This window comes from Lathyrus oleraceus, chromosome 4 (assembly GCF_024323335.1).
Source record: "Lathyrus oleraceus cultivar Zhongwan6 chromosome 4, CAAS_Psat_ZW6_1.0, whole genome shotgun sequence".
NCBI lineage: Eukaryota > Viridiplantae > Streptophyta > Magnoliopsida > Fabales > Fabaceae > Lathyrus > Lathyrus oleraceus.
Window position 1 is genome coordinate 479,209,422 of NC_066582.1, and position 72,089 is coordinate 479,281,510.

General features: G+C 34.1%; 1 protein-coding gene across 1 annotated transcript; it reads right to left on the reverse strand.

Annotated features, from left to right (window-relative positions):
* Positions 1 to 14,642: 14,642 nt before the first annotated feature.
* On the reverse strand, positions 14,643 to 59,114 carry LOC127076323 (midasin). The gene is made up of 77 exons (XM_051017943.1): positions 58,748 to 59,114; positions 58,089 to 58,408; positions 56,950 to 57,016; positions 56,628 to 56,863; positions 56,331 to 56,540; positions 55,929 to 56,098; positions 55,195 to 55,304; positions 54,965 to 55,084; positions 53,701 to 53,776; positions 53,042 to 53,164; positions 52,849 to 52,945; positions 52,677 to 52,770; positions 52,462 to 52,596; positions 52,329 to 52,385; positions 52,055 to 52,231; positions 51,836 to 51,961; positions 49,960 to 51,693; positions 49,597 to 49,664; positions 49,321 to 49,516; positions 49,086 to 49,190; positions 48,612 to 48,923; positions 47,294 to 47,487; positions 47,138 to 47,213; positions 46,187 to 46,337; positions 45,605 to 45,678; positions 45,076 to 45,223; positions 44,654 to 44,752; positions 44,280 to 44,380; positions 43,825 to 43,914; positions 43,676 to 43,741; positions 43,323 to 43,487; positions 42,848 to 43,055; positions 41,833 to 42,719; positions 40,007 to 41,506; positions 39,761 to 39,932; positions 39,591 to 39,662; positions 38,912 to 39,000; positions 38,581 to 38,832; positions 38,165 to 38,300; positions 37,979 to 38,064; positions 37,794 to 37,888; positions 36,881 to 37,022; positions 36,673 to 36,762; positions 29,976 to 30,099; positions 29,646 to 29,806; positions 29,365 to 29,478; positions 28,404 to 28,553; positions 26,851 to 27,030; positions 26,589 to 26,771; positions 26,391 to 26,489; positions 26,065 to 26,289; positions 25,845 to 25,967; positions 24,836 to 24,917; positions 24,624 to 24,754; positions 24,352 to 24,516; positions 24,075 to 24,150; positions 23,881 to 23,993; positions 23,358 to 23,419; positions 23,143 to 23,256; positions 22,846 to 22,908; positions 22,587 to 22,743; positions 21,434 to 21,522; positions 21,240 to 21,352; positions 20,925 to 21,136; positions 20,017 to 20,262; positions 19,458 to 19,679; positions 19,200 to 19,358; positions 18,890 to 19,111; positions 18,503 to 18,808; positions 18,283 to 18,429; positions 17,906 to 18,109; positions 16,100 to 17,806; positions 15,716 to 15,997; positions 15,426 to 15,605; positions 15,243 to 15,341; positions 15,039 to 15,164; positions 14,643 to 14,944 (listed from the first exon to the last, which is right to left on the reverse strand). The coding sequence occupies exons 1-77, from the start codon at positions 58,850 to 58,852 to the stop codon at positions 14,912 to 14,914; spliced, it is 16,200 nt and encodes a 5,399-aa protein (XP_050873900.1). The 5' UTR covers positions 58,853 to 59,114; the 3' UTR covers positions 14,643 to 14,911.
* Between the last annotated feature and the right edge of the window lie 12,975 nt (positions 59,115 to 72,089).

Sequence of the window (72,089 nt, forward strand, 5' to 3'; positions counted from 1 at the left end):
TCCTCATACATTTAGTTATAAAAATTCAAATTATCTACTTCTACATTATGAGTATGTGATACTATATATTGATCTCACATTTATAAGAATGTGAAGAGTATTTAAATATGTATGACATTGATTATAGTTTGAGTCATCTTACATCTAGAATGGAACAATAAATTTTGAGTAACTATAAGAGCTTATGGTTAGACTTATATTAGAGCTTGGAATGAATCCATATAATTGTTATTAAGTTTCATTTAGTAAAAGAAACATTAATTATAAGTCTTGTATTGACAATATGAGGAGTGCATGTTTTGATAATGGACAAGTGTTGTTATGATTATCCAAAATAGTGGTTTCAATACTAAATCAAGTAGTGTATTTGAGTTCTACGATCTTGATAAGCTCGTCTATAACAAGTGTAGAATGGATCAAATAAGATTTGAACCTTGTGTATATCAATGACATTAATGTTTATTCCAAATAACAAAGAGATGCATTTTCAAAGTCTATGAGAATAGATTGTTGGATTCATTTAGTTTTATATCATTTGATAGATGCAAGTATTTATTTTGGAAGATATATCTAATGTCTCAAATCATCGACTAAAGTCAAAGGACATATGATATATCTTGATTATATACATGTGTGATGTATATGGACCTCTAGACATATTTGCTAGATGCATTTTGTTTCTCTTACTTAATTTATATTACTGACAAACTCAATAATTATGGATTCATGTATGTGACACGAGTTAGAATTCTTTTGCTAAGATTTCAATAATGAAATAGAAGGAAACAACTCGAAAATGTATTAAGACCATATGAATTGTTCGTTGTGGTAAATATGTATATAAAGAATATAATGACAATTTAAATCGTATCATGTTTGACATTATTCGATATAATGTAGTTCGATTATATCTTTATGACTCTCATTTATAAATTATTTTACATATAATTATTATCATCCATAACCAATTTCATTTAAATTAGTTGTAATGACACCAAATTTTATATGGAGGTAAGAGTACCTAGTTTGTCTTTATGATCATTTGGGTTGTAAGGTTTATTAAGTAAACTAGATCAAAATCTAGATCAAAATGTATTTATTGATGTATCATAATGAAATTTGGGGATACATATTGTATAACACTTTATAGGACAAAGTTGTTTTGTAATTAGAACTGGAGTGTTCATTTAGAGATATTGTATGTCTAAAGGAGCCAGTGGGAGTAATATAGAACTTGAAGAAATTTAAGCATTAGAAAATACATATCTTTATGATAACGAAACATGAACCAATTCAATAAGGGAGTTGTTGTTGTAACATTGGTTCATGTAGCACGAGATTTAGAGAAGATCATATATGATCTTGATTCTAAAAGAAGTATAAGTTGTTTGAATCTAATTATGGATTAAAGTAAGCTTGTTGGAGTTGAATACTTTTATTAGTGAAAGTTTTTATTTTTGAAAACTTTGATTAATAAATGTCAAGTTTAAATCTTGTTCACAAAAAAGGTCAGTGGGAGCATTTGCATTAATGTAGTATAGTATAGAGGTGATGTACTAATCATCAAAATAAATTCCCTACAACACCAATGTAAGACATGGTTAAGGAAATGGTTTTGACACTTAGGCGAGGTTTCCTAAAAGGTTAGGAATCATAATCTATAGAGATAGATGGTTGATGAATCTCAATTCTAGCACAAGTACATATTCCAACAAAGCGTTGAGGCACCTAATATGCATAATATTGCATCTGTGGCATGATGTTTTGTCTAATGGAAAATGTCTTACCTCATTGGATGAGAAAAAGGACACCATGATATGTATTAAACTAGATGCACCATATGCTATGAGCATAAACAATAAGTACCAAAATGCTTAAAGTATTCATCACTATATCACTATCAAGAAGGTTTATGGGTATCTTAAATGGACCTGTTGTTCCTTTTCTTGAGAGTAGATGAGAATAATTATTGTAAAGGAGTTACAATGATGTTATTCCAAAATCTATGAACTATAGGTTCATATCATAGTATAAATTAAATGTTATGCTTGGATGGCAATTGTATAAGTTGAAAAAGGCTTCAGACAATTTCATTTCTGATACAAAGTTCAAATATATGATTTGGATCACTTTTATAATTTATGGGAAGAAACTTATGTTTCTTGTATTGTTGATCCTATTGATCTCATTCACGATGATAATGGGTTAATCTTGCAAGTTCATAAGACTATATCTCACTAGCGATACATGTATATATATTTTGACACTTCAATTCACTAGCCAATCAACATTCGTTGTATATGTTTTTGTATCATGACTTTGATATATATATATATATATATATATATATATATATATATATATATATATATATATATATATATATATATATATATATATATATATATATATATATATATATATATATATATATATATATATATATATATATATATATATATATATATATATATATATATATATATATATATATATATATACTTATTAGGCATTTCATTTATTATGTTACTTGTATATGACATAATAGAGTCCTTAGAATAATTATTCTGGTTAATGATACATTAAGTGTGACTTAACCATGAGACTTCATTAAACATAAGGACGTTATTCTTAAAGTATCCATAGTCAAGCTTTATTGTCAAATAGGATAACAGTAATGCATATAGGTTATTATGTGAGTAGGTTGATGAATGTATCTCACAAGTCATGGATATGAGATATCAAATCTTCACGTAGGTATAAATATTAGGAGTAATATTTATACTGGATTGGCCCGCCATGAGAATACTACATATTTGTTATGCAAGTGTCATAAGTTATTCTCATAGTGATAGTGATGTATACCACCTTTCAATATGAAACCACTATGGACCGTAGATGTGGAGTCGGGTACTTTATTGACAATTAAACATAATTCGTAATAGGATGACCATAAAGATGGTTTACGATTGCCTTATAAATAATGTTGAAGAACCTGAGTGACCTAGATGGGATTTGTCACTCCTACATATACGGGAGTAATATCTATGGGTCATTTGATAAAGTGTGACTATAAATTGCATGGTCGTGCTCAAATAAGTCAAGATGAGATATTAGACTTATCTGTTGTTATCAAGTATACTCAGAGATCAAAGAATAAAATATTGGACTATAAATGGTGATACATTCTATGCCTTGTGTTCAATACAAATATAATGGCAAAATGGTAATTGTACACATGATCATTTTCATAAAAAGATTATGTCAGATCACATGACATTCTCGTTACTTGGATAATAGTGATGTGTTGTTAGATATTGCTTATTGTTTATAATGTTAAATATATAATTCAATATTATTACCAACGTAAAGAGAACCTACAGGGTCACACACATAAAGTATTGACAATGGAACGAATGATTAAATTAAATAAGATTTAATTTAATAAGATGTTAATTGTATTATTTAATAAATTAACGCAACTATAATTTATTTGATTAAATATGATTTAATTAAATAAATAAAAATTGATAGTTAATTAAATTAAATATGATTTAATTTAATTGATATTTAATTAAAAGATTTTAGTTAAATATAATAATATTTTATTGATCAAAATAGTTTTAATTAAATAAGATTTGGCTTATTTCGGAAAAGCCCAAAATAAGAGCATTATGGTTTTAGCAACTCTATAAATAGAGGAGCTCTTTCTGCTACCAATCTTAAATTGTATTTTTTCTCAGAACAAGAGACGGCTAACACCGCATTCCACTTTTTACTCGCGTGGACTTCGTAGAGATGATGGTATTTTCCACGTTCATGATTAAAACTAAAACACACTTCAAGATGTAATTCAGAATCCTTATGTTGTGTTTCATTTGTGATTCTGAGTTGCAGAAGAGAGTATGTTATGCATGGGGGAAAATCCATCATATTGGAAAGAAGGAACTTGGAAAATAAAATTGTATTGTTTTGGAACCATATACATATTGGGTTAAAGTTAAAGTCTAGATTATCAAGTTGTTATATCCTTGGGAACCTTTTAGGAGTCTCAAACCTCATAGGTATTTTGTTGTTTCTTTCTCCGAAGTTGACAGGCTCAAAGAGACTATCAAAGTGTTGGAAAAGGAGAATATTGATCTTTGATCCGACCTCGGTAAGCTCACACAAAAGAAAGAAGACTTGAAGATTAACCTCAACTAGAAGAAATAGCGTATGCTCAAGGCGGTTGAAGTTGCTCAAGTGGAACAGAACAAACGAAGAAATATTGATGATGCTCTGAAGGGGACTTATCTTGGTCTCTCTGCTAAGAAATAGCAACTTGCATAAACTTAACATCAAGATGGCAAAATGGTTACTATTTGGAACCAGACTCTGACATCTCGCAAGGAAATGGAAGAGAGCTACAAGGCTCAACTCAAAGAAATTCAAGACCAATTAAAGGATTACAAGGAACAATTGAAGAAAGAAAAAAATATGCTAAAAAGCTGGAAGCTTCTCTCTCTCAATGTCAGGGTGATCTTGATAAAGCTTTTGATGTAATCAAAGGGTTGAAAAGTCAAGCGCATCAAAATCAAGAGGTCATTAATTAGCTCAACCAAGAGGTCTCTCATTGGGAACGACACAATCGACATCTCGAAGTCCTCCTCGATCAGAAGGAAATGTTTCTGCAAAGTCTTTTGCATGAGCCTAACCACACCTTATTTCGCAATCTCCTCAAGGATGCACAATATTGGAGTAATAGACATGCACTCCTGGCCAAGTTTGGTTACCACGCCACTAAAGATCTCATTGGATTGCTGAAGGAAACTTATGTTGTTATGTTTCCCACAATACTCCATGAGTTGTTTTTCACTTTGTATATATTTGTAGGGTTGTATTTGAGAGATTTAAGGTTGATCTTCTTGTAGCTCATCAAGAAACCCCATGAGTTGTAACACTTGTACTCTTTATTCCACCTTAATGAATAGAATGAGTATTTTCAATATTGGCTTTATCTTTTGTCTTTATTTTCTGCAAATTTATGCCTACTTATATGCAATATATAGAATTCCCTGGAAACATACAAACTTTTTATATGCATTCATGCATCATTCTTGCATATCATAAAACAAAACAAATATAACTCATTATCATTTGACTTTTTTTATCAGAATCTTCGACCGTCAAACTGACTTCCCGACATCGTTATTATACTCGTAATAATTAAAGACTACTGATGGATCAACTAGAGCAAAGCAGATTGCGATGAGAGAAGACATGTTCACCATGAGGACCCAGTTGGCTCAACTTATGGAAACTATTCAAGCTATGGATAGGGGCCAAGAAGAGTTACAACAAACCGCTTTTATGGCTACTATTGTGAATCCTCATGTGTCCCGGGAAAAAAAACCATCGTGTATTCTGTCAAGTCAGACTGAAATTTTTAAATTACTTGTATGATATAGCATAATGATATATTCTCATTGGATGATAATGTAAATTTATTTTACACTGTCAGTATATATATATATATATATATATATATATATATATATATATATATATATATATATATATATATATATATATATATATATATATATATATATATATATAATATATATATAATATATATATATATATATATATATATATATATATATATATAGGGATTACAAACGAATAACAAGATGCGTCGTTAATTCTTTTTGGATGAAAAAATTAATCCTCTTAAAATTATATTCATTGACCTATAAGACACAACATTACTATGCATGAGTAGGGATGGCAATGAGCAGTGTTTGGGAAGGGTACTATAGTATTCATCATCATACCCGCGATTTTAAAAAAAATTCGTACCCGAGTCCATATCCACTTGGATGCCAAAGTTAACACATGTACTTGTGTCCTATGAGTATGTAAGTATCCATACTCATACTCATTACCCACATTCATATTAAAAATAAATATATCAATTGTAAAATATCATATCATTTTAAGTTTCTAAAAATATTAAAAAAATTTCAAAAAAAATTGTTGCTGAAATAAACTAACACTTATATTAAATACGTAATGGTTTAACATTGATATACTTTTCAAAATTGATAAACATGAATTTTTATATAAATATATAAATTAAAATATATAAATTAAAATTAAAATACATAAATATATTGTGCATGTATGGGGCGGGGTGGGTACCAATGTGCCCATACACGCACCCATAACCGCTTATTTTTGTGGGTAGTAACCTGAGCCCGTGCCGGTACCCATTTTTACGAGTTTTTATCCTACCCACTGTGGATAATTTTGCGGGTACCCATTGGAGATGGGTCAAATTTCCATCCATGTTCATGAGCTTTTGATCTCTCTGTAAAAGCTCAATTTTCTCTGGTGTTAAGAAATAAAAAATGTTAAAGACAAATAGTATGAAAGCATGTGGATTGTTAGAACACATTTTCTTATGTTTGACCACTTTATTTGAAGCGACTTAAAGGGTTGTTTGTACCATACTAAAATTTTCAGTCCTCAATCCCACTAATGGAGAAATCACAATCAAGTCTACACATATATGTTTCTCTCTTACCCAACCCTACACTAGAACATTTGTTGACCTAAGTGTCGATCTCCCCTCCTACGGATCAGACAAGAAATACACAGGCGCCTCTTTCGTCACAAATACTCCAGCACCCAAAATATATCAAATAGGACATCGCTAACAGGGTCATGTCAGTATATAAAGTCTAGAAGATCCTTACAATGAAAAGTGTGTTTCTCAAATGTATTCAAGCACGTCTTGCAACAAACAGGGCAAACCTCGTCAATATGAAATAAATAAATTCTAAGGAGATATCTAAAAATAGGACTATACTTCAGCGATGACATATGTTGGTCTACCGCATTAATAAGAATAGCAAAGAGAAAATCCTAAGCATGTGTTGCTTGCAAACAACCAAAAACATTTTTTGTCTTGTGGTCTTATCAAATTTTACATCCATGTTCTGAACACTTTTACTAAAAACGAAATTCATCAAAACATGTTGTACTTTATGAGGGATGGTGTCCTTGCTTTTAAAATTTTCGATGTCTTTATCTGGAAGCTTAACTCTAAGGCCATCCAAAGCTCAGTAAAAATCAGAGTCCATATCATATAATTCATTGTATCTCAATATATGTTCTTGTAACACCCAATATTGAGTTCTAGAAGTCAAAAAGGCATATGAGGCATCCTCTGTTGTCAAGTATAAACTCAACCCTCTAACTCTAACGGGTAAAGAATTCACCCTACATTGAAGATCCCCAAACAAAGGACCTCCACCAACCACAATGACTTTAACCGCCCTTCGCAACTCTTTAGCAAACCAAATAGATGATTCCTCCATATGATTAGGTTGACACATTTAGTTTGGCGATATCCATTAAGGATCGAAGTAAAAAAAAGCTTACTTTGAGGATCTCTTAATTGTGACAAAAGATGCATCAACTCAACAACCCCAACTATTTTTTTGTATGGACAACCCCTAGATACAGATTTCATCTCGAGTAATAGTTTGCTAACAAAATATTTCCTTTTACCCTTCCTTGTGTCCTGAGTTCTTGCAACAATACTCTTATTACTCTAAGACAAAATTACACCAGGTGTCCTTTAGGATATTTAATTGTAACAGGTTGATCCTTTAATTTTTTTTGCCATAAGTTAGTCCTTTAAGTTACATAACATCTACGTCATTGGCCTTTTTTAATGATTATGTTCCAAAAATGCTCAGCTGCCATTAACAATGCTTATGTGGTTGTAACATTACTGAGATGTAATTGTTTTGAATATAACTTTAAGTAATTAGGAAAAATCACTTTCTTCTCCATCAATTACTTAGAATTATGGCCATCCTCTCCCAGTCGAGTTCATCGTATACCTTCTCCAACAATGGCTTCATATTATACAAATGTCTCAAATTCATGTAGTATGACTGTAATCCCTTCATTTCGAGTGAAACTCATGGGAAAATCGAACCAATGTGTCCTTCTGGAGTAAAAGAAGTGATACAAACAGTTAGGAAGAAAGGACGAAACTTTGGGAAGCTATTGTGGGGTTGCAAATACTTTACAGTATGTTTATTGCTATCGTTTGCTATGTGTTATTTGATCATTCTAATTGTTATATTTTAATAGAGTGAAGGTTCAAACTGTGGCTACCACTATTTTGAGTGGGTTGAAAAGAGTGCAATGGTGAAGGGCAAACAAAAATCAACACATAAAAGAGAAGTTCAAAATGCGAGAAAAATGATGCAGAAAACAACATGTTGAAGAAGATGATGAAGATCCATAGAGATGAATACTACACAAAGGAGATAATTAAGAACATGTTGAAGATGTTGAAGATGCTAGTTTTTGTCATAATGTTTTTAGTTATGATTTTTGTAATGTTGATATGTATTTTGATCAATAAGTGGTGATTATGGTTTACGTTGATGTTAGTGTTATAAGACAATTTTTTAATGTTATGTTGTAATGATTTTCTTCAATGATGATGTTCATTTTGTGCCCATATTTGATGTTGAAGTAAGCACTTTTAAAGGAAATGTTTGTGTCCAAATATATATTGTTAGATTCTATCAAATTTTATGTTGTTGTAAGGACATAGTTTGTGTCCATATTTGTTACACTTAAGAAGACTTAAAGAACATATTTGTTACACTAAAAGAGACTTCAATGACCTGAGTTTAACAACTTAGTTTACTGTAAAGGCAATGGCAATGAAAATTGGACGGAATATCAAAAGATTCCTTGATTAAATATAAAAGGCCTATTAACCAAAACAGTGATATAAGGCCTTAATATCCTTCATTAAACCAAACAAAATACATAAAGTATCAATCCAAAATACATAGTAGACATCCAAAACATATAATCATCATCCAAAATACATATTTCTAAGTAAGCAAAATAGCATCCTAAAAACAAAAACACCATCCAAAATACATGATCATAGTTCAACAAAATACAACAGACAACATTCTAATGGTTTTTTTTCTCTTTATGGGTAGCTTTAGTGTGGTCCTTCTTGGTGGATGAAATGTTGCAGTTGGTCCCTGGAATGTTGCAGTGCCTCTTCCTAGTGATACCCTTGTTTAGAGTGTAAGGTTTGGTCCCTAAAATTCTACAGTGCCTCTTCTTGGTGATACCCTTGTTTTGAGTGTAGGGGTTGGTTGTGTTTGGTCTTGTGCAACTTGGTTTGGGTTTCTTCTTGGTGATAGCTTCGTTTGAAGTCTTGTTATTGGTTATGTTTGGGATTATGTTTATTGAGTTTAGATTCTTTTTGGTGATAGCCTAGATTGAAGTCTTGTGGTTGGGATTGTGAATTTGTATGTTGGGTTCTTCTTTGTGATAGTCTAGTTTGAACTCTTAGAGTTTGTTGAGTTTGGGGTTGTGTTGATTGAGTTGGTTGTGTTTGGACTTGTGTTGATTGGGTTCGTTGTGTTTGGGTTGTTCAGGTTAGGTTGGTTGTGTAGGTTGTCTTGGTGTAGTTGGGAATGAGGATTTGTTGTGGCCATATTTACGACACACTGAGCATTTATTTGGCAGCCTTTTCCTGCTAACAATTGTTGTATCTTTTCTCTTCTCATCAGCATCTTTCTTCCTTCTTCTCTTAGGCCTACCTGATGCTCTTCTTGATGCGGTGGCAGTATGTTGGTGGCAGTATGTTGGGGTGAAAACATTAACCACATATTTAATAATCTAAATTATCAAAACTAAAATAATAAAATACATAATAAATTAAGCGGGGTGGGTACTAGTGTCCTCATTACCCGACCCGTCTCTATATTTTATAATCAGAGAAACCCCAAACCCAATCAAAATGGGTTTTCCCTGTCAAATTCGGGGCGGGTTCGGGTGGGTACCCACGGGTATGGGTTGTGTAGTCACGCCTACTTTGGATGCATGTAATTGCATGGTAGCATGGAATACCAATGGGCATGATCAGTGATAGAATAATTACCTCTTATGACGATTGAAACCTTTGATGCAGGTCCACGGAGCGATCACGAACGTTGAACGACGACAACGCCTCTACTCAGTCCATACAAACGGATTCCTTTAATCTCAGTGCTAGCTGCTACGAATGAAGGCTTTGAGTGAGAGAAAGAAAGAAAGAGAGAGAGAGAGAGAGAGAGAGAGAGAGAGAGAGAGAGAGAGAGAGAGAGAGAGAGAGAGAGAGAGAGAGAGAGAGAGAGAAAGAAAGAGAGAGAGAGAGAGAGAGAGAGAGATAGATAGATAGATAGATAGAGAGAGAGAGAGAGAGAAAACAAAAATGCAACCGCATTAATGCTTCTGCACAAGGGTTCTATTTATAGAACCACTTGTGTGGCCTTCAAGCTAAAAAGCCCACTTAAGTGTATGTGGCCCAATATCTTATAATATGCCAAATTCACTTAAGCGCGTGGTACCTTACCATATTTTGTATTCTACTTAAGTACACCGTACCTTACGATGTTCTACAATTCACTTAAGTGCACTGTACCTTACGGTGTTCCTAAGTTACTCTATCTCTCATCAATCCGTCCTTTGTGTGTGACCCTGTAGGTTTTCGCGGCATTGACAATTATATTAAATCACGCATTTAACATAATAAACAGTGAGCGGTATCTAGCAACACATCACTGCTACCCAAGACACGAAAATGTCATGTGATCTGACAAATCCTTCTGTGATAATACTTATGTGTATAATTACTCTTTTTCCCTTATGTCTATATTTAACACAAGGCATAGACCGTGTCATCCTTGTCCAGTTCAATATTGGGCCCATAGACATTTATCCTGTTACGCAGGATGGGCAAATTCCATCTTTGTCACTCATGTCCCTCCGCATGCTTCGTGGAGTACCCAGCAACTGTCTTTATGGTTATCCAGTTACAGACAACGTTTGATCAACAATAAAGCACTCAACTCTACATCTAGGGTCCATAGTGGTTTCAGGCCGAAGGGTGGTATACACCATTATCACCATGAGAATAACTTATGACACTTTGCATAACATTCTATATAGTATTCTCATAGCGGGTCAATCCAGTATAAATATTACTCTTAACATTCATACCTATGTTTAAGACTTGATAACTCCTTATCCATGATCCATGAGATGTGATCATCAGTCTATATACATAATAGTTTTAATGCGTTAATGTTATCCCACTTCACAATAAAGCTCGACTACGGATACTTTAAGAATAGTGTCCTTATGTTTAATGTGATCTCATGATTAAGTCACACTTGATATATTAAATGGACTAGCTATTCTAGGGACTTTATTAAACAAACATAATAAAGGAAAAGCCTTTTATTATTAATAAATAATTCGATACAAGTACCAAAAGTATTGGCCTCTAGGGCTTACACCAACAATTTATGTGCCTTACTTCATAGACCATTTCACCAAAAAGTCTTGTTAACAAATAAAATGCATTGAGTTAGTTAGCATTCTGAGATAAAATGAGTGTAATAATTATTGAATTACCTAGCCATAAATAACCTTTAGATTTTAGTTTGTCTTTCCAAAACCTTTTTAGTTCTTGTAAATACATAACCATTATAAGCTTCAATCTTGGTTATATTTGTTGCTCGTCTATCCATAAGGTACCCTCTTATATCTTCTAGCATTATTACAATAGACTTTTGTCTTGGTCCAATTATAACACTATTAAATGTTTCTAACATATTGTTAACCAACACATCATATTTATTGTTATAATTGAACCTAGACTTACTCCAAAATCTAGAAGAAATCTTCAACAAGTGTTTGTAGGCCTCTTCATTAATCTTCCTCATTTCCTTCATTTCTCATTCCCATGCTTAAGGATATGTTGCTTTGGTTGCCTTCCACATCATTTCCTTCAATTGCTTGCCAATAAACCTTTTTCTAAAGTTGTTATACAAGTGTCTTACACATAATCTTTGGTCAATGCTTGACAAAAACTTCCAATGTAGGTAACGACCCATACACATAGTTCAAGTTAGTAAAATGATAATAAGTCCAGGAAAGTGAATTTTACCTTTTATTAATTTGATATGAAAGTAAATTGTTTGCAAACTTCTGGAGCACCTAAATCTTGAACTAGAAGGTCAAGGAACCAAGGCCATGAGTCCTTAGTTTATGCTTCAACCACAACCAATGCAATGGTCATCATTTGATCATTAAGGTCTCTACCTATTGCTGCAAGAATCTGTCTTCCACAATGACCCTTGAGAAAACATCCATCAACTCCAATGATTATTCTACAAACTTGGAAACTTCTCTTACAAGCTTTAAGGCACATATATAGTCAGTTTTCTCAGTTTCAATGTATCCTCATTTGGAAATTCGAAACATAATGCAACTCATCCACATTTTCCTTGCATCCCACTCTAACCATTATCTTATCATTCTTTATAAAGTGTGAATCTTTACCATTACTAACAACATAGTTTTCTATTGCATCTTTAAAATCCTCCCTTGTTGAGAACATGGTACCAAAAACCCACTTATAGTCCACAAACTTCTTAGGCATTACAAATCATACATATTTTTCTTAGTGCCTTCATATGAATAATCACTACTCATATCCTCATCAGTTTCCAACTCCTGCGATGTATAATCTAAATATGACAAACCCATATCTATTATTTTTCCTTTACTCCTTTCAACAAACCCAAAATTAAGTGTATCTTCCTCACTTGATGGTACATTATCAACAGAAATAACTTCATCCACCCTTTGTTTTTTAGGTCTTCCATTTTTCTTGTTGGAACTTCCTTTGACCTTCTTTTTCTTTGGTCTACCACCCTTCCTTTTTTTCCTTGAGTTGAATCATCCATTTCTAATCCATCCACCTATTGATCATTTTGGTCAGCAGCAAACCCTCATACTTCTACTAATACCTCATAAATTCCATCATTTTAATACCTCGTCATTAGAGTCATCAAACTTGCACCCCAATGCATTATCATCACTTTGTTTATTAAGGCCATTCTCAACAGTTTTTGCATTGTGTTCAGGTATCTCAGGCAAAGTCTAAGTGTCAGGTATCTCAGGCAGGGTGCCAAGTATCTTAGGTTGTCCCTCAGCTTGTTGTTCAATGGGTTGGACATAAGTTAGTACAGGTTGGACATCAACTACTTCTACTACACCATGTTGGGAAATAGGGTGGACTATGTAAAGGTTTGTCTTTCCATTAGTCTTGGATCAATTTAACAGTTCTATTGCACCAAAGTCATTTACTAGCTCCTTTAATGTACTAGCAAAATCATACCATATTTCAAGTACCCTGGGATACCCCATTTCTTTAACAACATCCAAAATTTCAAAATAACTCTATCTATCACCATCACACGTCCAGTTTGACACAATTCATCCTACATAGTACCCCTATCATCAAATTGTCCCCCATGATGAAAGTCAACATAAAAAACATCCATTTTAGGAAGAGAAATGTACGATGTAGAAATCAGTAGAGCTATAAGGTACGCATGATATGCTTTCACAATTTTAGACCATATAAAAAACATCCATTTTCCTACATGATATGCTTTCACAATTTTAGACCATGTGAAAAAGAAAAATATGTGTTTGGACATAGTAAACAGGATTTGTGTAAGGGTTAGAAATGCATAAATCAAATGATTCAAAATCAATATAACAAGATATAAACATCGGTAGCAGCATCACAATTTTAGAACATAATTTCAAAGGCAAAAAAATTGTATTCACAATTGGTCTGCAATATATCTCAAACAAATTATTTATAATATGATCACGTGAGTGGAGAAAACAGTTTCAAATATCTCCAAGTGTAGTTTAACACTTAGAAGAACATACAATCTTCTGTGTGTTTTTTTAATTTCCAAGAATAAGAAACTTGATAGACCCATATATATGGATGAGATTTATATGAACAAAAAAAGACTCTAGTTTGATGATGATAGTGTGGTCAAAGAGAGCAAATCAGATACATTTACTATGATAGAATGGGTGGTGATTCAAGAAATATTTTTTAAAATTGATTATAATATAAAACTGTTCATAAAAAAGCAACTGCGGAGATAGTATATCTAGAAACCACTAATATAAAACCCCCACACAATCAATAAATAAATGGTGCTCCTAAGAAGGTCAAACCAATACATAATAACAATTCAACCAAACTGTCTTCATCCTATTTCAAACAGGTATACACATTAATGAAATGTCAATTTTTAAAGTGATACACATTGACCTGTATGTAAATGTTAAAAGTGAAGATGATCATGGTAATCATATTTTAACTTTGATGGACAAAGGAGAGAAGAATCATATATTTGTCTATCAACATCTTATCAAAAAGTTGACGAACATAAATAATCATACACAAAGCTATAAAAAAACAAATAACAATCCGATAAAATTCAATGTTAAAATAATTCTTCAAAAAATACTGTTTAAATTTTGTTTAAAATGGAATGGATCCCATAATAGTGTTTTCAAACTAAATTTTGTTTAAAATGGAACGGATCTCATAATAGTGTTTCCTGATGTGATTTTACGTACGTCCGGAAATGCAACTCCGAACGCTTTAAGGGTATTTTCAGATTTTTGAGGGTGTGGGATACAGCCCCCTAAAAATATGACTTATTTTAGGCAAACTGGAATGTTAGTGGTATTTAACTTGTCATATCATGTCGGCATCAAAGATTGTCCAAAATCACTTCATTGCATCTTTCTTCGAATGCAGCAACTATGATATTTTTAATCAAAGAAGTAGAATCTGTACATTGGATTTTATGTATCTTTTATACAAAATTCAGACCCAAGTACCCCCAATGACATTTTCTAACCCCTCTTCAATATAAAGCAGGTTCTATCTGCATTCTTGAAACCAAAAATGGATTTTGAACGTCTTCAATGAGTCTTTAACCAGTCAGTAATTTGAATGCTGCATAAGCTCCAACCACTGAAATAACACAGCAAAATATAACGCTATTTTAGTAATAATATTTTCTTTACCACTCCTTTTTTCTGCCTCATAAAGGAGAACTCAAACTTACCTGTCTCAGTAGGTTTGCAAGAGTCCTAGGCAGTGCTTCAATGTTCCTCAACACAATATAATAGGGAAAGGGAAAGTTGTCCATGTACTTTGAAAATTTCATCTTCCCACCCTCAAAGGATGCTTCCTGGTGTACAGAAAGTCGAAGGTCAGAGGAAAGAAAAATTGCATATCATAAAAATCACTTGTGCTGGAGAATTAATACCATGAGATCCATTATTGACTCCTGAGAGTTATCAAGGAGCAAGAAAGCGACCATTCGGTTACTGGCTAATGCATTTCTAACACACCGCTTTAAGTTATCCTGAAAAAAATATACAATCGAATCAAAGAAAGAAGGCAATTGTTAGGAATATATAACGAAGCAGACAGATTGCTACTCACTTACCTTTTCATGAAAACGACCATCTGCAATTATTAAAACAAGTTGCTGTAGGGGGTTACGTCCAGATGGAAGTCGTGCTTTTACAACTGCCGCGTCTAGCTTGTTGGTCAAAAACTTCAACAGATCCACAACTGGCTCATCAGCTATCGTATTCTCTTGCTTGAATGTCAAATTGGAAATCATCTGTTCCTCAGTCAAAAACAAACAATCAGATCCTTTCAACAGACTCAACAGATGCACACATACCAATGAAAAAGAAAAGAAAAAAATACACTTCCGCTTATCCTGCTAACCTTAACCCCGGCCTCTCCAGTGAATGGCATATCAAAATCATGTAGCAAATTTATGTTTCCTTTTGTTCCGAAGCTCGCAACGGCCAAGCTCCCCATTTCGAGTTGAGACACAGCGCGACATACTGTAACCAAAGCTTCAACTGCAACATCACCACTGCAGGTCTCTGACATGCTATGTGAATCATCAACAGCAATCACAACTTGGTAATCACGTTTGTTGGGTCTGGTCCGCCTAAGCCATATTTTATCCTTACGATAATAACTTGCTATGTATTGTATAACCTGGCATTATGTTAAAGAAGAGAGTAAGCACCAGCATTTCATCAACAGATTCATACTATTTATTATAAGGCTCATACATATTAATATGAACACATCAATTACCTTTTTCATATTTATCCTTTTGCCGGTTTTATAATCCCCTTGGAGCTTGCTGGCCACCGTGGGTTCCAATACAAGACGCAGTTGCTCGGCCAGTTCCTGAGACAACTTTGTAGTGCTAAGTTCATATCTTCTCCACAGAGCATTAGCATTATCTTTCACATGATCAGGAGCCTCACAAGGTTCATGGTATTGTCCCATTTCCTCATCATGCACAGAAAGTTGACTTATTTTATGTGTATTCTCATTCAAGTATGATCTGCTGAAAGAAACTTCATCTTCCCTACGACTTTCAGGATCAAAATTCTCACTAACAAGAGGTTTTCCTGATCCATCCTCTTGAGACTTCTCTATGGCTGACATATTCACTTGATCCCTTTTTTCATTTCTGGGGAGTGAAGAAGAATTACTTACAGAATCTATTTCTGATTTTTCTTTTTCAAACTGCAAATTTGCATCATCTCCAGCACGACATTCTGTATCAAGCTTCTCATCAATGTTTCTATCAACCTGTTCCAACGTCGCAGGTCCCAAAGCCTGAGATGTCCCCTTTTCAAATTCAGAAACATATCCATACTCATCTGCATTATCATCATCCATTTCACCATGATTCTCTAAGTTATCCTCAGGGAGATCACCAGATACATTTATTCTCTCTTTCCTGAAATCAAGCGCATCACCTGTACTTCGGAAAGGATTAGTTTGTTTTTCTTGAGAAAATGTATGCTCGTGCTGTGGAAGATGTGATTTAGGTTGAGTTTTACTAATTCCCCCAGTATTTGACGAGTCTGGCATCGTAAGATCCATCTCAGACATATCACTAGAAGGAAACCCTCCCGTGAGAGCAGGGTTGTCAAAGTCCTGATGGCTATTTGACAAATTTAACTCAGATGTTATATTTTGGGAATCAGATGCCTGCAAATCACCTTTGGACTGTGATTCTAAACCAACAGTGGAAACTTGTGCATTAACCACATCAGAAGATTCAGATGTATCTTTCTCTGGTTCCATGGAATCCATATCACCATTCTCTTGATGTTCCTGACCTTGATCATCTTTTTCAGAGGATACATCAAATTCAGTACATGCTTCTTCCATAATTTCATCAGGTGAGCAGTTCTCACCATCCTGGTTCTCATTATCAGCAGAATCATCATGCCCTTCCGGATCTCCTTCAACAGGATCCAAATCTTCATTTGCATCAAAATCCATCTCCATGTCAGAAGAGTGATCCGGTTCATCCGGTTTCAATCCAGTAGCATCAGAATATGCTTCATCTTTGTCCATATTTACCTCATCAGCATTTTCTTCATCTTCAAACTCATCCTGGGTTGCAGCTTCATCATTTTGAGCATCGCCTTCATCACAACTAGCATTCCCAGATTCATTGATGGCAGAGTCATCCTTGGCTCTTAACTCTTTGTTGCTTTCGTCTTTATCCTTAACTGAAGGTCCAGATTCATACTTTTCTCTTGGATCATTTGGAGTCTCGTCTTCATTCTGATCCCAAATTTTTTCTCCAACTGCTTCACCATCAGGTCCTGTGGGACCCATTTCGGACTCAGGTTCCTCATTCTCACCGTCAGAATCTTCGTTTTCATTAGACTCTTCACTAAGACTTACTGCATCAGCCTGAAAATCCTGATCCATCTCAATGCCAGTATTATTGCTGTTTGGCACTTCCTTGCAATCGTCTTGTTTTTCCTTTTGCTGCAGCATTGACAAAAGAACATGACACATAGCTTGAGAATCTAAATTTGAAAGAAAAATTGTCAAAACACAGAAAAAATATAAGACTCAAAAACTAACCTGTTCACGGGTTCCCAGTAGCTGATCTTCATCAGTAATTTGATCACTGACATCATTCAATCCAATACCTTCCCCCATGCCAGTCCCACTTGCATCTTCAGATGTATTGAGGGTTCCATCGTCCTCATTTTCTGTTGGTGTTCCAAAACCTTTTGAAAATACAGAAACTAAAATATTTGCTATCACATGAGTTGTTACTGATACCTGCAAATCAATATACAAAATTAGATTATCCGACCCAAACAATAATGAGATACTGACAATTGATAGAATTTTAAGAATGTTCTAAAATATGCGAATTGCATAACATATAGCAGGCTATCAAGGGAGAAAAATATGCTGGTCCGCAGAGTGAGGTGAATGAGTATTAAGCTTACTGATCTGTGCAAAGCAAAGAAATTTTTCAAGAGCTCGTCACTGAATTTCAGTATTAGACCAACAAGCATATGTAGATTTTGGAAATGGGCTCCTACTTTGCAAGAATAACTGCTAATTTTATCGTCACAACAATTCACCAGCTTCTCCTACAAGCAACCATAGTATTTTAGTCACCTAGCAAGTAAGAATTAAAATAACCTGCAATTAAACAAAACTTACTCCAAAAGTGATTATTTTGAAAAGATCATCACACAGCATATCCAACTTGAGATTTGACACAAATGGGTGGAATTTACATTCACCAATGTTAATCTCTAACTCTCCATCCATTGATTCTTCATCCACTGGCGCACATAAATTTTCCAACACAGATGCAATGTGTTGATATGTGGACTTAAGGGCTTCATCAAACCTAGCATTAGGCTCCGCACACTGCCTTTCGCAAAAACGATCCTTCTCGGATGGATCTACAAGTTTAGAATTTGCCTTTATTGCAGTGGTATATTCTTCCTCAATAGATTTTGCCTGGAAAAATAATAATTGTAAGTCCCAGGTTTCTCATTCAAATTACTGGACTTCAGATAGTTAAATCCAATGGTTAAATACCTTGTCGATTACTTCTTGGAAATGATGAACCAGAACATTTTTAACTGAGCTTCTATCGGTACCCTGCTCTTGTCGTACAAGAAACTGATCATTAAAATCCTTTATGGCCTTGAAATTTTCAGAAACCAGCTGCCGCATTTCTTGAGTAACAACAGAAAAACGTGAAGAGGCCATTGCAGTGACAGCTTTTGACCCCCCAATTAGGTAACAATCCAATGATTCCTGTGATTATGTTTCCCATGAGTACAAGGCCATATGTAAATATCGCAAATTTAAAGAAACTCACAACCAAAAACCATTACATATTCACCTTTGATTTACAGAACACTGGTAAGAATTCTTCAATGGAAGCACTCATCATACTTACTGAAAGGCTTGTTTTTTGACAAGTGCTTAAATGGCTATTTTTTAATATCCTGAGTAAAAGCAATTCTCCATTTGATATAGCACAGAGATTATCAAATATTTGCTGCATAAAAGTATATCAAATAGATAAATATAATTAATATGAGATGCTAAAAATAACGTAGCAAATACAACCATCTAAAAATCATCATCACAATTTTACCTTCTGTTGCCACAGGCATTTGTAAGTGGCAAACTGATTCGGAACAATAGAGCACATAAAGTTTGTACTGTTATCAGTGGGAGAGGAAAATGAAAACAACTTTCCCATAGTAGATGCACATTCTCTAAAGTGTTTCAATTTCTCGCCAAATGCACTGGCAGCAGCAAGTTGCTTCTTTTGTATCTGGACAAGCTGACTGAGGAAAGAAATGGACCTATGAACCTAAAGAGAACCAAGTTCACATTCAATTTACCAAATCCAAGACAACAAAATAAACTTATAAGGCACAGAGAAAGAAGAGTTATCATATTCAATCCTACCAGATAATGACGAATGCGATTAAATAGACACAAGAACCAATCTTTTGCAATGCAAAGAAAAGGAGCAAGGTGATGAGATACAATGAAAAATAGCGGAGAAAGAAAAGGAAGAAAACCAAAATGCAATTACTAAAGTATAAGAATAAAGAGAATTATTGATCATGACCATAAAATTTTATATGAAACAAATCAGAGACCTTGTACAGTTATACTACCAATATTTAGAAAAATACGCTTACCTTTTGAGTACCTATATCACCGTGAGGCTTGATGCATATCTCCTTCAGAAGACGCACAGACATAACACTCTTGAAGTAATGCTCAATCGCTGTCTTCCACTCTGTAAGAGAGGTTTCTTCGGTGGCATCATTATCTTTGAGTTTAGCATCAATCTCCAAGGATGGAGTAGTGAATCTACTGTTTTCTAGAAGTAGACACTCCATTTTTCCAGAAAGCTCAATAAACCACCAATCTTCATTTTGATGCTGTATATTTTTAATAAAAAGATAGGAAGAAAATTAAAAAAATTAAAAAAATTAAGAATAAAAAACCTATGTTGTTAATGCCGGATAGAATGGTATAGCACCGACCCCCTGAAATGCTATAGTGGTACTGCGGGGTGGGCGCTATTGCAAAGACTAAAAAACAGTGTGCAAAGTGAACATAAATACACAAAATTAAAGACACCTCCACACTCAATAATCAAAGAACCAAAATCAAAACCATAAAATTCAAACAAAGAAAAACATCACTGCACCAAAAGTAGGAAAATGTAACAATTGTTTATGAACATAACAAAATGCAGAACATAATTTTACCCTTAAAAAGGTCTGAATTAGCATTTATACCCTAAAAAAATACAAGGTTTAAAAAAAGGCTTTGAGGAATTTCGCTCCGAAACCCCAAAAGCGGCTGTCATAGCGGTTTAGTGGCTGCCATAGCGGTTTGGGGCCACAGTAGCGGCCACTACACCAGCAATTGTTAACCGCGGCTCGTGGGCCAAAAGTGTCGCACAAACTCTACTGCCACTATGCTACTCCGCTATAGCATGCAATTGACAACATAGGAAAAAACAAAATATTTTACCAATTCTTAAGTAATAAGTAATCTAGACAATCATGAAAAGAAACAGCTAAACTTCACCCACCTTGTATGATGTCAACCCACGCTCTGTGAAGAGTTTGAGAAGTTGATCAAAAGCTTTTCTCTTCCTATAACTCTTTTTATCGTCCTTCCAAATGTTACCAAAGTCAACTGCTTTACTATAAAGTTTTTCAACCATATGCCATGCAGCTTTCCATCCTTCTAGGTTAAGTGTATGCTGGGAATCACGACAAGATCTCAATATGTTTCCATCTTCTGCACGACATACCAGTTTCTCAGTATTTTTAAATAAGAAACAAAACTGACAAAAAAAAGACTAGAAATACCAAAAATAAAGTGACAAGAAAACAAGGAAAACCTTCAACATTTTTCAGTTGTAAAAACAAAACATTAAATGCTGATGTTTTCTTATGCTGCAAATTCTGAAAAGCATTGTCCAGCGCCATGCTGCAGTTTTCAAACCACATCGACCTACACCAGCAAGTTCAACTTGAAAATTAAAAAATATTAAATATTAAATACAAAAGTCCATGAGCTGTCAGATAAGATAACCTGTTTTCATCACTGAATAATGGCAAATCCGTAGCATTACTGATTGAACCCTTAATTAAAACTTCACGAAAAGGTTCTTGCAGAATATCCTTCACCAATAAGAAGAAAGCACCATATATAAAAATATCCAAAACAAATTATAACGATCACTGAAAATACAAATTATGAAAACACCGCATTATAAGAACTGCTATCACGACAAAAATGCTCTACAATTTCATAATGGATTTATAAATTATGGATGCTGCTAGGTATCCACAATCCAACAGAGACTGCAATTTTAATATGCATTAAGAAAACAGATATGAAAACATGGTTATATAAGAAGAACTGCTATCACAACAAAAATGCTCTACAATTTCATAATGGATTTATAAATTATGGATGCTGCTAGGTATCCACAGTCCAACAAAGACTGCACTTTTAATATGTATTTAAAAAACTGATATATAGACACCGTTACACAAATATTAAAATGTTATGCTGTAAAGTATCACAAACTGCAAGAAAGATCAAATATACATATTTTATAGCATAAAATATAAAAGGCGCACAATATCGATAGAATGGACCCGTTCAATGGTCGGGATAAGGGATGTGAAAGGATAAGCTATCATATCCTGCATAAACTTAGTGCGTGTTAAACCAACGGGACTGTAACTCTATTACGTTTCCTATCTTATTGTGTTCATTTAGTTAAAACTGCATCTTGAGAGGAGGGTTGGGCTAGACATAAACATCGAAAGATAAAGAACTTGTTTACCGTTACTCCGATAAAATTTTTTTTACGATCTCCTAAAATATTAAAATATTGAAATTCATAAAAAAAAATTTAAAAAATAATAATAATTGGGAGGAAACCAAAACCTAATATGAAGCCAATAAAGCTAGATAAAAACATATTTAGACAGAGTTCTAACATGAAAAATGCATACCGAATGCTTAAGTACTTGAACGATGTACTATATCCCAAACATGAAAGACGATACAAAGTTCTTGGAACATATTGAAATTAGAAAAGAGGCCAATAGTTCACATAAAAAACTATGTCAAGAGAAGCAACAGTGAAATATGGTAAAAAAAAATCAAGCATCATCATAACATATAGTAAAATATGTTATTTACATAACCCAATAAACAGCTTGATACTTACGGTAAACTTTTGTATAAGCTTTTTCAGCTTTTGCCGACTCTTTTTCAATCTTTCAATTGATGCATAACTCTTATCATCCTCCCATCGACATAGTTTCACCAATTCTTTCAGTTCAATAAAAATTTCCTTCCTGCTAGCATCAATGTACTTCGATACACTGCACAGTTGCAGAATTATGCATTCAAACACATAATGAGCCCAATGAAAAAATTAAATAAAAGACAAGAAATCAGACAAACAACAACCAAAAGGAACTCACTTTGGTAAGAACTGCACGTAATATCCAAAAGTATTGTACAAGAATGTTGGCATCCGACAAGGACTGCAGTGTTCAGTAATGAAGAAAAAACACTATTATATTTGCAAATAAAAGTAATTTCACGACAAAATACTCATTTGCAGCAAAATATGATGTGCCAGGAGATTTTGAAAAAAAAGTGTTTTCTGGGTGAGGGGATGGGCAAAACATAATGGACTAAATTACTTACTGGCATCCATAAGCGCTTTCATTGTTTTTATGTAGAGGAAAAAATAACTTGTAGAACTATAGATATACCTGGAATTAATTTTCAGGCATGCACTGGTATGATTTTGGCCAAGGAAAGCATAAAGAAGCTGAAGACGTTTTCTAAATTCCCCAATGCTGGACAACTCAATGAAATCTTTCAGGCTATAAGATTCATATGAAAATAAAAGTTACTCCAGAAAACAAGCAACAAAATCTAAGAGATGAAACATCAAATAGTAGGCTGAATCTTAATTATAACTTACCTTTCGACAATTGATTGATCAGAAGTAGTCGATATAAGAAGAGAGTACAGAGGAAACCACAACTGCAGCAAGAGTGAGACAAAAAGAAATAAGCTATTGTGGCATAATATAAATCAGGATATCATCAAAGAGAAAGAAGCAACATTTAGATCAACAACTTCCCCTGGTCTTGAAATACACATAGAACTTTAAGCATCATTATTTTAATATGACAAGAAAAAGAAGGTAACGATAATTTTCTGCCCTAGAGTAGTATGTCAAATTATTTCCATCCAGTGGGGCCACCTACTATGGTTTCCGCTAGCGGATCACCCATCAATTATTTCCACGCTCTAGTTATCTAGTCCTGAGCGTGAGGGGGGTGTTAAGAGTCCCACATCAAATAATATATGGTCTGAACATGTGTTCATAAGTGGGGACAATCCCCACTCTTCAAGTCGGTTTTGTAGGGTTGATCTAGGTCCAACCACATTTCTTAACAGATACAAATTACGATAACAAAATGAAGGGACATGCCACTTACTTTTTTAGCATTGTTCTCATACTGATCTGTCACCTCATCAAGCAAAGCGGGCCAAGAACCCAGTTCTATCTTTTGCCATGATGACATCAGATCAAAAACAGATCTCAACTGATCTGCAGATGATTAAAACCATAAAAATTGGTAAAACACAAAATAGCCAATTACAGCTACATTAGTTAAAAGAAAGTGCATACTTGCGAAGGTGAACTTTGAATGATTTTCTTGCATAACTTGAGCTTTGTGAAGTAAAAACTGTAACCCTGAAAAAGCCTGAAGAGGAAAGAATAGATGAAGACTAGACAGTTGAATCCTGGATGAAATTATTTTGCTTTCAAAATTGTGGTAGGGCATATGAATATATGACAACATCATTAGCACTAGAGGTTCAAACTCCTTTCCAATTCTATTGATCTCTACATAGAAAACCAAGTTTTGTAAGAGATGGGAGTGTAGTCACTAACGGATTATTACCTTTGCTAGAGGGATATCAGATGGAAGAGTCAGGAGCATGTCAATGACAACCAAAAAATTTTGAAGATCATTCTGCTCTTCCCACTCATTTAGATTGGAGAGAAATTGTTGTCTTAGGGGTGCAAGTACTTTCAGCATTTGTTCGATCTCGTGAGCATTTGAATCCTTGTTTCATAAAGAGCAAAAAGATGAGCAGGTCATAATGCAACCTTAAATAAAAAGAAGAAAAAGTCAAAGGCTCCAAATATAAAAACAACAGAACTGGGAAACACCTTGTAAAAATTGTATCTATTTGCAGATTCGGGTGATGAAAGAAACTTCCTTCCATAGTCAATAGAGAGATAAAATAAGTGCTCTGGAATAAGTTTCGCATCTAAACTGGCCAAATTTGGAGAATGGACACCTGAGAGCACGAAAATATTTAGAATTAGAAACTATAATATAAAATCTTGAGCAATGCCCAGACAGGAGTTCAAATTATCACCTTCGATTAAATTGATACCCAATTTATATGACTCGCCGAAGGAATGCAACCGGTCTTCATCAGAAATTTTAAAGATTCCAGGCTGAAAAAATAAATCATATAACTATGAGATACCAAAAAACTGCAAACTAAAAATAAATAAAAATAAAAAATAAAATAAAATAAAAACAGCACTAGTATAGATGGCCAACCACTGAAAACAAATTATCACACAGGATGAAAATTACATGTTGAAATAGTTAATCATTATTAGCCTCGATAATATTTGATTCTATCTTTATTGTGTTTTTATTTTAACTCCTGAAATCACACCTTAATTAGTGGAGCGTTTTTATGTACTCTTTGCTATAAAAGGAGCACCTTTATATCTAAATAAACATACTTTCTTAGAGTATGGTGACTTGGAGAAGGAGAATTACATGGAGCAACCTCTTGGGAGTGTAACCTAGTATGCAAATTGCATAAATCTTTACCTCTTGGGAGTGTGACCTAGTATGCAAATTGCATAAATCTTTATATGGCTTGAAACAACCACTCTGGACATAGTTTGGAAGATTTAGCAAGCTATTGCAAAAATTTGGGATGATCTGTTGTGAAGCAGATCACTCTGTTCTTACCAAATGCTCCTCATCAAACAAAGATATTTATCTAGTGGATTATGCTGATAACATTGTGATTATAGGTGATGACTCTGAAGGCATCAAGGCATTAAAACAACAGTTATATCAGAACTATCAGAACTTTCAGACTAACCATCCTTACAAGAAATTCAATCTCAATCAAGTCTAACTCAACCTTACCAAACCGGCTTGAAAGGTGTGCCACTATTTATAAACTCATCTCAAGGCTTATCTTTATCCTATGTGAGACTTGGGTTTTCCCAATATTGACAAAAAACTTAATTAATCTACAGCCATAGAGACCATTATTTATAAGACTCTTATCATATTTACAATATTGCAAATCATATTCTAACTTAAAAAAAGAAGTCAAGGCTACACTAACTCACAGCTTGGACTAGATCACCAGATCCAAACAACTGATTGTGAATGAGAACCACATTGTCAAGGATAGACTCTTCCAGATGCTTCCATTCTTCATCCGATATTTCATATACCTCTGAGGACTCCATCTGATTAATTGAACAAGATTCATTTCAGATGACTAATATATACAACATCGAATCCATTTATTACGAACAGGCATCTGGCAAACAAAACAAATCTTACTTGGTCAGTGGATTTTTCTTCAAAAGAAAATTCTTTCCATTCGGAAAATGCTTCAGCTGCACTTGAATTTGCAAGAGCCGGTATTTCAACCTCAATAACACTCTCAATTTGGAATTCTCGAGACTTAAACTTGAACTGTTGAGCATCATAATCGCTTTTTGATTTAGCATCAACTTTCATTTTCATCCAAAGGCTGGAAAACTCATCAAATATTCTTTGCAAAAGCTGGTAAAGAAGATATAGTGTGTTATAAGCAAATAATGATTTCAACGGATTCAAATAAAAATGAATCAGTTGGCACACAAAAAAAGAGCATGGAAACTGACCATATAAGATTTACAGTCAATTAGTTTTGCATTTGCTATAGAATATGCAATTTGAACAAGAATGTTACAGTAGATCGTAGCTCTACATCGCACAGACACCTGATTTCAGAATTCAGATAACTAATTAACAAAACAAAACTTGTACAATAAATATTTTTTTTATATTAGAATTTGAACTTAATCCAATTATTTATTTACCTTCGTATCGGAAGAAATTCCACTTGAAAGAGTAATAAGTCTTTCCATCAAACCCACATTCAAATAAAAGTCTGTCCCAAAATCAACCCTGTATGATGGATGCAAGTCTAACCCAACATACTCAACAGAAATGAACTTGAATGAAGCAGCTCGGGGGAAGCGCATAAGTACATATATTGTTTCCTGTAAATCTCATGATGTCAGCTTCCAAATGTAAAATAAATGAATTTATACATGAAAACGTTCAAAAAATGACAATTACCATAACCAGGTTGATGTTTTCATGCCCAACTTTTCTCAAATATTCTTTTTCTAAAGTGCTTGATAGAACAAGTGATAACCCAAATTTCATCTCATACACGGCAACTTGAATTGGTTGAATAATGTCATTAAATGCTGAGTACTCATCCATCAACCGATTAATGAAACACATTGCTGTTTCCTAGAATCCAAAATAAGAAATAAAAATAAATGTCAGCACAAAGATAATAAGTTTTGTACATCCTTGGAGAGGTGGCTCTAAGAATATGACAAATGAATATAATTTAAAATTTGCCAATGAAATTAGTATTGTTTTTCTTTCATCCTTTCTTCTACCATGATAAATTATCTGTAGTTTCAAGAAGAACATAATAAACAGGATTATCTGATTGCTTAGATGGAAGGTTAGTCTCAAACCAATAACCAAGGGTGGAACTAAGGGTGGGACTGGTGCAAATATAGGGCTTGGCAAGATCGCTGGGATGCAAAATAATTAATACACTTACTCTAGTCCTGGAAAGTTTATATCACAATGGTTTAGTTTCTTCTAAATTCAAATATGAATCACATATCAGACTTTGGCAGGATTTGCAGGTTGTGGATTTCACCCGCTTAGTTTCTACCTTTGTTACAAGAATATCTGATTAGAGGCTAATTTTACAATAATTATATGACCACTAAACTTCATAGTTCAATTCTCTTGTGGCATGTTCAATTCTAAACAGCCATTGTTGCCACGTTTGATAACATTGGATCGACTTGATGACATTTTGAGTGAACATTACAACAACAACAAACAACCAGACTTTATCCTACTAAGTGAAGTTAGCTACATGGACCAAACTATGTCATAATGTTCTATCAAAAAGCATGTTTCTATCCAAAACTTTCACCTCATCCAGGTACGCAGTGGCCCTAGCTCATTTGACACTGTAATTGAGCCGTGCAATACATTGCTTCCAGACAATGACTTAGCATTCACATTATTATGTATTTGATTCTTGTCATAGAGATACGACAAAGTTTTACATTGGTTGTCTAAAAGATAGTATAAAGAAGACTTATAGTAGAAAAGATAGTAAAAACTAACTTAGGTAGTTTGGACATGTAGAAAGAAGACCCAAACACTTTATAGTAAGGAGAGTAGATCAAAAAGGAAATAATCAAACCGCTAGATGAGAGATGAATGATAGTCCCTGGTGCAAGAAGTTGATTCCCTTAAATTTCTAATAACTTCTCAAGTTTCTATTAAATCTAAAAATTACTATATATTGAATTTCCATTTCTTAATCACTTCAAACACAAATGAGTTTGACAACTTCTACTTTTATTATAAATAAGACAAATTTACTAACAGTTTTATGATGTTTTTAAATCTATTGACAGCAAGATGATTTAAATGAAAATAAATTTTTATTCAAATATTATAAACAAAATATGCAATTATCATATTCATATGACTACAAACTAAATACTAACATTTAAATGAGACAACTAAATATTTATACACAGTAATCCAAATTAAGTCCATCTTTATAATATTCCTAGATATACCTGCCAACTGTGAGTGCGGTCAATAACTTGTTGTAGATCCTCTGCTTCAACATTACTCACCAAAACTTCCAAAGCAGCAATGTGATTGAGAAACTCATCACATTCTTTCATCAACTTCTTGTATTTCCAGGATTCAGAGCGGAACACAATCTGAGTACAAGACAAATATAATAAAAGAAATTGAAAACAACAGTGAAGCACACCCACAAACATAAACCAAAATAATTTCCGCACTTTCAGTCAAATTATATATAGAAACTGGGAAATAAAAGTTTGAAAGATATATTTCAAAAAATAATAAAACATTAATAACTCCGGCATACTCTGCAAGCATATATGAGAGTAATGCCTGGAATTGACAAAAGAATAAGCCCAATTTCTATTTAAACAAATTTATCACAGCATATGTTAATAAAATTATAGGATTGTTTGATCCAACTAACTGACTTTGCCAAGTGTGAGACAGGGCTTGAGTTTTGCTGTTGTTACTGACAATTTTTCCCTACCTGACCCAGATGGAAAACAACGAACATTGTTCAACTATAAAGGCACCAGAACACACTGCCACGTGATAATGACAGTATTAACATATAATCTAAAAGCACTAAGTTAGTCTCTTGATAGAAGAAGAAGAAATAGGATAGGACAAAAGAAAAAATGGGTAGTTGCAACTCGAGAAAGCAATGTTTTTAAGAACTTCTTATCACGAACCATCAATTCAGAGAAGAGGCACCGTTTTTATTTTGCAAATGCATCATATAAGCAAAGACTAAATATTTTTAGCAAGGATACAGTACATTTGTAAAATTCAATGCACTTCACACAAACAAAATCTATCAACAAGAATAAATGGGAATCAATTATTAAAAACACTTAGTTTATACTAAGATTCTATGCTTAAATATACATGAGAAAAATAGTTTGAATATTTAGATAGAAAATCAAGGGATAATATAAAAACCTTTCTTTGCAGCTTTCTACGTTCTGCCTGAAGCTTTTCTAGCCTTTCAGCCTTTCTTTTATCAGCTTCTACTGTCAAAAACTGTCCTGCTAAATACCCGCACTCTTTCCGCACCTGAAAATAATTTAATAAATGAAAACAAATTCACTCAACAGACGTACAGAGCTATACCGTGTAGGAACTGTGATGACGATGATGAAAACAATTGGGTGATGTAGCAAATAATAAACAAGACCTTAATATAAATGTTATCTGTCAAATCAAAGCACTTTTTGGAATACCTGAATTTCAAGTTCAAGTGATGATATTGTTTCTTCGAGCTGAGTGTACTTGCAATAGTGCTTCATGGCAGGATCAACTTCATTATAGCTAAGCAAGAGATGAATGCGCAATGCTCCAATGTGCGCCCATGCACAACCAATAGTATAATTGAAATTAAAATCTGTTACATATGAAGGAGAAGAAGAAGAAAAAGAAGAAGAAGAAAAGTTAGAAGTGGCGAGGATTAAAATTATGAACCAAAAAGTTTGTACTTCTCTGGCCATAGATAAAGGCAAAAATAGTCAGTAATTATATATTTTGATTAATTGAGGGGGGAGACAAATAATTACCAGAAGTAGTGGACTGAAGATACAGCTCCCTAAGCAGGGGAACAACGAACTTATTCACTGAGTTTTTCAATCTGCGGTGTCGTGATGAAGCAACAAGAGTGCTCACCAACTGGATGCTTTCTTCCTACATTCAGTTAACAAGGGAATGAGATTAAGACCACCGAAGTATTCAATACAATCAATGTACTTTTATATACACATTTGCAAGTATTCTCCAACTAAGAGCATCAATAGTACAATATAAACTAGAGTAATATATGTCCTCCCATGTATTCCATGATTTCCTTGTGCAGTGAAAACCTCCCAAAAGCCTAACATATTTGTTAACTAAGGGATAAAGCTCATGATTAATTTTGAGTCAAATGCCATCCCAATAGTTGATTAGCCCTACATGTTCAGAATATCAGAAGAACACGGATAATTCAATGACAACAAAACATGTTCTCTTATTTTCTGACCATATGAAATTGAATGAAGATTGTAACTAAAATTTATATTTATCTCAACATTCAGGAGTTAAAACTACAATTAAAGAACCAATGAGGTTTATGTCAAAATTTGGATTAAGTTCCTTATGTGTTTGGTGTTCTTCAAAAGCAAATTGTGAATTATTTATATAAAATAAGCACATGCATGTGTGTGGTTTTATATGCGAACAGCCTCATAGACCACTACGACAGCTTAACTTCATTTAGCATTATTCTGATAAATAAGTTGTATAGGTATTCATCATAAGGGAGGAGAATATATCTTAGAAAGTATGATTGAGCCTAACTCATCTATACAAAACCGGATTGTGATGTGAGGATTGTCCCCACTTATAAACACAACACATGTCTTATCTCTAAGCAATGTGGGACTAAATCCACCCCTTCAAACCCATCACAATGTAGATGTCGGAGACTGCAATTAAGGCAAGTCAAATGTTGCAATTAGGGAACTAGGTGTGGACCGCAATGAATGCGTAATTTGCAACACACACCCTTACGCTAAGGTCTCAATGAGCTTGAAGAGTGGATGATGCCGGAAACCCAACAGCCTATGTAGCACGGACACCTCTAAAAAATGTGTCCGTATCCGTATTGGGGTCGGACACCTGCACCGACACTTGTGATTACGTTGTCAGTGTCGGGGTCGTGTTTGTGGTGTCCGTGCTTCATAGCCAACAGATCAAGGATAGGCTCTAATACCATCATACAATGTATGATTGAGCCTATGTCATCCCTACAAAACCGACCTTTAAGGTGAGGATTACACAAGTTTTATAAACACAACACAGGTCATATCTCTAAGCAAAGAGGGACTAAATTGTATTTTTTCAAACCCAACACAATGTTGGAGACTGCAAATAAGGCAAGTCACTACTCAACTCTAACAAAGTATTATTATTAAAATAAAAACTAAAAAAAGTTCATAAACCCAAAAACATTGCTTTGGATTTATATATAAATAATTAGGAGTTCCATTGACCAATAATATTGTTTTCCACAATATATTTGTGGAAGATTAGCACATATCAAATCATAATCATTTGATTATGATTTGTTAAGCTGTTACAAAACAGTGGTGTAAATAGATTTATTCTCTATTATTATTATTTCCTTATTTAGGTAGCAGCAATTATAGGGAGTTATTTCTCTGTTTATTAACAAGTTAGTACAGCTTGTTGTATCCTATTTATACCTTACAATGTAATAGTTCCTAACACAATGAAATATATAATATATTTCTATATGGTATCAGAGCACAAGATCTGAACCATCCCTAAATCATGAGCACCACCCATGGCAGATACTAAAGCAGAAAATTCAGCCAACAGTTTGGCTGAAGGACATGCTCTTCCTATCACTGGTCACAAATTGAATGGCCAGAATTACAATCAATGGGTGCGCTCAGTCAAAATTTACCTTCAAGGAAAAGGGAAGGAAGGTTATATCACGGGAGACTCCAAGTGTCCACAAAAAGGGGGATTCAAACCTCGAAAAATGGCAACTAGAAAGCAGCCTAGTAATGTCATGGTTGCTAAACACCATGACAAATGAAATTGGAGAAAATTTCATGTACTATGACACTGCCAAAGAGATGTGGGATGCCGTAAAGGAAACCTACTCTAATGTCGACAATACATCTACAATTTTTGAAATCAAGAGCATACTCCACGATTTGCGTCAAGATGACCGCTCAGTCACAGAGTATTTTAATACTCTCAATCGTCACTGGCAGCAACTGGATGTATATGATGAAGTTGAATGGAGCTGCACGGAGGACAAAAAGAAGGACAAAGAATTGGTGGAGAAAGATAGAGTCTACAAATTTCTATTAGGTTTGAACACAGAACTTGATGAAGTTCGTGGGAGAATCCTTGGAACCAAACCTCTTCCAAAAATTCGAAAAGCATTCTCGGAAATACGAAGAGAGGAGAGCAGGAGAAAAGTGATGCTTGGAAAATCCAATGCAGTCCCATCTATAGAAGGATCTGCAATGGCAGCAAGGGGAGATCAGCGTTCTTTCCAAAAGAAAACTCGGCCTTGGTGTGACCACCGCAAGAAACCGGGTCATACCAAGGAGACATGCTGGATCATTCATGGAAAGCCATCAGAGCAAAAATGGACTAAAAATCGGGACAGCAGGGGGAACACAGCTGAGGTAAATTCTCACTCATCACCATTCAACAAGGAGCAAATGGAAGCCTTACAAAAAATGCTTCAACAAACAATTGGTACAGCTACTGTGGCACAAAAAGGTAATCTTTTTCATGCTCTAAACACTAGCATGGGAAAACAAAATTCATGGATTATTGACTCAGGAGCATCTGATCACATGACTGGAGATTTGACTGTCTTTGATAGCTATTCTCCATGTCAAAATTATTCGACGGTTCGAATTGCTGATGGTACCCTTTCTAAGGTCATGGGTAAAGGTTCAGTCATTATTTCACGAAATATTACTCTTAGTTCAGTACTGTATGTGCCTAAACTTGATTGTAACTTGCTATCCATCAGTAAACTTACAAAGGATTTGAAATGCATCACTAAATTCTTTCCTAACCTGTGTGAATTTCAGATTTTGGAGTCGGGGAGGACGATTGGCAATGCTAAAGAATGTGCTGGACTCTATATCCTTCAAGCTGAAGCATCTAAACCAGAATCCGAGGCAACCTCTTGCGCTGTAGTTCTGCATGTAGTGAAAATTCTGCAATGCTGTGGCACTATAGACTAGGCCACCCAAATTTTATGTACTTGAAAAAAATGCTTCCTAAAGTATTCAATAAAAATCAGAAGTTATTTCAATGTGAAATTTGTCAATTGTCCAAACATACATGCAGCCCCCACCCACCTCAACCCTATAAACCTTCCCAACCTTTTTATGTTATTCATAGTGATGTATGGGGACCATCGCGAGTCAGAAATGTAACTGGATCAAGATGGTTTGTCACCTTTATTGATGGTTTGTCACCTTTATTGATGACCACACACGGATCACTTGGGTCTACCTTATGAAAGACAAATCGGAAGTTGGTAGAATATTTGAATGTTTCCATACCATGGTGTAAACACAATTCCAAAGCAAGATTAGAGTGCTTAGGAGTGATAATGGTCGTGAGTACTATAATTCTGCACTAAGCTCATACTTTACGCAACATGGAATAATACACCAAACCTCATGTGTGGATACACCTCAGCAGAACGGGATTGCCGAGAGAAAGAATAGACACCTCCTAGAAGTAACATGATCTCTCATGCTAGCTACAAATGTCCCTAACCATTTTTGGGGAGAAGCTGTCCTCTCTGCAACCTATCTAATAAACAGAATGCCTTCCCGAATCCTTAACTTTCATACGCCTTACTCCACTCTCCAAACCTTATACCCAACCAATCGCATCCTTACATCTATTCCTTTGAAAATATTTGGATGCACAACCTTTGTCCATAATCTTGACCCCAACACAGTAAACTTGACCCGAAATCCATTAAATGCATATTCCTCGGCTACTCTCCTCACCAAAAAAGGGATACAAATGTTATTCACCTCAAAACAAAAAATTCTACCACACCATGGATGTAACTTTTTTTGAGAATCAACCATATTATCCCAAAGTTGGCATTCAGGGGGAGAGCATCTATCCAATTGAAGTGATAGAATCCCAACTTTTGGAACTTGAGCTAACTGAACCCAAACTCACTGCAGAGGCATCAAAACCTACACCTGAACCAAATGAAAATGCAACAGAAACTGCAGAACCTACACATGGACCAGAAGAAACTACGTTAGAAAATGTAGAGGAAATTGCAGTAGAAACTACAACCCCTACAATAGAAACTGCACCAGAAAACAACGTGAAAGTGTATTCCAGGAAGAGCAAGAAGGGAATAGAGTCCTGCACAGCTCCTTGGCAGAACCAAGAAACCTCCAAGACTCTAGAAAATGACGTTCCCTCAGGTAATACTGCTCCTAACTCAGTGAATGTTGATGACATTAATATTCCTATTGCTTTGAGAAAAAATGTAAGATCATGTACTAAAGATCCCATTGAAAGATTTGTATCTTATGAAAAATTGTCCCAGAGTTACAAGACGTTTGTAACAGCCCACAATACACATATTCCAAGTAACATCCATGAGGCACTCCAAAATTCTGAATGGGCAGCAGCCGTAACTGAAGAGGTTCAGGCCTTAATTAAGAATGGCACTTGGGAGATCACAAGCCTACCATCAGGGAAGAAGCCGGTAGGATGCAAATGGATATTCTCCATGAAGTATAATGCAGATGGGAGTGTAAATCGGTACAAAATTCGACTTGTAGCAAAGGGATTTACTCAATCATATGGAGTAGACTATGAAGAGACTTTTGCACCGGTGGCCAAACTGAACTCAGTTAGAGTTATTCTCTCTTTGGCTGCAAATTTAGATTGGTCACTCCATCAACTAGATATCAAGAATGCCTTCTTAAATGGTGACCTAGAAGAGGAAGTTTATATGCAGATTCCTCCTGGACTTGAATCATCCAGCACCGCAAATATGGTGTGCAGGCTCCGAAAATCCCTTTATGGCCTCAAGCAGTCTCCAAGGGCGTGGTTTGATAGATTGACTCGAGTTGTAAAGAAAGACGGGTTCAACCAATGCCAATCAGATCACACTATGTTTGTTAAACACTCCATGGAAGGAAAGGTAGCTTTGTTTATTGTTTATGTTGATGATATCGTTATTACAGAAAATGATTATGATCAAATTGATCATTTAAAGGGACTTTTGACAAAGGAATTTGAAGTTAAGGACTTCGGACAACTGAAGTATTTTTTAGGGATGGAAGTTGCTCGAACGTATCTATGTATCACAAAGGAAATACACCCTTGACTTACTTCAAGAAACTGGAATGCTTGGGTGCAAAGCAGCTAATACACCAATAGAACAAATAAAAGGAAGAGAAGATGGAAGTCCTTAACTGAAGTATTTTTTTAGGGATGGAAGTTGCTTGAACGTATCTATGTATCACAAAGAAAATACACCCTTGACTTACTTCAAGAAACTGGAATGCTAGGGTGCAAAGCAGCTAATACACCAATAGAACAAATAAAAGGAAGAGAAGATGAAAGTCCACCAGCCGACAAAGATAGATATCAAAGTTTAGTTGGGAAACTAATCTACCTATCTCACACTAGGCCCGACATTGGGTTCGCTGTAAGCTTGGCTAGTCGCTACATGTCAAATCCAACTGAGTCTAACATGAAAATGGCGAATAGAATCCTCCAATATCTCAAAGGCACACCAGACCGAGGCCTCCACTTCAAGAGGAATTCAAACAGGGACATTGAAGTTTATACAGATTCAGATTGGGCAGGATGCTCCACAGATAGAAAATCGACTACAGGCTATTGTTCATTTGTGTGGGGGAACCTAGTAACTTGGAGAAGCAAGAAACAATCTGTAGTGGCGATGAGTAGTGCAGAAGTAGAATTTAGAGCTATGGCCCTAGGTATTTGTGAAGGAATGTGGCTTAAGAGCATGCTAGATGAAATCAAAATTCTTGTGAACCATGTTGTGAGGTTACTATGTGATAACAAAGCTGCTATAAGCATTGCAAAGAACCCAGTCCAACATGATAGAACAAAACATGTGGAAATTGACCGACACTTCATTAAAGAAAAAATTGATCAGAAGATTATAAATATTGATCATGTCCCATCATGCAAGCAAACTGCAGATATCTTAACCAAGGCTCTTCCAAGGAATACTTATGAAAATATCAAATCCAATCTGGGTATGATAGACATCTACCACCCAGATTGAGGGGGAGTGTTGAAGATTAGCACATATCAAATCATAATCATTTGATTATGATTTGTTAAGCTGTTACAAAACAGTGGTGTAAATAGATTTATTCTCTATTATTATTATTTCCTTATTTAGGTAGCAGCAATTATAGGGAGTTATTTCTCTGTTTATTAACAAGTTAGTACAGCTTATTGTATCCTAGTTATACCTTACAATGTAATAGTTCCTCACACAATGAAATATACAATATATTTCTATAATATTTAAATAATTGAGAAACAAACAAGCAATGCCCAACATCTTTCAAGTACTTCACCAATATAACCAACATAAGACATTTTCCAAATGCCCATGACTCTTCTTTTTCAAAAGAAGAAAAGAAGTCAAAACAATATCAAGAATTTAAATAAATAAAAAGAACATACTGTAGCCATGTTTCTCTCAAAAGAAGAAAAGTTAAACTTAATTGCAGCATATTGATCTGCGTCAAACGATTTCCTGTGTGCATAAATAATCTGCATTGAAGCAAAACAGTGAACATGAATTAGTTTAACAATTTGAGATAACTTCTGTACAGTCTGTGCAATGAATGATGGATGATAAAATATATACGAAAAAATCAATAAATATTACCTGCTGGAAAAGGGCACGAGCACCAGACATAAGAAATTTAGGAAAATATTCCCCATGATGAGAGCAATTCCACAAATTGGACAAGGACACTCTACACTTGAGACATTGCACCCAAAACTCCTTGATAGCATGTGAGCTTTTCCTGAATATGTGATGAACAATGATAAGAAATTCTGTAGGACGTGTAACGATGGATGTGACAATCTCATGACTCAATATCCACAAGTAACAGATAACAAATACTCGTATACAACAAAACATACAATCAGGAATAAGATGCACATTGACTAGTATTTAACCAGAATGTAATGGAAGAAAAATACCATCAGATTTCAATTCAATAGTGATTTGTCTACAAAAGTATTGGTAACTATCCTGTATTTAGGGGCGTTTGTTTAATGGTGGTAAATATCTCAGATTTAATCAGAAAGACTTATCCATGTTCTCTCTGCTTCAGTGACATTCAATTATTGCAAGATCCAAAAACTTTTTATCAGTAAAACTTAACATGAACTTATTAATAAACCATTTCTTACAAAATTCATCTACCATTTTATTTGACGTTCGACAAATTTTGGAATACATGAGTAAAAAATCTGTTATATCATTTCATTCTCAACAAATTTTAGAACACGAGTGTAACAAATCTTTCATATTATTTCACTTTTGTGATTTTGTCAAAATGTTCACTTTTTTTACTTGAGACGGCATAAACAGAATAAAAAGTATAAAACTTATGAATTAAAATTGCTATACTTCCTTAAAAAATTTTAGGGACCAGAAAAGGATTAATAAAAATGAGACCAATGAGGTATTAAAGCATCCAATATGAAAAAGGAAAACTTTGGTATATTTTAAAACAAATAGAAGTAGTATATAACAAAAATCTAAATAACAAATAAAAAGAACTCACGTGATCTGTAACACAGTTGAAGCACACACAGGCTGAATGAGCATGTGGGGTAGTGAAATACTGTTGTTATCAAAACCTTCAATATTGGAGAAATTCTGGTACAAGAACAAATACGATAAACGGGTCAAAAAGCACACAACCACGAAAAACTAAATATGAAAAAGAGAACTTGCACACGCACTTACCTTAACAAAGTCGGGAAAGCATGCCCACAAAGACTCGTGCCAGTTAAACCACATCTCGAGAATAAAACTTGCAATTTTCATATCCACTGAAACACCGGCCCCAGGAAAAAATCCCAAAGAAAAATAAATTAAATAATCTTGTGAGCCTATTCACAAAGAAAAATGAGTCTGATTGCGTACACCAACCTGCATCCATTGAAGTCCATGCATTCAGGGTCCACAAGATTTTTTGATGTGGTGAAAACATTTGTGGGGGTCTTGATGAGGAACTCAACGAAAATTTTAAAGCAGTGTCCAAAAGGTTGGAAAGACGTCCCACAACCTATAACCAGATACGCAGAGAAAATTATGTTTAAAATAATCCATGATGCATACAAACTACTTTAACAGAAAGAGTGTGATCTAATAAACCAATTCTTCATTTAGAATCAAAGTGTAGATTATCTCGGAAAATACAGTAACTACCAGAAAAGAAGGAAACGGTATTAAAACTGAAACAATCTACCAATAAATAACTATTTAGATATGCATACTTATTTGAGTAGCTGAACAGACAAGCTACCAATAAACACATAAATAGCAAATTTTGTTATGAATATTACTTTCTGTAACCCTTCAAGTTCGTCCAAAGGCACAGATGTGAGCTCCTTTAGTAATTCCATGTCCCAGAATAGACTGGTAGCATCAGCTGGAGGTAATGTATCCTGCCAGCCCTCAAATACAGTCTTTTGGCACAACAATTCCGATGTAAAGGAACAAGAAGAAGCTAGACTTTCTGCATAAGTTGAAAGATCTTTGGATCCAGTATTCATTTTCAAATTGTTCTGTTCGTGTTCTAACCTTCCTAACAGCGCCTGTAAATCAAGCTCAGTAACAGATCAAAGAGAAACACGTGCATTTAAAGTTTTCAATGACAATATTAAAGACGTGAACCTGATATGCCTCATCTAACTTCTCAATAATATGAGCCCAATCATCTTCATGACTCTGTTTCGCTACCATAAAAGAGGAATTGGAGATATCTACATGGTTACAGAATAAAGAATGAATTAATAGTCATTCTTAAATAAACATATGAGCAGTATATCAAAGGCAATCAGTGACAGAACCAGAAACATCCATGCTACATATTTTAAGAGGCTATCACATCTTCCATGGATTTTTATTATCAAAAGCATATATAGGCAGACATAGGTAAAAAGTATAACTTTGTAATCCATTGGGCTGTGACTTCTCGAGCGAACTATGATCTATCATGATTCGTACAGCACATTGCCATAGAAAGCGTATACGCCAAAAAAAAACAATTTGTTTGTCTGGTTGACCAAGTCCTGCTCTCAACATGTGTTTGATGAGAACTTTCAAACATGAAATGAAGTCAACCACATATGCAGAATAAATATTTAATCCCAAACCGAATATAAGAAGGATAGCTGCTGCAACACCCGAAAACTATTGGAACTACAAAACTATTTGAAAAGATGAATCCATCTATGATAACCTTAAGGATATTATCATTGAGAATTGAGAATTGAACTACTAATGTGTGGGTTAGGGGAATCCAATTAACTGTCTAGAACAAATTATAAGGGAAAATATAATACCAACATACCTTGCATTACAAGGAAGCGAATATCATAATCCAATGCTACGACAGCATCGGCATGATGACTGCTCAAAATTCCTGAGTTTTCCCAACAGAGAAGTTAATTGGTTGGTAAATATCTATATACTAAAATTTCCCATGAAAAGAGAACAACAGAAAGGAATGCATAAGTAAACCTTGATTACTAATGTTTGCTCTCTTCCTTGGCCAGAGTGATTCTGACAATTTTAAAAGCTGCTGATTTTTATCATTTATATCAAACGAGGAGGGCAAAAATGGATGACCACCATAAATCCACAGCAAGGATTTTTCTGAAGATGAAAATCTGTTCAAATTTTTGCTCTCCATCTATTTAAGGGAAGAAAGAAAAGTTAATTACTTTCTGAAAATAATAGAAAATATAAACATTATGCTTAGCTTACCAAAAAATGGTTTGCAGCTTCAGGACAGATAGTCATAAACTTCTCAGCATCTTTCAGCAAGGAATGCCAAGAAATTATCATCTGGTCAAACATTGAAGAACTGAAGTAACGCCAGAATAATACATGATCCTCAATAAGCTCGGAGTATAACTGTATTATATCATCAAAAGATGTATCTTCAATGAGCTTAGGAGTTGACTCTACGAGTTTCCTCAGGAACTCGTCTTCCAACACATGAAGAGACTTCAAAACTGGAAGAAAGTGACTCATTTCATCTGTAAGACTATCCGGCCTCTCAATAACCCGTTGCTGGAAAGTTAACCTTAGCGGATCAAAGCAACGAATGGCATTACAGAGATATTTAACTTCGCTATTTGGTGCTTCCAAATCAATGAAATCAAGTGATAGCAATGGCATCAACTGCATATCAGCTTCTAGTTTGCTACGGCATAAAATATACTTCCAAATAGGATGTTTGATCATATCTCCTATCAGATTATGGAAGTTATCGAATGACGGGCAGAAAGGCTTCAGCTGAGAATTAAACCAATCAAACCTGAAAAGATATAACTTCAAATCACTTTCTGTTGCTTGTTCAATTGTCCAATTAGCTGCAAATATGAGCCTTTTGTTTGCCAATTCTGAATTGAATTCAAATTCACTTTCACAGTGTGACATTGTCCCAATTGAAGTCTTAGGAAACTGAATGTCATGCAACATCCTCATGTTCATCAAATATGGTCTGACATGACCATCGGTAGTTTGTGAAACATCTCTCGAGCACCTTCTCTGAGAAACTTGGTATTCATGTGATGCATTTTGAGAACCCAGGAACTCCAGATACATGCAATTCTGTTTGATTGAAGCTTCTTTTGAGTAATATATATAATCTCTTAACCTTAGTGTAACTGGCCATCCTCCTGGCAAGCCCAAAGAACATTCTGCCAAAGGATCATATCTAGACAAACCAGTTACTGATAAATATTTTGATTTTGCAAAATTGATAATTTCTTCACCTTTGACATAGAATGAAGAGAGGTATGTATGCTCCCAACTCAACTGTAGACTCCAGATGGGACGACATCCATTCATGAGAAGCTGCCAAAATAGATGGACCCAGTGTGAAAGTTCAAGATATGTAATGGGAACATTAAGCTTGGAACCTTCACTTTTAGCATACATGTGGGCTCTGGCCATTGAATCAATCAACTGAGCAACTGGGATACCCGATAAACTGAGAAATCTCTTTACATCTTTGAATTCAATAATCTCGGGACTTCCGCTTATATCATCCAAAGCCCAGGATGGCTCCATCATAAATATTTCAACTCCTCTGTTACGCATAGCTCTAGAAACCTCACCATAGCGAGGATTAACTGTGAGAAACATGCGGAAATTTTGGTGTGGGTGGATAACCAATGGATTTCCATCAACAATTCCACGCTCATTGACCGTGATTGATCCACTAGGCTCAACTAAAGAATTAATCCTATCAAGAACCTAGAAACGAAAACAAGTAGTAAAAAAAATTAAAAGATACAGATCGATACTGCTATGCACAATAACTTATGACAAATAATTTGTATCCCAATATTTTCAATGGCTGATTGTGGATGATGGTGGTCAGCCAAAAATCTGCCATAAGAACATGGTAGATGGCACTGTAGCCTATGACACAGAAGCATGGCTGTTCCGATACACAAAAACTACCAAAAGAGAATTGAATAATATAATAAAAATAACTAAAAATAGAACATAAAAATACACCCCGATAAGCACAACTTCACACCCAAATACAAAGTATTAATATTATATGCATCACATACCGTGGGATTACATAAATTTGCATTCTCCAAGACAATCCATTCCCCTCGCTCTATAGCCTTGATCAGTAATCCTGTAACCCATTCAAATTTTGTGGAAGCCAACCTTTTTTGATCATCTGCTTTGAGTTTTAAAATTGTATGCTTGACCAAATCAAGATCCCGGATTGAATAAGATAAGAGAAGAGAATTCTTTTCTATATACAACTTCAATTTTTCAATGATCTCGTCGAACAAACTAAGAGAACAAATTATATTCCTCCAGTTTTCAAGATAACTTGAAGCAGAAGCTAAGTTCTCAAATTTAGACGAAAAAGAAATCCATCTTCTATAAAAATCTGTTTCCATAAAAGTTGCTCCATTTGAAACCTCCAGTTGCAAACTACAGAACTCATTAACATAGCTCTCGACTTGAGCAACAACTGTGCGAAAGTTACGCAAGGCATCATATTGTTCAAAAGATCCCAGTAATTCAGAAATATCAGTGGCGGACGAAAGATTTACTTCATTCAGTACATTGCCTGTTAGGGCAGCAAGTAACCTTAACAATTTAGTTTTCCCTGAGCATGATGGGCCAACCAAGATACATAACCATTGACGCTCTACACAAAGAGCTGCAGCTTCCAAACTTTGACAAAGTTTAGGTTGTACCAGGAGATGACTGCTTGAGGTAGTATATGATTGGGTGATATTCCTCTTAATAGCAACACTCCCCACAAACAAATTATCTGAATTGAGTTGAACACGAGGATATGGATTTATAGACGGTGTCGCCTTAAATACCTCCTCGAAGACCCGTAAGACTTCTTTGCGATCAGCTGCCGTACGCATTCTTTGAATATAAACAATGTTCAAGAAGGAATGTAATGCCTGCAAATGCTTAGGTGCACCTAAATTAAACACACAATGAAACATCAAGATAAAAGAGAAGAAATCTCCATGGGATATTGGTAATAAAAAGATAAGCTGGAAAAACAGAAATATCAAATCAGAAACATGATGAATACAAATAACAGACCTTCAATTATCTCACAACATCGAAACACATCGCGAAGATTAAATTCCCATGGGAAACCATCCTTTGCAAACTTTTGATTCAGCATAGTTTCTTCATGCATCCTTTTATTCAATAAGATCAACATCGAAAGTAAAGGCACCGGGATAGCTGGAAATTTTGATTTGCAAATTGACAGATAATCATCCTCAACTAGCTCATCGACATATACCTATCATCCACGGCCAAAGAGCAATTAATGCATCTTGTATATTGAGCACATAAGAAACATGTTTACTAACAAAAAAATAAACATATCAAAAGACATTTCTACAATCATAATATTTTGGAAAGAAGGAAGTAACAAGATTTCCCTATGGTTTTGCAAGATTTAAGTAACTTAGAGTTTGGATTTTTCTAGTTAAACTTGTTTTGAAGTCCTCCTTCCAACTTCTCGAGGCCCCCATTTAAATACAAAATTAATATTCAACAATCATACCTTGGTAAATCGATTTAGGAATGATCTTGGAAGGCCTTTCCGGCCACCACCTTGATGTGATGGATTCTGACACGCAAAAACTCTAAATGATGGAGGACACTTATAAGTATTACCCAGCTCCGGTATAAACACCTCAGCTCGATGGTCCAGAATAGCATTCAAACCCTGTGTCAAAGAGTTGTGTTACAACTCATTCTGTATACTGGAAAAACCCTTACCCTTCCCCAAACACAATTTGAAGAGAAATCGAAAAAGCAATAATTAAAGTAGAAAGAATATAATTGTGCTCATAAAGAGGTGATGAAAATGAAAACAGACGAACAGGTAGAGGTCAACATTTATCAAGAACTTACTTCTAAAACAGACTGTGGGGCAAGATTAAGCTCGTCCAGCAAAACCCAGCAGCCTTCCTTCAAGGCCTGCACAGACATGATAGCTTGAAGTTAAATACATATCAAAAGCAGAGAAAAACACAATAACTATCATTTTAAGACATTCCAACCTGCAATAGAATCCCATCAGACCAAGAAAACTTCATCCCTTCATCACTTTCCACAGGTAAATCAGACCCCAGCAGATCCATCATATCAGTCTGCACCAAAAAATACATAGAAAAATAAAAATCCACAAAGGACTGGGCAAAGACAGAACATGCTAGGAACCCAAAATTTGTATTGAAAAGATAGAACACTTTAATTAAGAAAAAAGAAAAATAATGAGAGACCTCTCCTCCAAAGATTTCCCCTTGTACAATAAAGTCACTACTCTATTCACAAAGATTACAATAGTCTATAATACTCTCTCTAACTTCATAACCTGCCTATTTATACACAACAATCTTAACTACCCCATTAGCTATTAACTTCCCAAACGAACTCCTTAGCTCAAATTCTAACATCCCCCCCCCCCTTTATTTTATATCCTAACAGAAAGAAAGTTGGGTAAATTATTACTGACCTGCTCAGATAAGTTTATCCGCACAACTCCATGCCCAGAATATTTTCCCAAGGCAGTGATTAAACTTGTTTTCCCAACACCTGGACTACCTTCAAGTAAAACTGGTAACCGGCATCCCATTAAAATTCATAAATATAATTTAAATGAGAAATATGCTGATAGAATTGAAAGAGAAAATATACAGAAAAAAGAGTAACCACATGCCATAACACTCCATTCATGGTGGATTCCAGAGAGAAGTGTCAGACACACAGTGGATTTATGTCTACTGACGACAGACTTATCTTGCATTAGCAAGAGACTAGTACCACGATAACATAAACCAGTATATAACAGAATATAAGGATAAGCAAGATTTGGATAAAAAAACATACCAGGCTTTGGAAGCTGCATAGCCCGCAAAACTCTAGAGGCATTCCTGCGGGTGGTTGGCGCTTTGAATTCAAACCCACCGGCCTCACAACTGCTGAAACCTATATAAGCAGAAAACAAGTCACGCAGAATAAAGCACATGTGGCTATCTATATGGTTGTATTTCAGAAGAAACAATCTATTAAAAAAGAGAGCAAAACAAGCTACAGTGTGGGAGAAAAGTCAATCCTCATTAACAATAAAAGAAACTAAATAAATAAATAAAACAGAAAATATATTCATCAATGAATCTCTCTATCACTTTAACAATAACCCACAAATGCGGCTAGATGACTGCATCTCAAATATATCTAGTAAACTACTTGGACCAAAGAACTGAGCAAACAAAACTAAATCAAGCAACAATATAGTTTATATCTATTACCTTTCTTAATATAGAATGGGTCAATGCCAAATAAATCAATTTGTTGCTTATCATCATTATGTGGCACATCCACTTTTGTGCCAAATTCACCCCAACCATAGTTCCCCATTCTTGAAAGCTTTGAATATAGTAAATTACTTTCATCAACCTGTAGCAATAATCCAGTTGGCATTTACAGCAAACTTTTAAAAATAATAATGTGAAGAGCATGAATAAGAAACAATAAAATATTGATTACAAGAGAAACAGGAGCACGTGTATAATGAGTGGTAAGTAATACTACTCTTCATAAAAGTGATCCCGATCTAAGACATTATACATGTGCTGCAAATCATTTTAACGGAAACATTCTGACAAATGTCACACACACCAAAAACAACAGTTAAAGGGCATTAGATCTCCTAATAATCTTCAATAAGACATCAGTGTTGGTCTTATTAGTAGCACTGCCCAATCAAATGACTTCACCTTAGAAGACTTGGAAATGAAAGAGAGATAATGTACGATGATAACAAGGGGAGAAACATACCCCCAGCTTTTGTAGAAGAAAGGATAAACATCTCTCCCTTAGCTCTCCAGCATCCGTTTTTGAAATTCCTGTCCCTGATAAGTTTGAAAACTCTATAGATCAGAAACAAAGAAGAAAATAAAGTGTAATTACTCAAGGACTTCAAAGCGTGTAACAAAATTATTAAAATATGCTGTGACAACACAATTTGTGAAATGTTTATGTAGCTAAATAGTGTCTCTGCCTTGAATATATTGTAGTCCATAAAATGGAGCTTACATGAAAGATTGCCAATTATATTATTTATTCTTGTAAAATACAGTACTTTCAACATCAGAAGCATTCTCTCCCAAGATGTTTACTTTCAAGATTCTGAATTCATTCAAGTATGGAGTAAATTATTCCAATAAAAACAGCATTCATGCCTCAGCTTCAATAAACTATACAAACAAACAGATGCTAAAATTGAATGAAGACATAGATTAGTGTAAAGTTGAGTATGATATCAAACATAAAGTAATCAAAATCAATCATTCAATATAGTTATGATACAAGAAATAAGAGAAGTTGAAGAAATGAATAATCACTACAAACTAAGCATACCTAGACTTAACCCATCAAGCAAAACAAGAAATGCTCCATGAAGAAGTGCATGTTCGGGTCCTAAGCTTCCTTCCATTAAATCGAAAAAGGAAACCCAGGAAATGAGATCTCTGACAGTAAGCATTCTTCCTGGATGTAATTTGTTGAACCACTGCAAAATATAAGAATAATAAACCAAATTAACAATAATATGTAACAAATCAATGAACAGTAATAGTAGAATAGCAACATACAAATATACTTATATGCTGCAAAAATGCAAAGCAAGAACTTAGAGATAACTGTAAAAAAACCCTGAGCCTTTTTCATTAGGAAGAGACAGTTACATGGTTCATTCAAAGATACATAGAAGGAACGAAACTAATCATCCTAATGTCCAGTCTAACAAACTCAAACGTGGTTACGGAAGACAAAACAAAGCTTCGTCCATAAAGTTGGAAATTCAACTCCCATTGCGGTCCACCCCTAGTCTCCTAATTGCAGCATTTGAATTGCATTTGATATTCAGCCTACATTGCGGTCTGTCTCTAGTTGCCTAATTGTGGCATTTGAATTGCAGCATTTAGTCCCGCATCGAATGAGATATAGCCCGACATATTGCAAGTAGAGGTAATTCTCATCTTACAAGTCGGTCTTATAAACTTTGAGTTAGATCCAACCACAATACTAAGACATAAGAAATGTGGAAATTAAAGAATATTTTATAGAAAAACTAAATAAACAATATAGGGGAAAACAGAAACTACAACTTGGCCTAAATAAATGTGTATGATATGATAAGGACGAGATTCTAATTAACTAGCCAAATAGCCATGTAAAGTGAATGGTTTGTTTAACATAGGAGACAAACACATGGAATGCCAAGGGTGATCATCAAAGTGGGGAATATTGTACAAGTAAAGATGTCTGATTAATGACTTCAATACAACAGTAAATTTCCATGTAACATACCTCCCAAAAACTAATCATAGCATTAACAATGAGTAATAGTCTCTCTTGATATGTGGGGTCTTTGAACTTGGAAATTCTGCATTTAAATCAAATAAATCATTAATTAAATGTGTTCATCAAAAAAACCTTTCCTCTAATAGTTAAAAATAACGGTACCTTTCCAGAGCAATTCCTTGCAGGTCATCTAGATCAATAACAGGGGGAACCCATATCTCTGTGAAGCGATTGCGTAGTGCTGGAGACAGCTCTTTCTTACCATAATCACCACCAGGGTTCATTGTTGCAAGAACAAAGAAATTTGAATGTGCCACAACTTTCTCAAGATCAGGCCCTCCTTTCTCAGCCAAAGACTGCAGCCAAAGAAACGAAAACTCAGAAACTAAAAGAGTGAGAGGAATTATGACAAACAATAATGAAAAGAAAATATCTAACACCAGCAATAAATAAATTAAATTTACATTATCAATTATTATGTACATACTTGTGTTAAAAATGTGCTCAAAATATAATATTTTAACAGAGTTTCCATAGAAGACATGGAATCTGGAGGGAGAGTGCTCTTATCTGGAGGGAGAGCTCTCCTAAAATTCTATAGAGGATGGATGGCCGATAATGAATGACTAAAAATCAGTGTGCAAAGTAAACATAAATACTTATAAATAGAAAAATACACAAAATTAAGAGACCTTCATATTAATCAATTGAAGAACCTAAACTACAGAGAAAAAAACATCACAGAATTGAACCAAAAGTAGAACAAACATAACTATTGTTTGTGAGAAAAAACATAACAGAATGAAGAAATATTACTCTTAAAAGGCATTTATACTCTTAAAAAAGACAAGGGTTTAAAAAATGGCTTTGAGTATATTCTCCCCGAAACCCTAGTAGCAGTTGTGATAGCGGTTACAACTGCTATTGTTGGCGGCGGCTCGCAGACCAAAAGCATCGCGCCAAACCCCACCGCCAATATTCCACTAAATCGCGCTATTGACAGCTTAGGCCATAATGCACAAAAGAGTTCACATATCCCTAGGTAAATCTTCTCGATACCTTTTCTGGGCAATCAGGGACAAGGAGCCTCTTTCTTGTTTTAATTTTAGGTACATTAACTATTCATTGGACACACATATAAACACAATAATCATTAAACCAATAGAAATAAGTATTGAGATCATCATTCAATACACCATGAACAGTAATGCTCCCATATCCCTAGGTAAATCTTCCTGTTGTGCTTTTTGGGCAAGCAGGGACAAGAAGCCTCTTTCATCTTTTAATTTCCGGTGCATTAACTAAACTCTGAACACACATTAACTAAACTCTGAACACACGTATAAACACAATCATCATTAAACCAAAAGAAGGAAGTAATGACCCCATACTTCAATACACCATGAACAATAAAGCTTGATGTAAAACGAGCTTAAACAGCAAGTTCAAAGAAAAATGTCTACATATATAATTGACTTACTAGCGTCCTTTCTGGCTCCAACACACTATTCAATCTCTCAAGTACACTATCATCCGCCAAGGATATCTCATCCACTAGAAAGAGATCACCGTCTTTCATTGCTTTTACAAGAGGACCATCCTGCCACTCAAATATGCTCTGCCACTTACTATGCAAGACATCAAGGTTCAACTTTAATTGCTCAAAAGCATAGAGGTCTTCTTTGCTGACATCAGCACTAGAAACTCGGCCCACTTTATATTTCATTATCATAATTTTCAGTAGTTCAATAGTTGAAGAAGCTTGATCTATGCCAGAAGAAATAAGTTGTGCCTGAAAATGACAAATCAGCACTTGCTAAGCATAGAAAGAAACGGCCTTCTGAATGCCGTGAAATATACTATATATATAAAAGTCAACTTAAATGCTACAGGTCAACTTAAAATCTCATGTCTGGTCTGGATAGAAAATAATCAAAAGAAAGATGACACTCACATGGTCTTCAGGATAGTGTGTAAAAGCCTTTAGTTTCTTCAACTGTTCAATGGTCTCTTCATAGTTAGAAATCAATCTAAATTTGTCTCGTATAGGACGAAAACCCTACAAAACATCTTCTAGTCAATACTCCTGATAGTAATAGTGCATAGAAATAAACTCAAATCCAAGTCTCTTTTCAAGTGACGGTATAACTTATAGGAATACTTGGACAAAAAAACATAAAAAAACCAACCCCTATAAAATCAGATGTTTCTGTATACTGATGACAATTCAAGATATGTAACTTCGACTGCAAGCAAGCATTTAACAACTGACAAACAGTGGTTTTCCCTCCACCTGTTTCCCCAACAAGTAGCACAGGCTCACGTAATTGAAAGCAACGCTCCACGAGGAAGTATAGCTTCTTCATACTTTTAGTCAGAAGTACACTGCATATGCAAAACCATCAGGAAGAAATAATGAGCCAAGGACTTTGGTCAACACAGAATATGCAACAATAAGCCAATACCTTCCAAGGCTCTCCGAACCCTCTAAACCAATAATTGTATTGGAAGAAGAGCTCTCTCCAGACAATATCTGAAAAACAGTTAAGAAGCTTGCTGAGAATATATTTATAGTTCATCCTTTTCAAACCTTATACAACAGAAACTACCATAGATTGCCCATAATCACTAAAATAAATAGGTATTCTGAATTTAAATCCAAATAATGGAAAACAAATAGTGTGAATCTTTACTGGAACTTCACAATAAATGGCTTCTTGAACTATTTCATGCAAAGATAAACTTTAGTCAACAAGTATGCACTTTGCAGTAAAGGGTAGGAAAAAGCAGTGGCAGCTCAACGCATACAGAAAGAAAAATAACCATACCTGACCATATAAATTTTGTATGTTTAGTTTAACCCGAAAATGTTTTTCTAGAACTTCTTGAACAATAGATTTCTCATCCTCGTCCCGGAGCCGTTCTGCCAAAAGATAATAACCGTCTTTCGCCAAGTCTTCTTGAGATTTACAAAATCTTTTGTAACGATCAGCCCAACGAAACAAATCACGAGGAGTTATAAATCCATGTTTCCCAGCAAAGACTCTGCTACTCTGTCTGTGCATCCGAAGCTCCTTCATTACTTCAACCATTTTTGAGGCATAACTTAGTGGGATTTCACATCTCTCCCCCAATATCTTGCTCAGCTCGTCATCAGGAATTTCACCAACTTGAATCTCTATGAAACGGTTGCGAAATGCCCGAGACAACATTTTTCGCCCACCATAATGTGTAGGCGGATTTTGAGTTCCAAAAAGCATGAAGTTCGGATGTGCTTTAATTGTTTCTTGCAGTTCAGGAACAAAAAGCTCTCTGTTATCATCAAGTAATCGGTTCAATGCTTCCAACACGTCAGATGGAGCCAAGTTAAGCTCATCCAGTACAATCCAGTAGCCATTTCTTACAGCTTTTACCAAAACACCTTCATTGAAAACAAGCTTTCCACTAGCATCAGTTATATAAGAACCTAGATACTCTTGCAAATCGGTGTGTTCATGATTATTGATTCTTACAAACTCATGCCCAGTTACGGAAGCAAGATACTGAACTAGGCTAGTTTTCCCACTAGACGTTGGTCCCTGTAAGAGAACAGGGTATCTCTTTATTAGAACAGCTCGAGCCAAATTACCAAGATGCTCCTCGACACTTTTAGTTTTGACATAGTTTCCCGAATATCCATCGGATTTGAAGGTACTTAAATATCTGTGAAAAGGTACATGTGAAGGCATATTTCCCCCCAATAAAAGAGTCAATATCTTTTGCCTCATTAAGACCGCACTAGATCCATCCAACAAGGTGAGGAAAAACAAACTAAAGCCATCATATAAAGCCTTCTGAAATCCAAAATCTTTCTCTGCTTTCCTTGTATACTCTAGAGCACGATAAAGGGACCTTAAACTGTATTGAGGTTTCTGATTAGCACCATCCTGTAGCCTCTCTTCAGATTCCTTTTTCGATTCTTTATAGAAACGCACAATTTTACTCACCAGCTGTATATGGCCACTATTAATGAATTGACTAATAAATAGACTTAAATCATTATCGTCCAGAACATCATCAACAAAATATTCAGTAAATCTGCTCCTCAATGACAAGGGCAAATCTCGCTTCCCTGCATCAGTTGCTGGATTCATACAAGCAAATATACGAAAGTTTGGATGACGGTGTATGTAATCAATATCACCCCTTTCAGCTAAACACAGTGCCCCACTTTCCCCTTCTAGAACGCCAATTATTCTCTGCAAGGTTTCTGGAGGAGCCAAATTCACCTCATCAAGCAAAATCCACCCACCATTTCTAAGAGCAGTTACAAAACTTCCCTCTACAAATGAAAACATCATCCCAGAAGATGGATTATTTTTACAGAAACTGTCAAGTTTTATAGAAAAACTCTCCCAGGCTTGGAATATTTCTTCTCTTAAAGGCCTTTTACGCTTTTTGGATGGTCTAGCTCTTACATGCTTTTGTGACCCCTCAACTGTTAGTTGCATTCCTCGAAGTAGACCTACCCAATCCTTGTTATTTAAACTCTTCTCTAGATAACTACGAACTTTTGAATTTTCCTGTACATTTAAAAAAAAACAAATAGAGCCATTAACAACAGTTAAACACAAATATATATAAGAAATACCTCTAGAGAATGTCCTAGTGAATAGAGCCTTTAATAACAGTTAAACACAAAACACAAATAAATATAAGAAATACCTCAATAGAAAATGTCCTAGCGAATAGAGCCTTTAATTCCTGATAAAGGTGGGAGTAGACAAATTGTTCATCCACAGGCTTGAATCCTCCAAGTAAGTCGGCAACATCACTTTGCTGACTCATGTTCTGGAAAAAATGATAAACAACATGATGTCTCACCCAAAAACCTTAATACAATTTCAAATAACAGAGCAAAAAATAGAGCAATATGTAACAGACCAAAACAGTAAGCTTCTGACCAAGCCTTAAAGCCAAATTTTGAACAAGTGTAGTCTTTCCGGTACCAGTTTCTCCAACCAAGAGTACAGGTTCATTATGCTTGACAGAGCAAGCTATACGCTCTAATATAAACAAAGAACTACGGATCTCAACAAATGGTATTCTGCGTTCATGTGACTGCAAATGAAAAATAAAAGTAAAGTCAAGGAAACATGAGACCTTTCCGGAGAAGTTATATCATCATTGTTAAAAACTGTCAGCAGACTATACTTACAGGTTCTTTTTTGTACTGGAGTAAAACCCGGCCTATTTTTAAACCTGCGGCAGAATCCTGCATTTACCATCATACATGAGAAACTGATGAGGCAAAATAATGAAGCAAAGGCTAAAACATCAATAAATAAAACCTGATATATTGGTTTGTCAAGGGGGTATAAGGTCTCAGCAGCAGAATCCCATGTTTTCCACAACTTCCCTATCTCTTTCATTATTGATAACCGGTTATCAAATGAAGCTGGAAAGGCCGCAAATACATCAACGGCCTGGGATGAAATACAAGCTACACACATGAAGTAACACTGAAGTATATGATAAAAAAGTTAAGAAACAAAAGAAAACAGACCTCTGTATATATGTAATTACATTGCTCTTCAGACAAGCTACGATCAGGGCAAAAACCTAACCCAGTAATTCTTTTACACCATTTTAAGAGATCCCTGCCATGGAGAACCAATAGGACATTAATCAAAAGAAAAGTAACAATAGCACAAGCAGCATATAATTATTCTTAATACCTTAACGAGAACCTGCCGAGACAATAGACAGAAGAGCTTTCAGGGTGAAAACCCGCTATTTGAAACATGGAAATATTGTTGACCCTTTCAAAGGTTTCTGCCAAAAATATAAAAATATTTTATCACAAGATAATAAAAAAAGGAGTTTGTAACAGATTGCCAACCATATATTATCAAAATTGTAAATCAATACCTATAAGTTCGCCTGCATGAAGCTCCAAATCAGGATACCTCACTTTGACTATCTGTTGCAAATCTTCATTTTCTGGTGGTTGAATTATTATTCTTTTCCAAAGGACACTAAGTGAACCTTGACCTTAAAGGACAGCCGAAGTCAGGATCTAGTTCATAATTCCAACACTTAAAACAATAGAATTTTAAATCAACAACAATAGCAACCTATAATTCCCACTCCATGAACTCTACAACATTGATCAAGAGATATCATTAGGCTATATCAAAAAAACAGGCTATTAATTGTTTAATTCTTTTAAAACCTACTATTTATTAGTAGAACTTGCAGATATTTATTTTAATGACTCGATACTATCAAGTGATGGCTTCACTCGAGTTTGGGTAGCATTTTGTTAACATTTTTTGGGAAAAACAAGAGGTACCCAATCTTTATGTATTTTCTAGTCTTGTTTGCACTTATCCTATAAGAATTACCAACAAAGACTCATTCTTTCATCTGACATTCATCCATCTCTTGAAAACAATACATAATTAGCACCCCCAAACTTCAAATGAATTTATGCTGAGAAAGTAAATGATTAAACAACACGATATACCCCAACATAGAAAGAAATACAAATATTACAAATTAAAATCATGAATTATGAAGGTAAGAACCTGCACTCTCAGAAGAGTCAAACTTAGAAACAGCAATAGTTGAAAACATCCTAAAAGTCTCAGCCACCTTTATTACCTGCAGAATTTGGAATACTTAAGCAATTGATGACCGGTACAGAGGAGATTGAACGGTAGAATTTATCCATCTAGAATTCTAGCAAGGTGCACATTCATTTTCTAGAGAAAATATTTATCGTATGAAATATGATCACTAGTAAAGCAAGAGGAGTGGAAAATGCCAAGGGATTCGGCCATTGTAGAGCATAAACCAGACCTCAATATTGCTTTTATTTTATCTCTTACATCCATGTAAAGGAAAAATACTTTATGCAAAAATAAAAATGTGAACGACAAATACAACAACACTATGTGGCCAAAGTAAATTTTGTTGGAAAAAAAATTTACTGAAGAAATAATATATACTATACGCTCTGTGGAGAACAGGATATCCTTTTAAACAGAAAACCACCCACTCCAAATTACAAGTACTTTTAGGTTCAGCCCCATTATATTGTCAAATTCTTTCAGAGTACATCATGAGAAATAACACCAAGGTACCATGACAACCAAACGTTCACTAGGAACTACAAACAAAATATTCCATACAAGAATTGCAAAAACAAAATGATAATGAAAAAAATAAATAGTTTTAGTTTCCAAACAATAGCTGCGCTTTACACACATCAGAATGATCAATGTTAAGGATGCAGCCTATAAAATGCAACATGCGATATGATTGACCAACTGCGTGAATAATAAGACCGTAACATTCTGCTACTTGTAAAGGTAAAGACCTGATTTTTCAATTTTGAAATCTTGTGCAAGTTTGGCAAAACTTGTTGGCTGGACACCTACCAGATTACCACATGCTTAGTGGATTGTCATAAAACTTTTGGATTTTTCTAGGGGTGTAGTGAACAATGTTTTTTTCTAGTCATCATAAAGAAGAAATGTTCTAGCATACAATGCCATAATTGATTTAAAACCAAACATTTTCATCACCCAAATATTTGTCTACTTTAGTTATTACTTGTATCACTTCAATGATGATGACTTAAAATGCCATATTTTTTTATTAAATAAGGTAAGAATAGAATGCAACATGGAATTCACACAAAAGTAGCATAGAACATGAAAGAATTAAGGTAACAAATAATTGTTGCATCTTATGAAATGATCTGCTTGGAGTTCATGGACCAAAAAAACAAAAACTGAATACAATTTATTTCATGTAAGAAAAGACCCAAACAGCAAAAAAAATCACCTCCCCTCTTTCTGTCATAAATGAATCCGCCCCTTCTAATAAAGGCAACAAAATGGAGTGTACATCAGATGGTGCTTTGTTGATATCCTCAAAAACAATCCAAAATCCATTCTGCACAGCCTGCAATAACAAAGATGGTATACAGAGATGAAATTCTTGTTAAGTTGTCTTGGGACAGATATCAAAATATCTGCATGAGTTAGATATGAATGCAATAGTCATATCTAAACCTGAGTAAGTGATCCAGGCTGCCACCTAAACTCTCCAGGCCTATCTGTACAGACATATCCCCCAACCAATGTTCTACCATCAATCTGATCATCCATCTGGATAGACAGAACTGCATAAGAAAATAAGAGCATAAACAATTATTGACATAAACTGATAGGAGAAGAAACTTATTGAGTTGAAGAGAAAGAATTATGAGGACTAAAGAGGATAAGAAATCCTCATAAAAAAGAACAAGACATTAAAGATGAAAACAAGCATTAAAAAGGAGAAAGCAGTGAAAAAATTTCAACTCCTCACGCCCTCAGCATATCTGTTAGAGAAACCCCGTAAAAAAGACCATGAGCATTCCACACCTTTTTATTGCACCGTGAATTCACAAAATGAAGAATAGTTTCCAGAAAGAAAAAAAATACTTAAGGTGGTTAAGAGGATAGCGCATCTGCTTACAACCTATTTTTTTCTGTTACCTGTATTTGAATTTTATTTGACTGAGAATTTTAAAAAAAAAAACGGGTTTGAACCAATTACACCATAGCATGTGTATAAAGACAGACATTATTATCATTTTGGTGAAAGATATCATGACTAACTAGCCTTCAAAAATTGAGGAAACAAAAGGAAAAGTAAATCTAAGAGATATGATCTTCCAACTAGACATGCTCAGTCAAATTAAAGCCATGAGCAAACAAGAAATAGAAACTACTAAAGTTAAAAGGTAAATTTTATAATGTACCTTGGTTATGACTATCCTCAGCCAGCTTAGCTATAAGAGCAGATTTTCCAGAACCAGAGGGACCGTATAAAAGAACCGGCCACTTCTGACTTGCAGCTAGTAGAACTCTTTCATAACTTTTCTTTACAGCTGATGTCAATACGAATGTATAACTTACAGATATATCATCCCTAAAATTATATACAAGATATCAAAAATTAAATGGTAATTAAAATGAAATATAAAGTAATAAATCAGTCCAAAGAGAAGCTACAACTAAAAAAAAGTAAAATCATAAAAAGGAGCATTTAAGAAAGTTCAAACAGTATAATTGGAAGCAGCTGCACGGTGTTTAAGTTATACTACCGAGTAAAATTACACAAAGCAGAAATAGACCAAAATACAGAGTAAAATAAGGTGTACCTTGTGACAGCTCTTTTGGTCCTAAGAGGCGGTTGCACCTCGTGTACCTTTGGCGAACCAACAGGATGATAATTACATCTTAAAGAATTTAAACAGTTCTCTTGATTGAAATCCATGTTTCTATTAGGAGAATCAGACATGTAGTCTGTTGTTGGTTCAACCAACCAACCAGCTCTCTCTAGTGTTGTGTCCCCACAAAACTCTTCCCAGCTGAATAAGGCAAGTTGAAGATTGTCATTGAACATGCATTGCATTTTGAATACAACATCAAAGCAAAAAGAATCATACAATACTGACCGTGATAAACAGGCAGATGCTTCCTGAGCTTCAATATTCGAGCTTTCACTAGCTCTTGAACCTAATTTGAATACAACTTTTAATATATGAAACCTGCACCATATCAGGTCTGATTCGCAAGGCTTTTTTAAGGGTTCTAGAAAACAAGACCAGTCCCAAAGCTTTGAGAATTTTTCAGGTTTCAAAAGAAGGAAGCGGTATGATATGCGAGCAACATGCAATCCATGGGGCTCAACCTGAAAAGAGAGAATATTACTGGGTAATACACAGAAGCATATCCCAACCCTCTTTCTCAAAAAAAAAACATCACAGATGTACTGACCATAACTTGCTCCCCTGAAAATCTTTCAAACGGAGAAGGTGCAAAATTGAAATAGCTTAATACAGAACTGCACAAAGAGCAAATTAAATCACAATTTTGTAATTTATTAACAAATAACAAATTAATTAAGAAATGGTATATTCAGATCACTATAAATACTGTATTCGGATTATTAGAAATTTTAAATAAGCCACAAATCTTAACCATTATGAAAAGGGTATGCAGTAGAGCTTCAAAAATTAGAATTAATACAAGTATATGGCCTTCAAAAAGAGCCAGTATATTATAATATAAATTTCCAAATATATAAGGAAAACTATTACCAAGGTTCAATTGTTGATAATAATCATCACTTTTCTTTTCTTTTTATAAGTAGTTTTCTTCACAATGCTAAAATGGAAGAATTATTACAAACAAACATAAATACTATCCATACACTCATGTATGGACGTTGTACACTACGCATTGGATTATGTAGCCAAAAAATAATTCCTCCGTTCCTTTTTAAGAGTCATTTTTTGATTTGTTACCCATACCAAGAAAGTTAATCATTATTGTTACTTTTTAAACAATAATTCTCATTTTACCTATAATACCCTTAATTATATCCTACATTAACTTTACTTTTTCTCTCTATGTAATAATTGTATAGGGGTAATTTTGACAAAAGTGCATTTAATACTACCTTGAACTCTGCAAGTGACAATTAAAAAGAAACAAAAATTTATCAAGAAAGTGACACTTAAAAAAAAACGGAGGGAGTATATTATATCTTCCTAAGAGAAGGTACAGAGATGAGATATAGAAATAGAAATGGAAAACAAAAATAATCATGCGATTAATCTCTCTCCAGTTCCCCACAGGCAGGCGTATGTAGATATCTATATATTCGTATTTTAAATATAAATTTTCCATGTAATTGCAATATACAAACACTGCATAAGCATTTAGGAAACAAAAGAAGTAACTATTAAAACTTCAAATAAAAGTGTTTAATTATTACAAGAGTCTATTTTAAAATCCTAATTTACTATGACAATAATTAACACTACTAACAATTTTTCCACTCAATCAAAAAGAGCTAAAAGGTACCGTATACATGGCTCATACTACCAACATTTTAAAAGAAATATACCAACCTCAGCGGTACAAGACCCATTTCAAGAGTACGGCAGAAGGCAAAACAAGCATGCTCATGAAGATCAAGACCCATTCCCCGTCCGACACAGTACTCTACAACATTGGCAACATCATCCAAGACAATGTCGGAGTCAATTTCCATAGCATCATCCACAGTATTAGACCTCAAATTCGGTACAAGACGAAGTAAAGCAACAGCTTTATCAACAAAATTTCGAACAATTGGCCGGAAACATCCCGCCAACGGAATTGTATAACTAGGATGCAGAAAAAACCCCACTAACTCATTAACCAATTCCTCTTCTGTAACCAAGCTCCCCTGTACACAACAATAAACTAACAAATAAATACAAAATTTAAGCAAAAGAAAAAGTTCCATACTAGTAACAGCTTATATTAAATCGTAAATGCTCATGTGTATTTAAAGCAGTGTTTGGATTAAGGTATCAAAAAAAAAATTATGATAGTAGTTGAATTCTATGTACTAATGACCCCTCTCTAGAAAAAATGTGAGTATGTGTCAGTATCGAGTCCAGTGCCGCTGAGGTTGAATTGCATGAATTCAAATTTTCATTTTACAAATAATTACATTAATTAAGCACTTGAACTTATCTACATATACAAAAGAAAAAAGAAAAAAGAAAAAAGAAAGCTATGCCTTCTGTGCTAACGAATCAATCTGAGGAACTGATTGAAGCTTTGGACAACGATCAAGCAATCTCCGAAGCGAAGAATGAACGCTGAAACTCCCGTCAATCGACATTTGAAGCTGAAAACACTTTTCTAACAAGATTGAACTGTTAATAGATTAGTGTATATATAAAAACAAAATCGAAAATTAAACAAAGATAAATTTCTTCTGTTAGATGAAATTCGGTGTTTGAGTTCGCGTAGAGGATGATTGAAGCCGGAGAATTGGAGAGTTTGATGATATTCAAAGACTCCGTCGGAGAAAAGCTTGAGGTGAGGTATGGTGTTCAGCCGTGCAGGGTTTAGGGTTTAAGCTCTATTTTATATAGTTTTCTCGGAAGTCGGTAATGATGGGACCGTTTTATACGGCGTAGGAAAAATGAATGGGACCGTTTTTACTTCTTTAATAATTAAAAAACATTTAATCAACAAAATAATAGTAAAAAGAGTTAATTTGGACGAGATAATTGAAAAATAAAATTATAAGTTACTTAAATGATTTTTTTTTAGAGTATTAAAATTATTTATTATGTTATTTTTATAAATATTAAAATTTGAGATTAATTACTATACACTATCAGTGTAAAAAGTTTTACACCGTCGATTCATCACCATCACCCGTTTGTATTACTTTATAGATTTTTAAAATAAAAGTCAAACTTCTTTTAATATCCAACGTCTATAATTAAGTGATGGTGTAAAACTCTTTTACACTGACAGTGTATTTCAATTAATCTCTTAAAATTTTTGGATGAAATTAAAAGTTTAAAATTATGGATTAATTTACAGTTTTAGAAAGGGGCAAAATTTTAAATTATTTAAGGATAAATATTTTGAAAATGTTGAAGAGTACATTTAAAATTTTAGAAAATATGAGGACTAATTTGCAAAATTTCAAAAATAATAATCAATTTAACATAAGAGAAAATTTTAATTCTTTAATTTTAGATTTATTTTAAAATTATTAAATTTAATTTGAACAAAAATACTTCATATATTTCAATTGTTTTTTAAATTCTTTCTATTTTTTATCCAAACAAAAAATTTTGTCCAAATCATTTTAAATTTTCTCAAACAATACATTTTCTAATTAAAGTGTATGTTTAATATCATTTTCTGTCCTATATCTATATGTTCGAGTTCAAATTGCTCTCTTAATTTTAAAAACGACCATTTGATCCTTCAACTTTATTAATTATTTCAAGTTTGTCCTTCTGAGTCTTTTTTCGTAAACGTTGTTAAATTTTTTAACATTTTGTCATAGTCAGCAGGACATGACAACCACATAACACGTTATAAACATTGGCATCTCGTATTGAAATCCCCATAACATTTTGAAATCCTCATAAATTATTCTTATTCAACCTACGAATCATGGTTCATTGTTCTTTTTCTTCAACCTCATAAAGGAGATCTTCTACAACTGAAGTTCTTCTTCTTCAACCTTACGAATTATGGTTTATTGTTATTCTTCTTCAAACTCGTCAAGGACATCTTCTATAACCTTATGAATTAGGGTTCATAATACGAATTAGGGCATCTTCATTCCCAAAACTAATTAAAAGAATGTTGTCATCAAATGTGTATTTGTTTCCAAAAGCTTATGGTAATGGTGGAGAAGATAATGTTCGAATTACACCAAACCTATGGAGAATTCCTAATTAATCTTAATGAACGAGAAACAATCTTTTTGATTGATTACACGTCTTATTTTTCACTTTTCACTCAAGTGAATCAACCAACATTGATTACAAGATAATTTTGTTGCACAATTAATGATGACAGAAGAAAGAAAAAAGATGAATTGGGGAAGAAAGGTAAATTGAGGTTTCAACGAAAAAGGGGAAGAAGAAAAGTTGTGAATTCTGCAGAGAAACTTCTGCTTTTTACTTTGCAATCTAGAATATTATTCACACATTTTTCTATGCAACTGCATTACAATCAATGACAACGTATCTCCCTATTTATAGGCAGATATTGTTGGAGTAAACTCTAATAGTCAATCAATATTGGTTGTATATGCTTTTGTATCATGACCTTGTTATATATTGTTTGCTAATATATATACTTACTAAGCATTATATTTACAGTGTTACTTGTATATGACATAATAGAGTCCTTAGAATAATCAATATGTTTAATGATACATTAAGTATGACTTAATCTCGAGATTTCATTAAACATAAGGACGATGTTCTTAAAGTATCCATAGTCAAGCTTTACTGTCAAATAGGACAACAGTAATGGATAAAGACTATTATGTGAGTAGATTGATGATTGTATCTCACAAGTCACGGATATGAGATATCAAGTTTTCACGTAGGTATAAATATTATGAGTAATATTTATATTGGATTGACCAACCATGAGAATATTGCATAGTGTGTTATATAAGTGTCATAAGTTATTCTCATCGTGATAATGATGTATATAACCCTTCAACCTGAAACCATTATGGACCCTAAGTACTTTATTGTCAATCAAATGATGTATGTAATAGGATGATCATAAAGATGGTTTATAGGTACTTTATAAATCATGTTGAGGGACATGAGTGACCTATATGGTATTTGTTCATCCTACATATACGGTAGTAATATTTGTGGGATCCTTAATAAAGTATGATTCAAAAATATATGATTCTGCTCAAATAAGTCGATATGAGATATTTGACTTATTTATTGTTATCAAATATACTCAAAGATCAAGGAATAAAATATTGAAACATACAAGGGTGATACATTTTATGTCTTGTGTTCGATATAGATATAAGGGCAAAAGAGGTGATTGTACATATGATCATTATCACAAAAAGGTTATGTAAGACCACACGATATTTTCGTCACTTGGGTGGCAGTGATACGTTGCTAGATACCGCTCACTGTTTATAATATTAAATAGGTAATTTAATATTATTGCCAACTTTATGATAACTTATAGGGTCACACACATAGAGTACTGATAGTTGAATTGACGATTAAATTAAATAAGATTTAGAATTTTATTATGTGTTAATAGTATTTAAATTGTTTAATACATTAGCGATTTTTTTACAAAAATAACCAACTTTTTTAAGGAAATTCCCAAAATACCCCCCTGTTTCAAAGAAATTCCCAAACTACCCCACTTTTAGGAGGAGTCGCCAATTGAATTGGAGACTCCTCTTAAAAATTGAAAGGAGACGTCAATTGGATTGGCTATGGCAGGTGCCCTAGCCAGTTGGATTGGCGCCCCTGTGTATGACTTAAGAGGAGGCGCCAATTCAATTAGAGCCTTAGTGTAAAATGCTATTTTTGTGTTATAAATAAATGTGTTGTGTGAGTCATTGTTCCACATCTCAAATAATCATTTGGCAATCATGTTTGGTGTTCGTCGTCGATACGGAAAGGTGATTTATGCGAAAGACAAACCTCAGATGTTGATATTGTTCTGGAACATCACTATATTCGATCAACTGAAGAGGGAGTTGGTCCGTTGGTTAGATGGGAAAATACCAGAAGGGGAAAAAATTAGAAGTATTGAGAGACTTGACAGTATCTTTGGTTGGGTGCGAATGAAGATTGATAAGGATGTTAGGGAAAATGATGTTCAGTCGAGACGACATCAATTTGATTGTTGTAATCAGTTAGAAATATTTTTGTTTTCAGATAGCTTATTTTGTACTGATGTTTATTGTGAACCTCGTTGTAACAAAAACTTAATGATATATAATGATTGAAGGTTACAGAAATACAATGTTACAAAAAGCTTAAGACCTAGATGATGCTCCTCGATTGGGACAGTTGTTCTTGCTGTGTCCTGGTTGACGACAGATACTACATAATCTTATCATTTTATCTGTGAAATCTATCTTTGTTCTGATACTTGTGTTGTTTGGCCTTCATTTTTTCTTTCTACGCATATCCTCATTATGTCAAACAATATCACCTTCATATGGAGACCAGTAATCCTTCATTGGTAGTACCGAGAAGCTTTGATTATATACATTCATGACGGTGTCGGCCTTGTACACATCAGATAAATGGCTGTAAGCATCTTGACGATTATAAGCGCATGCTGCAACGACATGGGAGCAAGGTATGCGGAAGGCTTGGAATTTTCCACAATTGCACCAACTTATATTTAGTCTAACAGCGTAGGCTAAATTTGGTCTCCCCTCGTTGTGGTCCATTGTTTCCTAGACACTGAAATTTTGCTTATGATGGTCAAAGATTGTTATAGCGTGTGTGCTAGCTTTGATGCTCTCCTCTTTCATGACCTTCATGCAACACTCACTGAATACTTGCCCGGACATTAACACTGCACTCCATCTTTCACCTCTGGTTGCAAACGTAGAAGCCAATCTATAATAGGTCGATCTTACTAAGGCGGTTATCGGCAGATTTCGAATTCCTTTGAATACCCCGTTCATGCATTCCACAAGGTTTGTTGTCATGTGACCTCATCGACAACCTCTATCAAATTCCCTTATCCACTGCTCTACTGGTATGTTATTTAGCCATCTCCCTTCGTCTTCATTAGACAGTCTAATTTCATCACGATAATATTGAAATGACGGTTGAGTTAGAGCATACCCAACATTCACCACCTTCTTGCGAAGATTCTTATCTTTTATAGCACGCATGAAATTTTGTGCAATGTGTCTGATGCAATAGACATGGGTAGAAGGAGGATCATGTCATCCGTTGTCATGGTTGTTGTAGGCACTCTCAATGGAAGCATGTCTATCAGAAATCAAACAGAGATTGGCTTGTGGAGCCACATGCGTTCTAAGATGTCGAACAACCCTATCTCTACCAAACACCCAACAACCTTTCCAACCTTTCCTCAACGTATCATTCACACACATGTCTCCCTTCAACCGTCCAGGTCGCCCATCAATGAGTCAACCACATCCTAACTTCTCTGACATGGGTCATGAGCTCAGCTACAGCGGTACACCATCGATGCATACTGAAGACTATGCAGACTTGTTTGACTACCTCAACAAACCTTCTCCTGTAGTTGGTAGTGACGCTCATAGCCCCTCAGATGCTCAAACACCGGTACCGAATCATCAACGTGGGTTAGGGTAGCTAAAGGATGTGAGACCAGAGGTCGGTTAGGTGATCCCGGTCATCATCATTAGGTTTATTTGTGTAAACGACAAATTTTATTAATATCAATTGGTCCTATATCAAATTTATCTATCACGTATACTATTTACAAAAAAAAGCATTTTACACTAAGGCTCCAATTGAATTGGCGCCTCCTCTTAAGTCATACACAGGGGCGCCAATCCAATTGGCGTCTCCATTCAATTTTTAAGAGGAGTCTCCAATTCAATTGGCAACTTCTCCTAAAAGTGGGGTAGTTTGGGAATTTTTTTTGAAACCAAGGGTATTTTGGGAATTTCCTTGAAAAAGTGGGTTATTTTTGTAAAAAATTATACATTAGCACATATATAATTGATTTGATTAAATTTGATTTGATTAAATACATAAGAATTGACAGTTGATTAAATTAAATATGATTTAATTTAATTAATATTATATTAATTTAATTAAAATAATTAATTAAATATAAATAATATCTATTTAGTTAAAATAGTTTTAGTTAAATAAGATTGAACGTACTTTGGAAAATGCCAAAATAAGAGCATTGGAGTTTTAGTAGCTCTCTCTATAAATAAAATAGTTATTTCCCCGATCAGTTTTAATTGTCAATTTTCTCATAACAAGAGACGGCTAACACCGCATTCCACTTTGTACTCGCGTGGACTTTGTAGAGACGACGATATCTTCCACATTCATGAGCAAAGCTAAAACATGTTTCAAGAGGTAATTCAGAATCCTTATATTGTGTTTTGTTTGTGATTAATAGTTTAATCAAGACCCGTTCACCGGGATTGTTCCGCTAAGAGGTTAAGTTTTTTTTAAAAACCCTCTTAAATTCCAATAGTGATATCAAAGTCTCGGTTTGGGTTAAATCATTAATTCAAAATGCATGAGATTGATTATATGATGATATAATTATAATGATATAATTATAACAATAATAATAATTTGAATTTTATTGTTATATTGATTTCTGTAATCGATGATCCAATATTGGCTTTAGCAACATATTCGTGTTTATATACATATATGTGTGATGATTTTGTTTTGGTCTATCGATAAGACCAATATCTTATTTCATGAGTTAAAAGTTAGAATTGAAATAATTTCTCAATTAAAATTTAACTATGGTCAAAGGTGAATATGTATATTTAGTTTTGAAAAGGTATCATTCAAAGTTATTTACTTTTGCTGCAACTCATTCCTATTTATATGATTCTTATTGTTGGCATGTTTAAAACTATTTTTTTGCAATTTGGGTAAATAATCCCCTAATGATTTTGACTTATCTATTCTTTACCAAATAATACAATATTTTGAAATAGGTTTCATAAATATCTATTAAAATTTGGTGGTCGGAAAATATGAGAATCATTGTCTATTACATTACTGCATTGATTTGCATAAGTAATGTTTTTCTTCTCTTTTAGAGAATTAGTCTTGTTATAATAATAATAATAATAATAACAATAATAATAATTTATTATTATAAATAATAATAAAATAATAAAGTATTTATTATTTAAAATTAAATATTAGTAGTATATTTTGTATAATTTGGATATCGATGATGTTGACTATGTTTCGGAATCCGACATTTGTATGGTGAAACTACGATACTTCGATTATCTATAAATGATACAAAATTATTGCTCAATTTATATATGATACAAATATTTATGATGCTACATCAGAATATTTGATATATTGTTTTATTTCATCCACTCGATCAGTGTAATGATTGTTATGCGTTTGAATGATCAATGTTTATTTTACTTTGGAATCCGACACTTGTATGGTAAAGCAATGACATTCGATCACTCATATTGAATATTCAATTATTATGTTTTTGAATGTATGAATGTATTGTGTTAGGATTTGTAATGGTGCAAGACTTGCGCCTTTAAGGTTTACAAAAAGCATCAAGTGTTAACGCATCAATATTTATAAATTAATAACTTATTATTATTTATTATTAAATAATTAGATATATGATTATGACCTTAGAATTTTGGCATTTATTTACTTAAATAAGGCTTATGTGTCATGATTTATTTTATATGACATGTGAGTCGTGTCATTTAATTATTATATTTATGCATTTAAATACTGTAACTACTCAAGAAAATTGAAGAGAAGACAACGCCAAAGGATGACACCAGTGAAGAAGTTTGAGAAACTTGCTCGTGGATCAAAGAATTGTAATAAAGTAGCTTATTTAATTCTTACGTTTTAGGTGGTCATAATCGTATTACTAAATTTTTTTTATGTCTGTGATGCATGATATGTATGTTTATATACACTTGTATGAGATACATAAGTATGTGAGTGTATGAGATACACAAATATGTGAGACCAAACTTAAGAAAAATTAATCTCTCAATTAAATATTAAGTTAATTGATTTCTAAAATTTAGCATTCATCAAGACTAGTATCAAATAATGTAGGTTTCGCTTAACGTGATATGCATGTTTTATATAAGTAAGGTGCAATGGGATAAATGTAATATTCAACTGTTAAATTTTCAGGTTTGACTTAACTAAACAAATTAATAGGATTATATATGTTTAGAAGCAAGAGTTGAGAACAATCCATATGATGAATTAGACTAAGGAGTTATCAACTCAACTGATAAAATTCGAGAGTTGTTTTAGATACAATTGGAAAAAGTTTCTACCTAAATAACAGAGTTTTGTGTAATATGCTTACGCGGACTTAAAACAGAGTGAAACATGGATCTCGACCCGCTAGAAAATCTTCCAACAGTATTTTCTGAATCAAATGTTAAGGGTCATTTGGTTTAAGTCAAAATAGTATGAGCATTTTAATAAAAGTCCTTGTTAAACTGATTTGATTTGATACAGTCTTTTTACACATTTTGTAGTTGGAATTTATTTTGCATTTTATTTTATATTTTACTGTGAAATATCCTTATGAAGGACGTAAGGAACAGAAAGGAGTTTCTGAGTTGGTATAGAAATTGAGAATTATTCTCGAACACAGGAAAAAATTGTACGTTCTCAAGCAACCAATTCCTAAGAATATAATATAACTAGATTTGAAGAATAATACTTATGAGAAAGATCAAGTTGAATGTTAAGATATAACATACCTCATAATTGTACTCGTCACAGAGAATGATATGATCGTTAACCTCAGAGATTTTCTTTTAAATAAGAAATACAAGATATGAGAAATGTAAAAAAAAAATTCAAGGTCTTTTCTATACAAGTTAGGAATTCATATGGATCTAAAATGTTTTTGAGATTTAAATTTTGGATTTCTGATAGACTAAATAGTTGGTCACAAGTTCTATTGAAGATTGTCTAGGATAAGTATATTATATTCATTATGAATAAATTTTAAATATATTTATCATATCTTGTTGAAAAGAAAGAAAGTAGTTTGTGATGCTAAATAGATGAATTATTAAAGGAATGAGATTCATTTTATATTCCTTTGAATTTTGGAAGAAAATACGGTTCTAAAGGAAGATAGTGGTTTTATGTGCTGAGAGAAGAAAATTGTTAATGGTTATCAAAAAAAGTCAAAGTAAAAGAAAGAAGTAAGACTTTTTCCTCATACATTTAGTTATAAAAATTCAAATTATCTACTTCTACATTATGAGTATGTGATACTATATATTGATCTCACATTTATAAGAATGTGAAGAGTATTTAAATATGTATGACATTGATTATAATTTGAGTCATCTTACATCTAGAATGGAACAACAAATTTTTATTAACTATAAGAGCTTATGGTTAGACTTATATTAGAGCTTGGAATGAATCCATATAATTGTTATTAAGTTTCATTTAGTAAAAGAAACATTAATTATAAGTCTTGTATTGACAATATGAGGAGTGCATGTTTTGATAATGGACAAGTGTTGTTATGATTATCCAAAATAGTGGTTTCAATACTAAATCAAGTAGTGTATTTGAGTTCTACGATCTTGATAAGCTTGTCTATAACAAGTGTAGAATGGATCAAATAAGATTTGAACCTTGTGTATATCAATGACATTAATGTTTATTCCAAATAACAAAGAGATGCATTTTCAAAGTCTATGAGAATAGATTGTTGGATTCATTTAGTTTTATATCATTTGATAGATGCAAGTATTTATTATGGAAGATACATCTAATGTCTCAAATCATCGACTAAAGTGAAAGGACATATGATATATCTTGATTATATACACGTGTGATGTATATGAACCTCTAGACATATTTGCTAGATGAATTTTGTTTCTCTTATTTCATTTATATTACTGACCAACTTAATAATTATGGATTCATGTATGTGACACGAGTTAGAATTCTTTTGCTAAGAGTTCAATAATGAAATAGAAGGAAACAACTCGAAAATGTATTAAGACCGTGTGAATTGTTCGTTGTGGTAAATATGTATATAAAGAATATAATGACAATTTAAATCGTATCATGTTTTACATTATTCGATATAATGTAGTTCGATTATATCTTTATGACTCTTATTTATAAATTATTTTACATATAATTATTATCATCCATAACCAATTTCATTTAAAGTAGTTGTAATGACACCAAATTTTATATGGAGGTAAGAGTACCTAGTTTGTCTTTATGATAATTTGGGTTGTAAGGTTTATTAAGTAAACTAGATCAAACTCTAGATGAAAATGTATTTATTGATGTATCATAATGAAATTTGGGGATACATATTGTATAACACTTTATAGGACAAAATTGTTTTGTAATTAGAAATGGAGTGTTCATTTAGAGATATTGTATGTCTAAAGGAGCCAGTGGGAGTAATATAGAACTTGAAGAAATTTAAGCAATAGAAAATACATATCTTTATGATAACGAAACATGAACCAATTCAATAAGGGAGTGTAACACCTCAAAATTTGCCCTTCTCTTCTTGGGACTAGTTTAGCATTTTGCATTTCATGTTTTAGGACATTAGGCATTTGCATATTGCATATCATGTGGAAATAATGAAGTCATCCTCCAAAGTTTTTTTCTAGAGGGTGAGAGGCTACATGATTCAAGCTTGAGGGTTTCTATGGACTGATTGTCAATCACTTGAGGGTGTATATTTCAATTAGGGTTTCCTAATCCTTCAGAGGTTGAGCATTATCTTGGTTGCAAGGATATGTCACCATCATCATGGTTATGTCATCATCCAGGGTTTCATTGTGCATGCTCAGTTTCCTTTGGATTAGGGGTTTTGACCTCTGGTCAACCCTAATCAATATTTTCTTCCAACCAGGGATTTTCAAGGAGATGAGGTCTTTCTTGAGATGGAGATCATCATATGGTTATATTGGGTTTGTATAAGCTGGGGGTTCATTTCTGAGCCATTTCCTCAGGTGGTAGAGGCTCAAAGTCCACAGTGCTTGATCAAGTCATATAGGGCCCATAAAAGTCAACAGAAAGTCAACTGAGGGCTAGGAGGGGGAGAAATGGTTTGAGACACTTCATTCATGTCCCAAAGAGGTTCATTTGTCATTCCAAACACATATCTTGAAGAATTTGAGGCCAGATCAAAAGTTTCCCAAAATGGAAAGTGACCTGTAATTGATAGTTTCCAAAAATGGAAAGATTTTGGTTCAAGTTCAACTTAATCTTACATCATCAAAGAAGCTTCAAATGAAATTTTGTCCAACATGAAAGTTGAAGATCTCTCTCTCCCATTTCCAAAAAGTCCAAGATCATGAACATCTGATGAATGGTTGAGGAGATATGAGCAAATGATCACCAAGGGTGCATGAAACTTCAAAGTGCCATAACTTTTGACTCAAAACTCCAAATGAAGCCACTCTTTTTGCAAAATTCTTGTCTTGACCTATGCTTTCCAAATCTATCATTGCATTGCATGGAAAAGGTTCACATGATCATGTGTTAATTCAAGTGCATTTTGGAGGGAAATTGGGGAATTTAAAATTGGTGCAAGCTACAAGCATAATTCCAATGCCATTGTGTTCATTAGGTGATTTTGAGTGAAAATGGATCATTGCATGTTATTATTCACGTCCAAATTAGGCCATGCACCACACTTTTCCAAATTTGCTAAAACACCTCATTCTCATTAACTTTTAATTAACCATTGCCTAATTAATTTTTCAGCATGATTAGTGAAAAATACAAAGCCTTAATCATAACAGAATTGGATCATAATCACAAGTTCTAGATCTAGAAAAATTTTTCCCTCCAAAATTCTCTGTCATTGAAATTCAAATTTTCTCCACACAAACACACATTTTCTTGGTAGATCCTTCATCATCATGGAGTTTTGAGCAAGATCCATACTTTTTTTGAAGAAATTGGTGAAGATTTGTGCACCTTCAACACATGAACACATCAATGGCAAATGGTAAATTAATCAAGATCTAGTTCGTTTCAAGCTTCAATTTCAACTTCAGACTTCATAACATCAATATAGGAGTGATTTTGGAGCTTGCAAGGCCTTGAACACGCTGCTGCCATTGATTGATCTTCAAGAGGTTAGAAATTCGAATCTCATAAATCTTGATTTTATGTACATAAACATGTAGAGCTTTCATCACTGAGAATTCTGATGTAAATTTCATGAAATTTGGATGAAAAATGAAGAAGTTATGCTTAATTAAAGTTTAGATCTAGAAACTTATTTCCTTCGATCCAGAAAATATGTTGAGAATTAGGCTTAGCTTGTATGATATTTGGAAACTACTCATTAAGACCTTTCCAACGATATAAATTTTATAAAATTCTGCACACAAAAAAAAAATGAACAGTAGCACCACCGTCTTCACGAAGAAGACGGTGGAAACCACCGCTTGGAACTGTAGCGCCACCACCTGGTTTGGAGGCTAGGGTTACACCAAAACGACGTCGTTTTGGCCAGCGCCCCTCCTCACTTCGATCCTCCGCTCCAACATTTTTCCAATTCTTCTCCAAATTTCCATTTTCTCATGTGATTTCTTCATTTATTTCAAATATTTTCTCCAACTTCCAAAATTCATAACAAATTGAAAATTAATCCAAATAATTCCAAATTTTTCGCTACATGCTCCTGGAAGTGTCTACTATTTTATGATGTGATTTTCTTGATTTTATCATTTCTGGATTTTGGATGGTTAATTGTTATTTGAACATGTATGCAAATGTGACATGCTTCATTTATTCTATTGTGAAATGCTCATACATTGTCCAAATGCCATGAAATTTTGTATGCTGATTCCCAACATGTTGATTGATTTTTGAGGCTTGGTTGTGTATTTTTATCATTTTTCATCTCTGTTTTATGCACATGATTGTATGGTGTGACAATGTGTGTCACACAATTTGATGTCATACTTGTGCATTTTCATTTCTAGGTCAATTGAGTCCTGTTGATTCTGATTTTTGGCATGATGATTATATTTGACATGTTGTGTGCACATAAAAATTTCTAGAATTTTTTGATTCATTTCTGTTTTAATTTGGAATTTTGATTCTTGATGTCCAATTGTATGCTTTGAAATTGCCTTTGCCATATCTTGCTCATGAGATGACTTTGCTTGATGCTTTTGATTTGGTCCTTTTTAGGACATGTTCTTGCTTGATTAAACATGCTTCATGTGGAATATTGGTTGCTGTTTTGATTTTTTGCTTCACTTTTGACCCTAGGCTTTGCCCTAGGGGTTTATACTCACATTTTGAGCTTTGTATTTCAGGTTCAAACATTTAGCTCCATGGTTGATGTTGCATCATCATTTGAGCTTTGCCATTTGCCTTGTTTACTAACCTTTGGTTATTTTGTAGGTCCTTTGGTAGTGAATCACTTGAGTGTTTGCCTTCTATGGCTTACTTGTTGTGCATATTGGGATTGTCTAACTGTTGTTGATTGTTTGGTTGTCTGAATGTGAATATTGACTTGTTTGATTTTCTTACAGGTACTTTAGCCGCTTTAACTCATTATTTGAGTTGATTTGCTTTACTTGTGGTTGGTATACCACTTAGGTAACTTCTTTAACTCCATGTAGTCTGGAAGACCTGCTGTTTTTGGCAGGCACCTGTCTGAAGCCCTCCTTAAGAGGCCATGTTTTTTATTGTTTAACTTTGTGCTAAAGACCTCAATGAGGCATGGTTACAGGTAAAGACCTCCTAAGAGAAGAGGCGTTGGCAGATAAAAGGGATGTGCAATCCATCCCCTGCTATTCAGTTGAGTCTTTCATCTTGCTCGCATTAAGTGCTGAT

Coding starts and splice junctions, on each gene's coding strand:
- LOC127076323 (XM_051017943.1), bottom strand. CDS start 58,852: ATGTCGATTGACGGGAGTTTCAGCGTTCATTCTTCGCTTCGGAGATTG. Junction 55,305..55,928: donor TGAGGATAGTCATAACCAAG/GTACATTATAAA, acceptor TTTCTTATGCAG/TTCTGTCTATCCAGATGGAT. Junction 15,342..15,425: donor ATGGTCGTTTTCATGAAAAG/GTAAGTGAGTAG, acceptor TATTTTTTTCAG/GATAACTTAAAGCGGTGTGT.